This window comes from Dioscorea cayenensis, chromosome 5, assembly GCF_009730915.1.
Source record: "Dioscorea cayenensis subsp. rotundata cultivar TDr96_F1 chromosome 5, TDr96_F1_v2_PseudoChromosome.rev07_lg8_w22 25.fasta, whole genome shotgun sequence".
Taxonomy (NCBI): Eukaryota; Viridiplantae; Streptophyta; class Magnoliopsida; order Dioscoreales; family Dioscoreaceae; genus Dioscorea; species Dioscorea cayenensis.
The window spans coordinates 15,792,888-15,864,976 of NC_052475.1; the positions used below are offsets into that span (position 1 = coordinate 15,792,888).

The following is a 72,089-nucleotide window of genomic DNA, read 5'->3' on the forward strand; positions in this document are numbered from 1 at the left end:
TGTCACATGTTGAGTGTGTGAGAAAAAGGCCTACAATGGGTGGAAATTGAACCGTTGATTTGTTTCAATCCTAAGGCAGTCTAGCTCTTGTCTCATCACAATCTCGGGAAGATGCACTAGCTTCCAGATCTATTCATGGAAGCCTATGCGGTAGCTGGAAAGGCAAGGGAGGGGATCTTCAATACCTCGGGATTAGCAGTTCTCCAATCCTTCTCGTGGGGAACCCGACAAAAGCACATTAATGGAGCTTATCCTCCATACTTCTGATTTGATGGAGGAAGAAAATATCGATGTTAATATTATTTCTAATGTCTGAAAAGCTAATTCAAAGGCCAAATATGTAGCTTTACATGGGGATTCTAGTTTACAGAAAACAACTGAAAAAAAAATCCTCTCTATGGGAACTATTCATCACATGAGAATATGGGAAATGAGGGGTCTTCATCCAAGACATTGGAGGCTTCTCCGAATACTCCTTTTCTTTTTCTTCTTCGCCCTTGTAGTCTCTTAGAAGCTTAAAGGAAGAGGGTAGTAAGCATTCCATGATGGTAGACAGAGTTGAAGGTGTTATGGCTAGTGCTTTCACCTCCCCTGAGGACTTTGACCAATCTTGGTCGGACTCAGACGGGTTGGGGAAAGATGAAGACATGGAAGAGGAGTTTGTTGGGATCTTATCAACAAAGAAGGAATTATCATGAAAAAAATATACATGCCGAAACGCAGCAGATAACAAAATTTTTAATGCAAGTAAACATAATAAAACCTTAATGCATGCCAAAACTAGGATAAAAATCTAAACAAATAGATTTTTAAACATTTTATCTTTGTTTTGATGACGATTCTGAACGTACCCTTATTTCCCCGAAATTGAAAGGGACTTTGAATCGCGACTCCCCTCTACAATCACATACACACGAACGCCTCTAGGAATCAAGCAGGTATGCTAGTACCTCAAGAAACAATGCTTGTTTCTCGGTTTTAATAGCAAGCACCCGAGATTAATCAATGAGGCACAAGAGAAAAATAATTTCCTCTTAGTCTCAAGATCCGGTCTACAGAGAAAAGAAAAAGAGGATGTAGGTGCAGTGACGGTGGTGGGTTCTGGCAGCGGGCACCGCTGCAGGTTCCAGTGGTGGCCAAGGAAGAAGAGGGGTGGGTGACTGCTAGGGTTTCTCAAGAGACTATCTCTCAATCACTCTATTGTCTCTCTCTCTCTCTCTCATATTAGGGTTAAACAATCTATTTATATTGGAAACCCAAAACCCTAATTTATGAAAAAACCCTTCACTCCGAATCAAATTAGGATTCTCTTCTTTACTTGATTAATTAAACCATTTTAATTAACCAAATCGATTAGATTGAATTAACACTTAATAAGACCCAACCCGAATAAGCTATTCGGTCCACCTAATTAGGTTTTTCACCAAAACCCTAATCAGGTGGTCCAATGAGTAACAATTACTGAACCTTGATCCCGGCATTCTAAGTGTACAATCCTATAGGTCCATTTAACATCGGCAATGAACTTAAACAATTTTACCTCTCATAAATCATAATTATTCTCTAAAAGATAATATGATTACCCAATATTAAATGAAGGTCAATTTCAAGAATTAATGGAACCTATCGCAACCTTATACAATCCTTTGCCCCTGAATATCTTAATTACCATAAGGCATGGAGCCAGTCACCCTTATTTTAATGCTAATTAATTCCTTGATCTCTTAGTGAACAGACTAGGTCAAGTAAATGATAACTCTTATCATTTCCCTTGGGTGTGGCCACGCACTACTCAGTCTTACTAATCAAGTGGCCAGTAATATTCACTCTCTCTATAGAGAGGGGCAATCCTTTCACTTCACTCATGTCTCTCAGTATGAACCGTGACATGCCCAAACATACCCGTACTTGCCACACAGTTACGAATGATGTTAGGCATAAGTCAAAGCATGTAAGGATCCATCTGAGATCCAAAGTGATTTCATGTCAAAGGATTCAAGTACAAGAATTGCTTGAGAAAAACACTTATGACTTAACAACCATTTAGTGTTCTCAAGAGCGGACCGATCCAGGTACACTATTCTCTAACATGTATATATGCCCTTTGATTGATATCCCATATCCTATGACCTATAAAACAAGGCCATCTCACAAAAGACATACTAGTCTTAATTTATTATCATTCACATGAAAATAATTGACTAGGGACATTTAGAATATTGTTCCAGTTTATGCTCCAAGATTTTTCTATCCAAATCACGCATTTGATAACTTGAGCAGAACCAATATTCAAGGATATTTTATCTTATTAACTATGCACAAAAATAATAATAGATAAAGTGATGCCTCATAATAATTATTAAAATAATAAAAGTTCATACAATGTGTTGGAGCTAGGGCTTACATTAACAGAGTTTGGGGATGACGTAACAATGAAGCAAGCTTAAGAAGAACTCAGTAAAGAAGTGCTCGCTAGAAAAGGAGGCCACCTACAGGATATCTCCCTAAAGAAAGGGAGAATAGAAGGAAGTGGGAACATGATCTAGATAGTCTTCTTCCATTGGTTTCTGTTTATTTTTATTTCTTCTTTAACTATTATTTTCATCTTGTTCTCTTTCCCTTGTTTGTTTAATTTGTTTATGATGAGGAATCTAAAAGTTATCTACTGGAATTGTAGGGGCACTGGGGCTTGACAAGATCAACCGTGTCCGTTTGATGAATCGGAACCATAAACCTATGATTATGTATTTGATTGAAACCGGGGTTGATTGTGATCATGTTTTTCGCTTTTGTTCAAGGTTTTCTAGAGGTTGGAATTGGGCAGCTATTGTCGCCAATGGTTATTCAGGTGGTATTATCACATTATGGAGGGATGGGCTTGGTCATGTCACTCCAATTGTGAAATCCAATTATATTCTCCATTTGGTAATTTCTAACCCTTCATTGGATTCTCTGATCATTTCTATTATTTATAATAGTTATAAAGTGCATATTTAGAAAAGGGTTTGGGGGGAGCTCACTCATTTGGCCTCTCTTGATGCTCCCTAGAGCATCATTGGCGACTTTAATGCTATTATCGCTCCCTACGGGCATAAGGGAGATAGTTCCTCTTATTAGAATCATAAGGCCCTTTTTTCTGAGTTTATAGTTAACAATTCTCTTATGGACATTGGGTTCATTGGTCCGGCAAGAAGATGGACCAGGTTAGATTGTTGTTAGGTAAATTATGGGTGGATCTCTAATTTTGGTTCTTACAATCTCCTTCATCTGCCTAGAATTCTTTCTGATAATTATCCTTTACTATTAACTGTTTCTTGTATAGCTGTTAACCACTGCAATATTTTCCTTTTTGAGAATCAATGGTTGGAGTATAATGATTGTCTTATTGCTGTTAGAAAATCTTTAAACTTTCGTGTTCATTCTTCTGCTATGCATGCTTTTATTCATATTCTTAGTAGAGTGTGTTCGGGCTTGTTTGCTTGGAAATCTAAAGGTATTTACAATCTTAAAAGGGATATTAGGGCCACTGAGGTTGGTATCCAGACTTTTGAACTGGAAAGCATTGACAGTCCTCTTGATGATTCTAATAGCTCCAATATCAATACTCTTTATAATAAGCATAAAGCTTTACTTAGGTAAAGTGCTAAAACGTGGGCTCAGAGGCTAAGATCAATTGGATTCAAAATGGTGACCTTAATACGTCCTTTTTCCACAAAAGTGCTAGAATCAGAAATTATTCCAATTATATCTCTCACATTGTGGATAACCAGGGAAATATTGTTACTGATATTGAGCAAATCAATTAGATCTTTGTTGATCATTTCACTCATCTTTGGCAAGATAATAATAGCATTTCTTTGGATTATATTTTTAATGCACTCCCAGATGATTTGCCTACCATTTTTGATGAGGACTGTACTTTTCTTATTAGAGAGCTCACCAAAGAAGAGATTTTCATTACATTAAATTCCCTCTCTTCTAATCAAAGCCCAGGCCCTGATGGCTTTAATTCTGTGTTTTATAAGTTCTTTTGGGATGAGATTGGTGATCACCTTTATTTAGCAATTAAAAAAAATTTTAAAACTGCGAGAATGCCTAAAGCTTGGGGTAGAACTTATGTGGCCCTAATCCCTAAAATTGGTCATCCTAAAAAAGTGGTTGATTTTCGTCCGATCTTTGTGTAATATTTACTACAAGATTATCACCAAAATATTGGCTAATCATCTCAAAGTATTATAAGGAAGTTGATTAGTAGAGAGCAATGTAGTTTTGTTCCTGGACGTACTCCTACGGATAACATTATTGTTGTCTAGGAAATGGTTCATTCTATTAATCAAGATTCCTCTAATCCCCCTAGGATGATTATTAAGGTAGATGTTGAGAAAACTTAGGATACTTTAAATAGGCATGTTGCTCTTGCTATTCTTAGTAAAATGGGTTTTCCTAGCAAATGGGTTTCTTGGATTAGCACTTGTCTAAAAGCGTCCTCTTTTCCCCCTTTGATTAATGGTCAGCCTTCAAATTGGTTTTCTTCTACTAGAGGTGTTAGACAAGGGGACCCTATTTCTTCTTATCTTTTCATCATGGTCTCTCAAATTCTTTCTAACATGCTCAATAAGCCCAAAAGTTTGAATCTTATCTCTGGATTTTGTAAAGAGCTCAATTATGACTTCAACCATCTCATGTATGCGGATGACCTCATTTTGGTTACTTCTGCTTCTAGAAAGGCTGCTAGAAATACCAATATATGTTTGAAGATCTATTCTTCCTTATCTGGCCAGAATCTCAATGTGTCTAAATCTGAGATTTTCTTTCCTAATTGGTTTAATCTTCATGTTGCCAAAAGCATTTGCCAAATTCTTAAGTTCAAGAGGGGTAATTTACCTTTTAATTATCTAGGAGTGTTGATTTCTCCTACGAAGTTGGCTTTATCTCACTTAAATAACATGATTAAGAAAGTTAACAAGGTTGCTGCCTGTTGCAACAACGCTAAAATCTCCAAAGCTGGGAAAGCCATTCTGATTAATAGCTCAATGCTGACTCTCCCAACTTATTAATTATCTTTTTATCTAATTTCTAATTCTGTTCTTGACAAAATTTCCCACTCTGCTAGGAGACTTTTATGGGCAAATGGCAGCAATGGAAGTGGCATGCCAATGATAAGTTGGAACAATACTACTCTAGGTAAGCCTGAGGGGGGTTTGGGCCTTCGCAATTTATGTTTAACAAAACACTCTTTGATGGCTAAAAATGTTCTCAATTATCTCAATAACTATGATTATATTTGGGTTGACATTATTAAGAAGAAATATGGCCTACAAAATCTTTGGACTTTTATTCCTCCTCCAAAATACTCTTGGTTCTTTAGGGGCCTTTGCAGAACTGCTGATATTATTAAGCCTAATCTTTGGATTAACGCTATTAATCTTTTTCAGATTTCCATTTGGCAGGAATCTTGTATTTTTGAGATACCATTGAATTCCAAGCCTACTTTTATTAATATGGAGGTAGATTGGGATAATATTTATTTCATTGATTTTTGTAATGCCTTTGGTCGGAATATTCAAATGTTCACTCATGCTTTTGACCTGAATTTTCATTCTCAAGTGATAAGTAGGGGTAAAATTGATCCAAATGGCTCTCACCATTGGGTTTGGTTTCCTTATGCTAATACTAACAAAATCCCTAATACTGTTTACAGTTTTTTAAATAGCAGACATTGTCAGGATGAAAAACTGGATTGGTTGGAAGAACCTGTGGAAGGATTGGTTGGAAGAACCTGTGGAAGCTCAGTGCTTCTCCAGAGTGAAGACTTTTTCTTGGTTGTTTTGTCATGGTAAAATTAAAAATTATGCTTTCCTTCATGCTTTAAATTTGTGTCCTCTTAACAACTGTGTGTTGTGTAATCTTCAAGTTGAAACAACAGAGCATCTGTTTAATCATTGTGCTGAAACTTAGCTGGTTTGGGATAAAATTGTCGAACTTATAGGTTCTATCCTACATGTCCTTACTTCTATTACCACAGGTTCTTGGTTGGACTATTCTCACAATAGTTCTAACAAGTTCATGGCTTCTCTAATTGCTTCTGCTTACTGGTTTATCTGGAAAATGAGATGTGATTGCATTTTCGATAATAAACTTCTAGATTTTACTAATGTTGCTAGGATTGTGGTGGATCATGTCAAAGATTTCTTAGTCTCCTCAGTAGCTGAAAAAGGACTTCAATTTTTTCATGCTAACAAACCTCAAGCTAGTCATCTGCACATCTATACCGCAGCCTGTTAGAGTTGTAATACAAGTAAAGCATGTCTGGGGTTTATTGCTATTGATTATAATACTATTGTTATTTGAGCAGGCATTAATCAAACTTTTGCTTCTTCTCAAGCTAAAGCGACTAGCACAGCTCTGGTGGAGGCTTTAAATTGGACTTCTAGCAACACCAGTTGTAGCAAAAGAATCTTTATAAGTGATCAAAATATATGGAGAGCTATTCAAGGCTTAGATGCAGAAATAAATTGGAGATTGGAACATAACGTCAATGAAATCAAACAGATTATAAATCTTTTGACTAATGCCCAAATTGATCTCATCCCCTGGGACTGGAACAAACTAACGACTATTATAGTTGGGAATGGCTTTAATGTTACTCATATTTCCATGTTTCATCAAGGGCTTGAAAAGGCCCCACTGGCTTATGTATCTAATAACTAGTTTTGGGTTTCTTATGCAATTTGTTCCCCTTCTTGTAGTTTTTCAGTTAGTTGTTATATAGTTATGAACTCTTCTTTGTTTTACTATTTTTCCTTTTAATAAATAGCTACTTTATGGCTCTTTTTTTATTAAAAAAAAAAGAGTATGTTGTACTCATCATTCTTTTACCTCTTTTAGTGGATTGTTTTCTCTAAGCCATACCCCCCAGATGTAGGCAAGGATGTGCTGAACTGGGTAACCATATTGTATGTCTCTTTCTTGCATGTTTGATTGTGTGTGTTTTCCATTAATTGAGAGTTTGAGCAAATAATTATCACACCTACCCCTCCGGAACTAACATAACCCAACATGTATGTATATAGCCTCCAATCAGGCATCACCAATTGATACCATCAAACTAATATAATTTATACATAACATTTAACAAAACCCTCAGGTATTAAAGACTTTTTGCAATAAAATAACTTTTATCCTCTATGACATTATTTGGTCTAAGAGTTCTATAGTGGTATAGTTCAATATTTGTCTACTACAAATACCAACATATTACTAAGAGTCTCAACTCTAGTAGCTGAGATATACCATTCTATCACATAAGATTATGGTCCAGTACAACACGTGACAACCAATAATTAATACAAAATAATATTTTATCTCATAAGTTGTGAACTATTTTGGGTTACAAAGAACATAGATAATCATGTCTCATTTCAATGATTTCTATCCTTAATTTGATTTTCATACGATGCAACCCCAAAATAAATTATGTCATCAAACATGAATAATATAATACTTATAATTATAGTAATAATTTTACTATTTTAATTATTATAAATATTTCTATTATCAAATATTTTAATAATTAAAAAACTTAATAATTGTCAAATATATTTATATTAAAATTCTTTTACAATAACTATAATTACGTATAATAGTAAAACATAATAATATAGTTGAAACAAAACTATATGAAAGAAGCTTCGAATCAAATACACAATAATTCATACTTCCAATGATAGTACATACAAACATGATGGTTCCGGTGGGGGTGTGATGTGCTAAGTTTACTCAAAAACTTACTCAAAAATCAAACACTCACACACAATCAAAACAAGATAAAAGAGACAAGCAAATTGGTAACCCAGTTCGGCACAACCTTGCCTACATCTGGAGGGTCAGGCCCGGAGAAACAATCCACTAAAAGAGGTATAGGAACAAGGAGTACAACACTCACTCACTCTTTCAATACAAAGAATATCCTCTCAAGATTGCCCAATAGCCACACTCTCAACTCTCACCGAAGAGTCTTTCACTATTGGCTCGTCCTAAATCTTCAAGCAGGATCTCTTATATAGACGCACTGACGTCTAATACAGTTACCTCTTTAAGAATTCTCCGCGGCTTCCTAACTTGGATACCTTCTAAAGTTAGATGTTGCAACACCCAATTACAACATGGCCCACCTTACTGAACATGACTTAGTTCTAGCCAGATGCACCCGAATCTGTGACCTTCAACCTCCTGGTTCCTTCAGTCCGCCTCGTAGCAGTTGACTCGACCCGAGCTCCTCCTGCCTACAACTGCTTCCTTCCTCACGTCACTTCAGCAGGTCTCTCTCTCCCGAGGGACGTGCCCACCAAGGCACACGCGACCATCTCATCAAAGATAGCCGCCGAAGATCTCCCGATCTTCTTTCCAAACTTGGCCCAAGTTTGGTCTTCCCAAATGATCTACGTTTGACTCATGGAAATATTGTTACTAAACTTGATCTCATCTTCATCCAAGTTTAGTCTTCAATATCTTCAAGCATGATCTTCAATCATCCATGCTTGGATCTCCAAATCTCTAATCATATATTATGCAATCTTCAATCAATCTCCACACATGATTAGTCTCAATGAATAGTTCCACCCATAGATAGCTCTTGGCTTTTTCTTCAATTAGTGATGCTAAATATGGTCTTGATAATCTCCTTGGCATGTCTTTACCTTATTTAGTTTGTGTCTTCTAATAGTTTCATACCAAGCTTAACTTGTGTCTTTTAATAGCTTCATATAATCTTCATGATCTTGAACTCTTGCCAATAATAGAATATTCCTCTCTCTTCAAATAGATCTTTCTAAAAGGAGCTCTATCAAAGATATGAATAATCATCCCGGATCTTACCAAGGATAGATAATCATACCTAAAATAAAACTTACCCTTTTTGAAGAGATCCTATGGTCTTGATGCACTTACCAAAAATAGTTTATCATCACATAATTGTATTGAGAGGAATATCTATCAAATAAAATCTTCAACCTTGATCTTCATAAAATCTCCACCTAGATCTTCATCGCATGTCATGACCTCATCCTTTGCCACATCATCATCCTAGTCACCATTTCTTTTGATGAGTCATTTCTAGCCACGTCATCATCCTCATGTCATGTCACAATTTGGCTTGTCATATAATGTCAATCCACGTCATCAGACTTAACAATCTCCCCCTTTGGTATTATTTGAGACAACCCTCTTGATTCTGCTCCTGTCAGACTGATGCTTGTTACAACACCATGTTACAACATGTACTGACAACTGGACATAACTTTAGAACTATTACAGGACTGATTGAATGACAAATTACAAATAACTAGTTGATGAATACATGACATAACAGGCAAACAATCAACTAGATGTTACAAACAGAAACAGTAATCAGTCCAGTCCAACATGCTGAAGAAAAGACAAACAAATTGTTTATGTAACAAAAAAATGGTCAGCATCAATCATATCTCCCCCTTTGTGTCAGAATCATGGCAAAGATATCTTCAAAACTCCCCCTAAGTTGCTACATTCTCTGCTGGAGATTCCCCTGTATGGCAAAGGATGTTCAAAAACAGAAAGCACACCATACAGGCTCCCCTTCAAGGACGGACATACTGCAAACGAAAAATAAATTGGAAAAGAAGCACACTCGTTTGCAGAGCCCGTCGACCAGTAATTACATTTGGTAGAGACCTAAGGCACCCCTTAGATATTCATATCGGGAAGCCTCAAAATGGTTTTGTAAAAATGTCGGCCAGTTGCTTGTCAGTTGCAACATGATCTAGCACGATAGTCTTGTTTTCCACTAAGTCACGTATGAAATGATGCCGGATATCAATGTGTTTGGTGTGAGAATGTTGAACAGGATTTTTGGAGATGTCAATTGCACTTTTGTTGTCACAAAAAATAGTTAGTTGTCCCTGCTGGAGACTATAATCCTTAATCATCTGCTTCATCCATATTAGTTGTGTGCAACAACTTCCGGCTGCTATATATTCAGCTTCTGCAGTAGACAATGAGATTGAACTTTGCTTCTTGTTGTACCAGGTAACCAGATTGTTTCCCAAATAAAAGCATCCTCCTGAGGTGCTTTTCTGATCATCCACATTTCCAGCCCAATCAGCATCACTATAACCAGCCAAGTGTGTATTTGAGTCATGAGAATACCAAATGTGAAACTTTATTGTCCCACTGGTATATCTAATAATTCTTTTAACAACTGTTAGATGTGATTCCTTTGGTGAAGCTTGATACCGAGCACAAACACCAACGCTGAAACAAATGTCTAGTCGGTTGGCTGTGAGGTAAAGTAGACTTTCGATCATACTTCTATATAGGTTGGGGTCTATGTCTTTCCCATGTTTATCCTTGGTAAGTTTCTCAGTGATACTCATCGGTGTCCTGACATGTCTTGGTTTTTCCAACTCAAACTTCTTTACCAGATTCTTTGCATATTTACTCTGAGTGATGAAGATACCATTCTTGCTTTGCTTGATCTGGAATCCTAGGAAGTGACTGAGCTCTCCTACCATGCTCATTTCAAATTCTTGCTGCATGTGTAAAACAAATTGATCAACTTGGTCCTGTGATCTGGAACCAAAAACAATATCATCAACATATATTTGGGCAACCATAATGTCGGACCAGATCTTCTTAATAAACAAGGTCTTGTCAACGCCTCCTCTTTGGTAACCTTTTTCAAGCAGATATTTTGTGAGACGTTCATACCAAGCCCTGGGTGCTTGCTTTAATCCATAGAGAGCTTTTTTGTAACTTGAACACATGATCAGGATGCTGATAGTCTTCAAACCCTTTTGGTTGCTCAACATATACTTTTCATTTAGAAAACCATTTAGGAAGGCACTTTTAACATCCATCAGATAGAGTTTGAATCCCATGCTGCATGCAATGGCTAACATTAGTCTGGTGGATTCGAGACGAGCTACTAGGGCGAAGGTTTCATCAAAGTCTAGCCCTTCCACTTGGGAGTAACCTTGAGCAACCAGTCTTGCTTTGTTTCTGGTAACATTCCCTTTGTCATCAGTTTTATTCTTAAAGATCAATTTTGTCCCAATGATATTCACACCTACTAGACATGGAACAAGAGCCCAAACATTATTTTGATCAAATTGATTCAGTTCTTCTTGCATGGCCACAATCCAGTACTCATCTTTCAGGGCTTCAGTCACGTTCCTTGGCTCTATAAGTGAGGTCTAACACATGTATCCTGCCAGCTCTCGATAGTCTATCTTCTTATTGTTCCTAGTGCGTCTTCCTTCATTGATGCTACCAATCACATCCTGGATTGGATGATTCTTCTTTACTGTGGTTGATGGTTCCCAATCATTGTCTTCTTCACTGTCTTCATTGGATTCCGTGGTAGTGTCTTCTTGAGTTGCAACATCTGTTGATTCCATTTGTCTAACGGTTTCAAGAGCAACTTCAGGTGATATAGCTGGTGTTGGAACAGGTGTTGCAACATGCTGCTGAATATCATCCTCATTAGAAGTGATGGTCTGATGGTTATCTGGCTATGCCTGGATGTTTTGAGACTCATAGCTCGTTGCTTCTTCATAAATATCATCAACAACAACATTGTAGGTTTCCATTATTTTCTCAGTTCGTGAATTGAACACACGATAGGCACAACTGTTTGTGGAATAACACAAGAAGATTCCTTCATCACTCTTTTCATCAAACTTTCCCAGTTGTTCTCTGTCATTCAAAATGTAGCATTTGCTTCCAAACACACAGAAGTATCTGAGATTAGGTTTTTTGCTTTTCCACACTTCATACGGAGTCTGCTCAGAACCTGGACGAAGATAAACTCCATTCAGAATGTAACAGGTTGTATTTACTGCTTCTGCCCAGAATTTTGTTGGAAGTTTCTTATCATTCAGCATAGCTCTAGCCATCTCTTGGAGAGTTTGATTCTTTCGTTCAACTACTTCATTTTGTTGAGGTGTTTTTGGTGTTGAAAATTCATGATGTATCCCATGCTTTTCGCAGAATTCTGAAAAATGACTATTTTCAAATTCCTTTCCATGATCACTTCTGATTCTTATGATTCTGCCAAACTAACGATCTTTTTCGTTTTGAACCTGAAGACACAACTTCTTGAATGCTGCAAATGCTTCTGACTTATCTTTTAAAAACTCAACCAAGGTAAATCGGGAGTAGTCATCAACACAAACAAATATGTATCTGCTTCCTGACATATTTTCTTCTTGTGTAGGACCAACCAAGTCCATGTGTAGTAATTCCAGACTTCTTGTGGTAACAACATTCTGTAGTACCTTGTGAGATGCTCGTTTTTGTTTGTTCTTCTGACAAGTACCACAAACCTTGTTCTCTATCTTTTTTAACTTGGGTATCCCTCTTACAACTCCAAGTTCGATAATCTTTATTAGACTTTTGTAGTTGACATGCCCAAGCTTCCGATGCCAGACTTCTGTCATGTTGCAAGAGGTGTTGTAACATTGATATGGCTTTTGAAGAAGATAGCAATTGTCTGAAGACCTTGCACCTGCTAGGGTACACTTGTCGGCAGTATCATATACACTACACTTGTCTTTAGTGAATTTCACAATCATATTCTGATCACACAGCTGGCTTATACTCATAAAGATTTACTTTCAGCCCATCTACATGTAGCACATTTTTTCAGATCTGGTAGACCAGGTAACAATAGTGTTTCTTTACCTACGACTTCACTCTTCTGCCCATCTCCAAACGTAACTTCCCCAACTGAGCACCGTTTGTAATTCTGAAGTAGACTTTTGTTACCTGTCATATGTCTTTAACATCCACTATCAAAATACCAGTCTTCTCTTGAGGGTTTCCTTACAGAGGTGTATGCAACTCCGCACAAGGAATTATGCCTAGACTTATTCTGTCTTCTTTGACCTGGGTGATTTGATTCAGTCTGTGTCTTGAAGCTAACATATTTGATGGTGTTTTTCTTAATGGAACCTTCATTTTTGTTAGGTTCAAATTTATGTTTCTCTCCACAGTTGTTTTGAAGATAACTCATTTTCTTACAATTCCAACACTGCTGATTTCTGCTCTTCTTCTGAACCTTCAGTTGGATGTTGTTATAACAGCTATTATTGACAACTTGCTATAGGAGACTGCAAAGCCTTTTTGAAGAGATCCTATAGTCTTGATGCACTTACCAAAAATAGTTTATCATCACATGATTGTATTGAGAGAAATATCTACCAAATAAAATCTCCAACCTTGATCTTCATAAAATCTCCATCTAGATCTTCATCATATGTCATGACCTCATCCTTTGCCACATCATCATCCTAGTCACCATTTCTTTTGATGAGTCATTTCTAGCCACGTCATCATCCTCATGTCATGTCACCATTTGGCTTGTCATATAATGCCAATCCATGTCATCAGACTTAACAAAACATGATAGCTCCGGAGGGTGGTGTGATAAGGAGACTCACTCAAAAATTCACTTGAAGATTGGACAGACACATACAATCATACAAGAGAAAGAAGACAAGCAAATTGGTAACCCAGTTCGGCACTACTTTGGCTACATTTGGGAGGCTAGACCCGGAGAATCAATCCACTAAAAGAGGCTTAAGAATAAAGAGTACAACACTCTCTCACTCTCTCAAGACAAAGAATATCCCTTAATATTGACTGATGCCCACTCTCCTCAACTCTCACCAAAGGGCCTTTTCACTTGGTGGCTCATCCTAAATCTTCAAGCAGGATAACTTATATAGACGCATCGACGTCCAATTAAACTTCCTCTTTTAGAATTCTCCATAGCTTCCTAACTTTGACACCTTCCAAAGTTAGATGTTACAACATCCAGTTGCAACATGACCCATCTTACTGAACATGACTGAGTTCTAGCCAGTTGTACCCGAATCTGAGACCTTCAACCTCCCGGTTCCTTCAGTCCGCCTCGTTGCAATTGACTCGACCTGAGCTCCTCCTGCCTGTAGCTGCTTCCTTCCTCACGTCACCTCAGTAGGTTACCCTCTCCCGAGGGACGTGCCTACCAAGGCACACGCAACCATCTCACCAAAGATGGTCACCGAAGATCTCCCAATCTTCTTTACAAACTTGGCCCAAGTTTGGTCTTCCCAAATGAACTTCGTTTGACTCATGGAAATATTGTTACTAAACTTGATCTTATCTTCATCCAAGTTTAGTCTTCAATATCTTCAAGCATGATCTCCAATCATCCATGTTTGGATCTTCAAATATCTAATCATATCTCATGTAATCTTCAATCAATCTCCACATATGATTAGTCTCTTTGAATAGCTCCGCCCATAATTAGCTCTAGGATCTTCCATTAAATCGTGTTGCTAAATATGGTCGTGATAATTTTCATTGGCTTGTCCTAGCCTAACTTAGTTTGTGTCTTCAAATAGCTTCACACTAAACTAAGTTCCATGCAATCTTTATGATCTTGAATTCTTGCCAATGATAGAATATTCATCTCTCTCTTTAAAATAGATCTTTCTAAAAAAAAAATCTATCAAAGATATAATTTATCATCCCGGATCTTACTAAGGATAGATAAACATACTTTAAATAAAACTTAACTTTCTTAAAAAAATCCTTAGGCTTGATAGACTTTCCAAAAATAGTTAATCATCACATAACTCCATTGAGAAGGAATATCTTCTAAACATAATCTTCATCTAGATCTTCTAACCTATGTAGCTTCACATGTCATGACATCAACATTTTACCACATCATCATCCTAGTCATTACTTCTTTAGCCGAGTCATCATTGCCACGTCACTTTCCTATTACCATGTCACTACTTGGCTTGTCAAATAATGTCAATCCACATCGCCAGAAACTTAATTATTATCAAATATATTTATATTGAAATTCTTTTACAATAACTATAATTATGTATAATAGTAAAACATAACAATATAGTTGAAACAAAACTATATGAAAGAAGCATCTAGTCAAATACACAGTAGTTCATACTTCCAATGATAGTACATACAAACATTATTGTTTGTAATTAATTAAAATGAAAAAAAGAAATAGAAAAGGATATGTTTAAAAAGCCCCGGAGGCCAATACATTTTGCTTTTTTCCAAGGGATTTACAAGATAAAAGCCCATAAAAATGAATATCAATTTTAGAACATTTAAACCTTAATATATTAAAATTTCATTTTTATTACACCTTATAATTGATGCTTGTCTAATTACAAATGAATAATATTTATAAAACTATTTAATGTTATAGTCCCACCTAAAGATTTGCTTAACGTACCTCTCTTTCATTAATTGGCCACAAAATTTAATAGGCATTTATTGGAAACCTTGAGTCTTGACACGTGAGATGTCACGCCACAGTGCACATCAAAATACTCGTTATCTCAAGAGTGAAATAATGTGATAAAAATATTATTGAAAATCCCATGGTTTCTAAAAATTAAGAATTTTAGGCTAACGGACTTTAGAATTTTACTCTAATTTTATCTAAAACAATAATTTAAATCGTAAAGGCTCATGTTGATTTTGGCTCTAAAACTAAAAAAAAAATATTATTTTAAAAATAAACTTTATGAAAAATATGTTTGTTATTTATGGATGCTAAATAATTGTGAAAACTATGGTTGTTGATTTGTACAATCTGGTAAAACATTTTCTCATATTAGTATTTTATATTGATTTTAAATTTTAAAAAATATGAAAATTTTTTTATAAAAATAATCGATCGTATCTACAATCATATACCATTCATAACATATACTCCCTTTATTTAAAAATACATGTCATTTAAAAAAAATTTAAAAATAGATGTCGTTTTACAATATCAAGACAATATTTATTATTTTTTTCCCAATGTTACTCATTTTCAAATTCCTAAGTTACATAAATAAAGAGAGTAATATTTATAGTCAAAAAAAAAAATATGGTTCCAAGAGAAAGATAGTTTAGTAATTTGGTTGATTTTTATGTTCAATTTTAAAAAATTTAATGCTATCATTAATTCTTGTGCAACATCATGTATTTTAAAATTGGAGGATAACGCGTAGGCTGGGCAAAATAAATATTTATAATATTTTTAAAAAATATTTTTTTAAAAAAATTTAAATAGAAATTTAAATCTTCTCACGTTAGAATAATTTTTTTTTCAAAAATTCGAAAGTGATGACAACAAAAGAAAAAAACCTAATGATCATGTATCTCCACCCTACCTCACCAACGACAACAAAAGGGAATCCCCAATCCTAACTATCTTTTAGGGAAAAAAATAGTTTTTTGGTTCCATCTGCTTGGATGGAAAGTTTTGGGAGGTTTTGTAAAGTAAGATAAAGTAAAGTAATGGTAGGTAAAAGGAAGTTTTTAAACCTTTCCTTGCTTGGGGCAAGGTAAGGTAAATAGAGGTTTTGAAACCTTTATTGTGTTTGGTTCGAAGGTAATCGGAGGTAAGGTTTTATAGTAATATTACCAAATTACCCCTATATTGAAAGACAAAAAGTTGATTTACAATTACGGTAATGTTTGTTTTGAAGTAGTAACTTCAAATACCACATCAAAAAAATATATGTATACACATACACATCAAAAATATATATGTATTACATCACTCACATGGTAATACACCCATAAAATTTAATCTTTTAAAATTATTTAATACTAAGATAAATAGATTTGGTAATACATTCATGAAATTGTATCCATGGGTGGATTCACGTGATGTAATGGTAGAGACAAAGGTAGGGATGTCAATGAGCCCCGACCCCGATGGGGAACCCGATTCCCCGACCCGTCAGGGCCGGGGTCGGGGAATTTTTTCCGGGGTCGGGCCCGGGACCGGGGGCATGAAAAAATTCCCCGTCGGGGTCGGGGAATACCCTCCCCGCCCCGCCCCGACCCCGAAATAATAAATATTTAATTTAAATATATATATATATATATTATTGGTTGATAATTTAGTTGTTTTTATCTGCTCTTTATTTCTTTTTCATAGTATTAATTAATTATAAAAAATAAAAATAATAGTTTTATTTGAGATGCATGTGGTAATTTTCATTGAGTTATGAGAATTTTATAATATAATATAAATTTTATATTAAATAATAATAATAATAATTTAATTTATTAGTCGGGGCCGAGGAATCCCCGAAACCGAAAAATCCCCGAGGGGACGGGGGCGGAAAAAAAAAAATCCCTGTACTCGGGTTCGGGGCCGGGGTCGGGGATAAGGGTGGAAAATCGGAGCTGGGGCCGAAGAATGTATCCCTCGGTAAATTCTCGCCCTGACATCCCTAGACAAAGGGGCAAAAAAAACAGAAAGAGACTTGATTTTCTTGTTTAGGTTTTGAAAGGAAAAAAAAACAATATTATATAGCAGGAGGATTGTAATTATGTAAAAATTTAAAAGGCTAATATGTAATTTTATCCAATTGAAATTCCAACATGTGAGAAAAACATTTGTCTACCCAACCCCATTTCGGCAAAAAAATTACAATTTGACTCATTTCCCCACTTCTACAAACAAAGAATGAGATCTAACAAAAAATGAGAAATCCCTGAACAACATTAGGTTGGTTCAGCGTGGATTCCTTGCCCTTTTCCTACCCCACAGTCACCACCCTTAATTCAATTAATAATTTAAAATAAATAAATTATTTTTACTCATTATAAAAATAAACAAAGTGCTCTTTTGTCAAGAATCACCTCTTAAGTTTTACGTAGATTTTTTTACTTATCTCATTTTAGAGATTTTACAGATTTTTTTATTTGTATATTTAAAAAATTTATAAAAGCATTAAATATTATTTTTTAAAATTTATTATTTTTAGTTAATATATTTTTATAATTTTTAATAAATTATAAATATTTTATTAAATTATATTTTAAATAAAAAAATAATTTTAAAAAATTAATTCACGTGAATTAATTAAAATTAATAAATAAAAAAAGTAATATTTTCCTTTAAAAATAAAATCCAACACCATAAAAAGTCACTGTTCCGTAAAAGAAAGAACGTGGCTTTTTATTACAGCCACCACGTGCTAAGGCAACATGCACTCTAATAATATTATTAAATTATAACACATAACTAATAATAACAATAATAAAGTGGGAATCCCAAGGATCAGTGCCCCCGACTCACTACTCACTTCAACAAACCTCTCTCTCTCTCTCTCTCTCTCTCCAAAGTTCCAAACGCTGCTCTTCTTCTTGTGCTTCTCCTTCCCTGCCAAGAGCTCTCGCCGAAGGAGGAGCAAGGGTTTGCGGGAATGGGAGGGGTGACGTCTTCGGTGGCAGCACGGCTTGCATTCTTCCCTCCGTCGCCGCCATCGTACGAGCTTGTCCGGGATGCGGCGACGGGGCTGACCATGCTCAACCGTTTCCCTCACCGCGAGAACGTTGAGGTTATGACGCTGCAAACGCGCCGTGGGAATGAGATCGTCGCTGTCTATGTGCGCAATCCTATGGCGTCGTCCACTCTTCTTTACTCCCATGGCAACGCCGCTGATCTGGGCCAGATGTATGAGCTCTTTGTTGAGCTTGCCATTCATCTTCGTGTCAATCTTATGGGGTATTTTCCTCTCTATCGCTCTGCGTGTTCTTCTCTTTTTGGATAAATTGAGTGATTTGTTTTGCGTTTGTGTGGTTGTTGTTCTAGTGCTGGTTTGGATGCTTAGGTTTGTTTTTATGTTTTGATTTTTGGTGATAGATGTCGGTTTTTAGGGTTAATTGGTGACCTTAATTTCTAGCTTGGTGATTCAAGGTTAAGTGGAACATTTTTGAGGTTATTTTAATTCTGATTTTAGCTTTTGATTGGAATGTTTGTTGCTTTCTTCGTTGTTTGGTGAGCAATTATGTCATCTAGGTTTGTTGTGAGGTTGTAATTTGTAAAAGTTAAAAGGTTGTTTTCCCTGTGGATTTGCATTTTGGATCTGTTCTTGAAGTTCGATTTTTGAGAGCTTGTAGAAGGATTTCATATGGGCTGTGTTATCCCACTGAACCAGCTGATGGTTTTTTACTAGTTTTACTTTGTTTTTGGCTGGATATGTTCTTGGAAGTATACTTTTAGGCTCTATCCTCATGAAATTCTGGAGGTCAATGTGCATTTTCCGTGTTTCCGGTAGCTGAAAAGTGACAAATCTAGTGGGTTTACTGAACGGGATTGAAAGGGCTTGAAAGGACCAGTAAAGAATTTAATGTTTCTTATTTCTTCTATCCTCATTAGCAACTGACTTTGGCTGATTCTCATTTGGGACAATACTACATCAAAATTTTTACTTGAAACCATTTCCGCTACGATGTTTGTTTTCTTAAAACTCATGAAGAATTTTTTCTGGGTGGAAAATTGATCAAAAGGAGTTTTGATTGGGTAGAACGAAATATATCATATTCTGTGTAGATATTTCAAATGCATAACTAGCAGTTGACATAGCCTCTTGAACTTAACTTCTTGTTTGAGTTTCTAGTCAAATTTGAATGCAATCGCTGTGACCTTAAAGACATGCATGTACAATTCTTCCATTTTAGGAGTTTCGTACTTGGCTTATTTTATGGCAAGAAGCATGGTGTGCTTCCTGAATTTGTCCAACAATAGTATAGTTCTCTTTATGTCGTGGTAGAACCGATGCAGTTTCTTAGTGGCAAGGCAAAGAATCACAGCCAAAGCCAGAGGAAAAATAAAAGTACTTAATTTTGTTTGTATTCAACACGAAAGGAATTTAATTCTACTTTGCACTGACTAAAATTTCAAGTTCCACAATTACTCAATTTTCAAAATTACATTTTTATATGCATATAGACGAGTGCGCTAGAAGCTTTTGTGCAGCTAGCATTCAACACCAGTCCTGTCCCTCAATTTTTTCATTGAAAACATTGGGAGGATGGCCCTTTTCCAAATAGATGCTTTGTACACCCTATGAACGTAGGAGTTGCCTGAAATTGGAGGGAGAAGCTAAAGCTTGCCCTGTTATATGCACACAAACATGACCACATGTTTGAGTTTGTGTTTCCTGAAAATTCTCTTCTTGCCAAAAGATTCCTTTTTTGGGGATTGACATCAATTTTAAATGGCTGACATGAGGTTTATAATTGACTAGAAGAATCTATCTTTTTGGTGAGTCTTCTTGTTCATTGGGTTTGACTGCCTTGTATGGCATAAAGTATCAGGTGATGGTTGGCCTTGGAGAAAAGAGGTTAGCATGACTCAAAATTTTTAACTGAAAACCTCAGGCCCAATCTTAGCTGGGGTGTTTGGACAGGGTTTGAATTGAATCAAATCTGTCATGGCCTGGCCTGTTTAAACTTTTATCAATAGGCTCTTTGAACTTCATTAGGTTATATTGACGTACATACTTGCGACATATACCCTTTTGGTTATATATCTTACTGGTTTACATAGTTTGTTTGGACATGCAAGTCACAACTGAATATTTGACACCTTAAATGAAAGACAAATAAACCTGGTATATCTAATTCCAATCTGCATATTATGACCCTGGTATCAAGACAAATAAACCTGTAGTATACAAGACTAACACACAAAGAAATTCCTTGTGTGAAGACTTGTGTTTTGACAAATATGCTAACATTTACCTCCTGTGTCAAAATAATGTTGTAATCTATCTGAGTGGAAAAGTTTGGAAAAACTTTTATGTGCTGTAGTGTGAGTTAGAAGTTGCACAATATGATGGTTGCATGGGAAGTTTGGAAGAACTATTTTTTGTGCTGTAAATCCATTTGGATGGCATGACACTATGACGGCTGCAGTTTGCCAAATAAGATACTGCATATAGATAGTCGTGACAATGTTAATTAACATGACATACCTATCTATATTGATGTAACCTTGTGATAATCATCCTAAAATGGTAAAGGCTTGAACACTAACTAAATTATAGCGAAGATCCCTCAACTTTTGTTGAAAGAAGTATACTGCATTCGCTTGTATATTTCCATTGGCTAGGCAAAGCATAGTTTACTAATTACAGTGAAGATAGGCAAAAGAGGGCAGGTCCTTGTGTCTTGGCCCAGTTGCAAAAGAGCATATACTTCATTAATAGGAACCTGACCACTGTCTTTGAATGATTCAATTTGATGAATGCCTTATCTTAAAGATTCAAAATAAACAAAAAAAAAATGGTTGTATTATTATAAGCAGCATCATCAGCAGCAGCAGCAGGAGGTTTTTTTGTCTATATACCCTTGGAAATACACCTAGTTTTCTATTTGATCTTCAAAATATTTTATTTTCCTTTATACTACCTAAGAACCTAAAACTTTACTTCCGTACCTTTCCAGTTGATCTACTTAATATGACATTAATATAATAATTATATTTTATTAATAAATATGGTAAAAAAATAAACTCTATTCTTCCCTTAAAAACGAAAAGCATGTTGTTTTGACTTTAAATGTATATTGACTTTTTTTGGGTAATTTTTATAATTGATTAATTTTATATTAAACTAGTTAACTTTTTTTATGGTAGGGGTATAGAAGCAAAATTTTGAAGTTTTCAAGGTATAAAAGTAACTACAATATTTTAGGTCAAATATACAATTTAGGTATTTTCAGGGGTATAGTGACAAAAAACCCTTATTATTATTAAATAAAAAATGACTGTACAAAAACAACGTTTGGACCTTCTAAAGCTACAACCGCCTATTTGATGTCTTTCTAATCCTTTGGTCGCAGTTGGGCCCATTTCATTTTTTCCATTTTAATCAGTGTTTGACAATTAGGGTAATTAGGGTAATGACCTGACATGCTCTCTTGATTCATGTAGGTATGATTATTCTGGATACGGTCAATCATCTGGAAAGGTTTGCTGCAAAGTTTATTTACTTTTTCCCGAATGACTGTTGTTTACTTGGGATATTTTGAATATTCTGCAATTTGTGCATGAATATTATTTCCTTTTTGTTTACTCAGCCCAGTGAACAAAATACTTATGCTGATATTGAGGCTGCTTATAAATGCCTTGAAGAGAACTATGGTGCAAAGGAAGAAGATATTATTCTTTATGGCCAATCTGTTGGAAGTGGACCAACTTTGGAACTGGCGGCACGCCTACCACGGTTAAGAGCTGTCGTCTTGCATAGCCCAATACTTTCAGGCGTTAGGGTTATGTATCCTGTGAAGCGTACATACTGGTTTGATATCTACAAGGTTGATGCATAACTTAAGCTGTGTCCTATTTTATTTTGCTGCAAGTGAATAAAATTTCTACCATATACACCTAACTGAATTTTCATTCTTTTGTTTTTCAGAATATTGACAAGATCCCATTTGTCAATTGCCCTGTTTTGGTAATTCATGTAAGTTTTCTGATGTCAGTCTTAGTCAATCTGAAAGGGTAGAAAGCCAATAATTATATAAAGAATAATAGCTTTAGTTGTTGTTGTTAATATATTTACTAAACAGTAAAGTAGCGGGCAAGACATTTAGTTGAATAAAGCATGAGGGATGTAATAGAAATCATGTTCTGTGAATTCTATTGTCAACCAGATGAATTTTGGACTTAAACAAGAATAAATGTCGTACCTCTCACAAATGAATTTCTTATCCTTGATCACAATTAATGGTTCCCAGAGAATTGCTATGATCAGGTATATAGCAATGTCTATTGTTCCCTGATAAGATATTCCATTGCCGTATTTGCTTTTGTTTATGAAAACTTGAATGTAGTATATCATGAATTTACCCTTTTTATATATTAAAATATTAATAAAAATAAACTATATAAATTAAAGAAGACAACTCTAATATTTTGATTATGCAACCTACATATATGTGTGTGTGTGTGTAAAGATAATTGAAAATAATAATCAACTAATAAATCAAATCAATCTGGGGTAGAATAATATCATATCTAGAGATCAAATATCAACTACAAACTAATAATATCCTAGAACAAGATAAGTATTTTTAATTCAATTCCTCAAGTGGGAGCATGTGATGTCCCACTTGGAAAAGTGATAGGAATGTAGTGAAGCATCAACCTGTAGTCATGGGCATGGTTGCACAATAAGACGGAGGTACAGAGATGTGAGGATGTGAACGAATAAGGTGCAGGAAGAAGTGTGGGAACTAGTCGATTTGTAGACAAGAAGATGGTGACATCTTGATGGTGTGCTGCTACCGATCCAGCTTTGGCAGCGGTTGTGATTCCCAAGATCGAGAACCTTTGATACATTGATAAAATATTTCATAAGAGAACCTCCCTCATAAATAAACAAAAATGAATTTATTCAATTACTCAAGGGCCTTTGAGATGTGTGCTTTGAATACATTGGAAAGGCTGTGAAGCGAGTTGTGTGTTGTCTATACTGTTTGTGAATGGTATGCAGCATTTACAGAGTGGCACAACCAGGTTAATTTTAGTTGTGACTGAAGTAGTCAACAGGTCACTCATTTCATGGTTCTTCCAAGAAGAATAGTTTAGTAAAAGTTGTATTACCAAAGTTTTACAATCAAGTTCATGTAATCTCGCAGCAAGGAGTCATTGAGATGTTTGTGGCTTATTCTCTTGCAGTTCAAAGGCTTTGCAGATAGTATGAGTCAAGCGTGAAAGTTGACCTTTCAAAAGCCCGTTTAATCAAATCAGCATCCAAGGATGGAGGAGTTAAAAACTACCTTCTTGCCTAAATTGCGTTGATAGGAACTAAGGCAAAGAGTATTGTCAACTGGTGTAAAGGTGAATAAACTTGGTGTATTCAGAAATCTTTCATCTTTATTCCTCTTTCCTGGCCTTTCTTGACTTTTCACCTCCTTATCTGTGTATGTATCAGAGCAGCGAGCTCTGAGTAGTGTAAGACTGTGAAGATACATTCAAAGTTGACAGCTTGATGGTTTTTCTTAACACGCTAAGTCTAGTATGCAGACCCAATTTTGCATTTAGGTTAATGGATTTCATGGGTATACTGGTGTTCTTTGGAATGGGAATACAAGCTTTATAAGAAAAGATGTTCTCATTGTTATCGGAAAGTCTTTCATGCTAAGTGTTCTTAGGTATTAGAGTACTTTGCTGAGTGTTCTCAATATGTACAGGAACTATGACAATAGTTTGTTCTCATATGTTTTGTTTCAAATACGTCTACATTGGTGATGGCTGTTGCAAAATATGGAGGGTATTTGAAACAAAATGTAAGACAACAAACAATGTCATAGTTTTTGTGACTGGTTTGAGAAACTTATGTGATTGAACAGAAAGTTTGGGTTCAAGACATGCTTTGAATAATTAATGAACTTGGACATCTGCCCTTATGTGAACATTGAAATTATAGTATCCTGTTCTTTGTGGATTAAGATGATTGGCTCGAAGGCATATCAAAGCAATCATAACCTTGGCATCTATAAAAATTCACAAAGTAGAGATTGGTGGATTTCAAGTATTGGAATTTCATTGTCATGGTGTTATTTTTTTCTATTCTAGTTGCATTGGGCAAAATAGATCATGGGTGAGAAGTGCTCATTAGTTGTGCTAGGTGCTCAAGACATGCTACTATTGCCTAAAGCATTAGGTAGGCGGTCTGTAAATACACTTAGGCAAGGGCAAGGCCGAGATGCAGGAGCACTGGAGGCATCATGAGTGCTGGCCTTGGCGCATGACCAGGCAACTATCATCGTTTAATGCATTGTGGTTTTAGAAGATCTAGAGGGAGACAAAGAATGAGCAATGGCCTCGACCTTGGAGCTCCTCTAGTTGGAGCTATAGAGGCATCTGTGCATTAGAAGATCTAGAGGGAACAGTGCAGTGAAAAATATGTAGGCAACAGCGAGGACTTGTATGGGCATGAGTCACATGATGGTTTGTAGAAAGTTGATACAACAGGTGCGCAGCACTGGGTCCCATGTTTGGTTCATGAACAAGATGACTATTATGTGCCATGTATACTAAATGGACAAAGGAGAAGGTTGACTTCAGGAAGCGTCCTAGGACACCGCATTTGGTGAAGTGGGTGTTAAATGTAACCCCCTGACACTAGGTAAGGTAGATCCAAGTTGTCAGTTTAGCTATTGCATATTGGTGTTTCTAAATAGAATGACATTTTCAAATGATGATCCTGGATAACTTCTAAAGTGGATGGTAGTTAAATGGTGTTATGAATAACTAACGCTGATGGCAACTGTCAGGACAATTCCTAGGTCAGGCTGGGAACAATGGTGTGATTATTGCTGATTCTAAGTACTGCTGTCCTTGTTATTGGAAGTTGAAACTTATGGTCCGGCTGATGACCTTGCTTCTTCCACCAAAGGTTGGCTACGTCAGAAACTTGGTGGATGCATCTGTTCTCGAGTTTTTTTCTGACTTGTGTGGCTAGCTTTACCAGAGTAGAAAGTCATCTTTAGCCAATAAATATTGCTACTCTGTTCGGCAGAGGGAGCAGAATCCATTGCATGTTGATAGTCATGAATCAGAGATGATTTTTGTCATATCTCATACATAGGTTGCATTCTTAAATAAATGCATATAACTAAATGCTGGGTGATAGTCTTTAGCCATGACAGTGCTGAAAATTTGTCTTTTTGATTAGATCCCATTTAGGCTCGTTGAAGACGGATTACACTTGAGACTAATTACTACTGTCTACGTGTATATTTTTCAGGGAACAGCAGATGAGGTTGTAGACTGCTCCCATGGAAAGCAACTTTGGGAACTCTGCAAGGAAAAATACGAACCACTATGGCTCAAAGGAGGAAATCATTGTAACTTGGAGCTCTTTCCTGAGTACATTCGACACCTCAAAAAATTCATCAATACAGTAGAGAAATCATCTTCACAACGGAACATTTGGAGGAAGAGCATGGATCAGTTTGAACCTTCCAGAAGGAGCACCGACTGTTTTGAACCATCCCGAAGGAGCTTTGATTACAGAGAAAAACCAAGGTATATTACAGAGAAGGGGAAAAACAACGACTATAGATCTGGCAATTTGGAGAAGGTGGAAAAGCTAAGGATCTCTTTTGACCGCTTGGATAAGTCAAGGAGAAGTGTAGATTGCCTTGAGAAGTCGAGGAAGAACACTGATACAATGGAGAGAGCCAGGAAGAGTGTTGACAGGTTGGATAGAATATGGGCCGGGTAAGCTATCATACTTTGTGCAATATGTACATCACTTGGTACAATTAGAAAATTCATTTGTGCATCTTATTTATGTTTTCCCATCACTTTGTTTGTTTGTTTGTGGAATTCACATAAATGCTGGTGGAAATGAAGAAGAAAGCCAAGTCACTGACACATTGTATGTTCTCAAGGTACAGTAATTTTTGCGTAGCTCTCTCTGAACATATTTTTGCAATTACAAGCAATGCTTTCTTTTTCTTGGTTATTTACTAGACAATAAAGTAGAACATTTAAGTTGATACTAATACTCAGATCATCAAGAGAAACCGTCCATCTAAGGTGACTGACATTGTAACTTTATGAGTTCATAGTATGTACCGCCACGACCTTTCCTTGTCAGTTCAGAATGTGATCCCTCTTCTATGACTTGCCCATTCTTTATGACTGCTATGGAGTCTGATTTTTGTATGGTCGATAGCCTATGCGCCACAACAATGCATGTTCTACCTACCATCATTTTGTCCAATGTTCGTTGAACTAAGTTTTCAGATATGCTATCTAGTGCACTGGTGGCCTCATCCAAGAGCAGGACGGCAGGATTCTTCAGGATTGCTCTTGCTAATGCTATTCTTTGTTTTTGGCCTCCAGACAGCTGAACCCCTCTTTCTCCACAGTATGCACCATACCCTTCTTCCATGCCACTGCAAATTCTTCAATTGTATAACATAAAAGCTCTATTTGAGGCCTAATAGACATTATTTGATTGCATAATGTGCTACTGTGAAGACTATATTTCCAATGTGTTCTCTTGACATGTTCCTATTTAGTCAAGTTTTTTACTGGTTCTGTTATCATGTTAGATGCCCTTGTTTGTGCTTAATAGACAATGTGAAACTGTTAGGACTGTCATCTCTAATATTCATTATTAAAGAGAAAAAGAAGATAACACACCTTATGAATTCATGGGCATTGGCAAGCTCTGCAGCTCTCACTAACTCAGCTTCACTAGCGTCGTCTCTACCATATGCTATGTTCTCCCGAATGGTACCTGCAAATAATGTTGGCTCCTGACTCACTAGTGAAATTTGTGTTCTTAAAAACCTCAAGTTGTAGTCTTTGATGTTTATCCCATCAATTTCAACTGAGCCTTTTACTGGATCATAGAACCTTTCTATTAAAGAAATCACCGTAGATTTTCCAGAGCCACTCTTCCCTACTAATGCCACTGTTTTCCTGGCCTCTATTTTAAAACTAAAATTACTAAAGATCATCTGTTCTGGCCTTGAAGGGTAGTAGAAATTCACATTCTTAAACTTGACATGACCCTTGAGACCTTTCTTTCTCTTAATCCCTTTGGGATCATCTGGATTAATCTTACTTTGTCTGTCAAGTATCTCCAGAACTGAGTTCACTGCATTGCCACCCTTGGCCAAGTCGGTTGTCATACTGCCTGCATCAGCTATGAGCTTGCCAGTGCTCGTTAGGATGAAGAAAGCTTGAAACATATGCGTAGAATTTATCTGATTGTGAATTATCAAAATCCCTCCATACCAGAATGCCAATGCGGTGGAACAAGTGACAATAAACTGGCAGATAAATAAGCACACTCCTGAGAACCAAGCCTGCTTAATGTTTTCTTTTTTCGGCCCTTCTTGCGTTTTTTCGAAGAGTCTTAACATTGTATTCTGAGAAGAGAATGCAGTTATGGTTCTGTGATTGACCACTGCTTCGCCTGCTAACTGACTCCCTTCAATCTGTGCTTTCTTGGCCTTCTTTGACATGTTGGTTAACAAGACCTTTCTCAGATAGAATGCACTTATGGTGAAAGGTTGAATAGCTATTATCACAATAGATAGCCTCCATGTTATCACCAAACCTAGTGTAAAAGCTAGTGATGCTGTTATAAAAGTTTGTAGTAGCAGTGATAGGCGGTCTCCGACAAGGGATCTAACTAAGTTCGCTTCGGTAGCTAATCTTGCTGATACTGCTGCGCTAGAGTTTTGATCTTCATCAAACCACCCAATTTCAAAGGACAAAACTTTTGCTAGCATTGTCTCTCGTACTCTCTTGGTTAGGCGCTCTCCCATGACTCCGAAGTTGTAATGCTGGAGGATGTTGGCGAGAATGGCAACTAATGCTAATAGCATGAAGATTAAGCTATATAACCTTGTTTTCGATTTGATTTCTTCATTATTTTGGAGGAAATAGACTGTGAGAACTGTGCCCATGCAGTATGCATAGGTAGGATGAACTAGTCCATATGCAACTGCTCCAAGGCAACCGAGCAATCCTCTTTTCCATTCAGGTTTGTTCATCTTCAGTAAGCGCCGATGTGAAGGATTATTTGAAGGTTTCTTTAGTATTTCTTCTTGCCTTGCACTAGCTTCATGACCTCTGAATCCTTGCTCAGGAGTGTAATATATAGTTGAAATAGCCGAATCAACTGGACTGTTAATTCTTTCTGTTATTGGAGATCCTCTTTGAACCTCTGATTTCTGCAACTGCATCATCTTATAGTAGATACCGCCTTCTCCTTCATTCAATTTTGTGAGCTCCCTGTGGCTTCCACATTCTACCACATTCCCTGCCTGAAGAACAGCAATCAAATTGGCAGACCGGAGTGTACTCAGTCGGTGCGCAACAATAACTGTTGTTCTTCCTGTCGAGGCTCTGTCCAGAGCTTCCTGCACCACCCTCTCAGATTGAGCATCCAGTGCACTTGTGGCTTCATCAAGCAGTAATATTTTAGGATATCTGATCAGTGCTCTTGCAATTGCTACTCTTTGCTTCTGTCCTCCTGACATCTGAACCCCGAAATGCCCGACCTGGTGATACCGAACTCTAGATGAGTGGACTTTAGACTAAACTATGATTACAAACTAGTTTGGTTTACTTACATGTGTGTCATATCCATTTGGAAAATTAGTGATGAAATCATGAGCATTCGCTGTCTTTGCTGCTCTCACCACCTCTGACATTGTGGCCTCTTGATTTCCAAATAGTATGTTCTCCTTGATTGATGTTGCAAAAAGGACTGGCTCTTGACTCACTAGACCTATTTGAGATCTGAACCATTTCAGCTGTAAATTTCTGATATCCTTCCCATCCAAGAGAATCACTCCCTCATCAGGTTGATAAAACCTTTGTAGCAGCGAAATCACCGTCGATTTTCCTGATCCACTGCCGCCAACCAGACCAATAGTTTGCCCTGCATTTACCTTAAGGTCAAGGCCAGAAATGACCAGAGTGTCAGGTCTTGATGGATAACTGAATTTGACACTCTTGAACTCAATTTCTCCTCTTATGTTCTCTATGGTTACCCCCATGTCATCGTTGTTCTTGAGCTGAGAGAGCCGGTCAATCAGCTCAAATATTCTCGAGGATGCTGTTATTGCCTCTGAAAAATATCTGACATTTGGAAGTGAGGACATAATTGACCTGAAAAGTTCAAATCACAATGTTTATCTGCCTAGATCATCATACAAATAGAAATGCTAGAATAGTACTACTCACAATCCTGCTAAAATGACGCATATTTGACTGATGAAAACACTCCCTCCTGATTCCCCCATGTTTATAATCAAAATGCTTCCCACCCATGACTGGAAACTCCACACTGCATAGATCATTCCCATGCTCCCAGTCACCAACCCTTTTATGAATCCTTGTTTTATACCAAGCTCTGTGCTTTTCTCCAGAGCTTTCTTGTATTTCTCTAGACTTCTTTGTTCTCCAACATATGATACCACAGTCCTGATTGATGATATTGCCTGCTCTGCAATTCCTCCTGCGATTCCATACTCTTTCCTAATCTCCACTCCCAACTTCATCAGCACCTTTCCATAAACAACACCAGGGACAATGAAAAACAGGGAGAATGGTAGAACAGCAGATGCCATCCTCCATGAGAGTTTGAAGGCAACCACTATGAGGAATACAAACGCGGTCAAGCTTGACAAAATATTCGATACCTGCACAATAACAAGCAGAAAAAGAGCAGTGTTTTTTTTTTTCTTTTTTTGTACCCAACTAGATGAATAAGGGAGCATGAAGAGTAGAGATTGATCACCACCTTATCGCTTAGGAAATCTTGAACAGTATCTGCATCAGTTGAGATGCTTGATACCACCTGAAAGGTGGCTGATGTTGAAGAACTTGTTTCAAAGTATTCCACTTCTTGTCTTAAGACGGCTTCTATGTACTTTCTTCTCATGCATGATACCTGCCTCTCTGCAGTCCTTGTCCAGCACCATCCCCCTGCATCCATAAGAATGCGAACAATAAAATGTTTTTCTCGCTTGATCAACACATTTGAATCAAAAGTGTCTGTTTACCAAGAAATGCAGCTGTCCCTACTGCTAGAGCCAGTGAAATTAGCTCGATTGCATACTGCAAAACTTGAATATCTCACAGTAAATATTTAATTGCCAGGAATTCAATACATGCATTGAAAGATTGAATTCTGAATGTTTCTCTGGTTACCTTGTTTACAGTTTCAGTTGTGAAAATAGTATTTTTTGATCCAAATGTGTTGATCAATCTACTTAGCAGAATCATTGTTATTGGCTGCATCAATCCATCTCCAATGCTGCCCATAACTCCGAAAGTTAAAAGCAGTTTATCAATCCCTTCAGCAAATCGGAAAAGCTGGGAAATTGATGCATTCTTCTCCTCTGTTCTGCTAGCCATGCATGAATCCTTCTTCAATTTGCATTTATATATCAATACTCACTTATCTTTACCCTTCCAACCTTTTATTTATGGTAGTAGCACATGCATACAACATACCGCCCATCTTTGGCTCTATTCGCTCATGTTCCTTTCAATGTAACTATCTGCCGGCAGCTGGAATTTTAAAAGCTTTTCTATCTTCTGAACAATTCTTTTTTGTTTTTATTGCTAGGATTTTGTAGGATATGCTAACCTAAACATTTGTCCATTTTGAAGCTTGTTCACAGAGAATCTTCCTTCATCTTGTTCAGTTTGATGCTTTCTCTTGAATGTAAATTGAAATGTGAGGATCGTTTTGGGTTCAGAATATGCACTGCCTGCCTCCATCATTGAAGTGAGTGGAAATCAAACATAACATAATGCAAACTTAGCCTAGTGTTTCATGGAGGGGAGGGTATTCCTCGTCCCCTGCACTGACAAGGAATGAAGCCCGTGCTCTAGCCCCCACCCATGAAAACTGTTTTTGTCATCTGCCCTCGTCGGTGTCAAAAATTGGGCACATCAAACTCTGAAAATTATCTTTGTCATTGACTCCGTCTGGGGAGAGAATTGGGTTTCTCGTTGGGACTGGGGCTAATTGACAAGCCTATTCATTACATGTAGTAGCTCATCATAGGACAAGAAGCAAAGGCCATGAGAAGTGTCCTCACGCCTGTGTATGATTTAAGAATAGGAGCTTTGATTGAGCAGTGATAACGAAAGATATTTTGTTTTTGGAGCTTATGTAACTTCTCTAATCTCATTTTCTTTGTTAAGTTGGATTCTGGATTATATTATCTAATTTAGTTTAAACATCAGCATTCCAACTAGAACTTGATTGGGATATCTCAAGTATTCCAGATATATTTTCAGTAGAACTTAATAAATTAAATTAAATTGATTTAAATTAATGCTTGGAGTTAATCATGATTGCGAAACATAAATTTAAATTTGAACTACAAATATTTATTTCACCATTAATAAAGTTAGCAACTTAATAAAATGCATTTATTTGGAATCAAATTTTGCACCTTCAAAACCATCATCATATTTTTTTTGTTGGTTTTAGGGGGTTGAAATTGTTTTCGTAAAAACTTTGAATATATATTTTATTTAATTTATATTAATTAGAGTAAATATTTCAAAATAATTTTTTTTTAATGATATTTATGTGTTTATTTTAAGTATTTTTAAAATTAATTGTTGATTACATTGAGTTAAAAAAAAATTATAATTTATTAAAAAATCAGTGAGGCTTATTTAGGGTTTAATTGAATCTGTACTGATGAGGAAATTGGTAGTGTCAATATATTATTCTATAAATATAAATTGATAATTACCAAATAATTAAACAACTTAATGCATTATATTTACGAAAAATCCTGATCCACTAGAATTCAATTAATTCTGATTCATGAAGGTTAATTATGCTTCCTTCTTCCCAATGATAAGTCTTTCTTGAAAGACTTGAATCAGTGGTGGACATGGACCGGTTAACCGGCCAGGTGGGCATGACCCACCGGGTTATGGTTCACCGGAACTCGGACCCGACCCAGAGACGGTATAGAACCTCCCGGGCCGGGTTAAATCATCTAACCCGGTGGGTCCGGGTCACAAGGAGCCGGACCCGGAACCAGCTAGGCTCTTTGTTGACCAGACATGCCAAGTTGATTCGCCGGGTAGACCCGCCGGACAGAACCGTCGGGTGGACCCCGCGTGGATTGAACTGCCGGCTGACCCATCGAGTTGAGCTTGTGAAACTTCTTGTGGGGATGGGAAGGTGATGGTGAGATCGACGGCGGTGGGGGTGGGAATGAGGATGGTCACCGCGGTGGAGGTGTGGGCGGTGATGGCGGCAGCAAGTGGAGGAGTGGAGTGGGAGATGGTGGAGAAGATCAGAAGTCCATTTGGACTTCGGAGTGAGGATGAATAGCATTGTCTTTAAAATAGAGGCAAGGATGATATTGGGGAGACTTATCTATAGCCGTTTGATTAAGATCGTGTGGTAAATGTTGTTAGAATTTTTAACTTATATGAATTATAAATTAAAAAAAGTTATATATTCAATGAATTCAAACAAAGAAATATATTTGTAAATGTATAATTTACATTGAGGATATATAATTTACATCGAGGAAATGGAGTTTGAGAAAGCCTTGTGGTCATAATTAAGTACATGTAATTTAATAAACAAAGAAAAAGAAATATACTTTGCCAAAGCACAAAAGCACAAAAACAGATGCAAGTTTCATCAACCAGGCATAAGAAAGATATATATGTGGTCCCTAAGATTGATCAAAAGCTTCAACTTAATTATTTTTGACATATAATTGATCAATTAAATATATACACACAGTGACACAAATAGAAGAAGATTGTCTCCATTTCTTTGAATACTCAAAACACTCATACCAATGCATCACTAAAACCCATGCAACGTGTCATCTTCTTCATCATTTCTATTAATTTTATATGTATTTAGCCATACTCAAAACATGAGAACACTCATACCAATGTATTGGTAAAAAAACGGAACAAGTTTTTTTGGGATCACATTTCATAATAAGTGACAAGCACAAGCACCAAATAATAAGTGACAAGCTATGAGCAGAAGCACAAGCACCAAATAAAGTATTAAAATTAAAATAAAATATAACTACTTTCATTTATTTTATTTTTATTAAAAAAAGCTTAAACTAAAATGCATCTTATAGATTTGATAAATGATAGGTCAAAGTCACTTTTTGAATCACATTGGACTTGTCTGATCATCACATTTTAATTAATTACTAAAAATTCAAAAAATTTAGAAAATTTTAAATTACACTAAATTTGAAAATGAATGGCTTGCACTTGATTCGTTTACATGTTGAATTAAGTTACCTACGTATCCTCCTGAGTGTGAGAGGAATCAAAGCCCACGTAGTTCTCTTACCTTGTGTAACCGGTCACCCACTTACCTAATCGGTATCATCTAGGTCTTGGTCGGACTCATTGGTTGTTGTCGCGCCAGGTGTGCTCATCATGTTATTTGTGTAGAAGAAATCACTAGTATCTAGACTTTCTTGTTCTACTTCTTGTTGCCGAACTTGAGTACGTTTCCAATCATCCGTGCAAACTTGAATTTCAATATTTTGTGAGGTCAACTGCGAACGTGTCATGTCCAACATGTTCCCACCTGCGCTAAAAGTCTGCTCGCAAGATACTATAGACATAGGACACGCAAAAATATCCTTTACCATTAATGAAAGAATGGGGTATGGATTTCCATTACCTTGCCACCAGTGGAGGACTTTGGAAGTCATGTCTGTGTTGATTTCTTCCGAGAACCGGAAGGTAGTGTTTAAATACAAGTCCAACTCTGTATATTGTGATACCCTTGGCTTCTTCTTTGCTTGCCTCTGCCGGAATGATTCTCCTCCACTACTGCTAGATTGTCCTACTGCCTCCCGTGCAACCTGTGCAACTATATGGCTATATCTAATACAATAACTATCATATAATTCAGCAAGTTGACTCTTAGCATTAGAAACAATTTCATTGACATCCACAATGCTGTTAGAGTCCAGTTCAGAATCTTAAGTATCCACGTCACTCATGGGCAAGCTCATGGTAACCGGTTGGCAATCTTGTCCTCCATTGAATCTTAAGAATTTGTAATATGCTTCCAAATATTCTTGCAACCTTCTAGCTTCTGCCTTAGATCAAGAACAAATGCAACTAAAGCAATAGGAGGTATATTCTTATAATAAAACAACCATTTAATTTTCATAGAAATTAATGCACTAAACAATTGTGAATCTAATCTAAACTTCCAAAACTGTTCAGCCACATCAACAGCACCATATAAAAATAAATGAGAAATACAAAAATAAACTTGCGAAAACAAATTAGTACATGTGTTAAAAACCGAAAGCAAATCAAGAATACGAGCAATAACTACCCAGTTATACTCATATAAACAAAAACCAACCAATGAATTATTAACAAAATTAGTCAACAATGTCCTATAGGGAAATGTTGCACTAAGAAGCCGATAAGTAGAGTTTCATCTTGTTTTGTCATCTTTAGGGAATTGTTTGACCCTCATGTTATATGCTTTACAATAGCGAGCCCATTGTTTCATGAGTGTCATGCTTTTTCCCAGATAAGCTACGACCTCCCTAATAGGGAGTACAAATTCTTTAAGCTCTTCCAAACCACTTTGCACACATAAGTTCAAAACATGACAAACACATCTTATATAAAAATATTTTCCACCACATGAAGGCTTAAAAAATCTTCTAGAGGTCTAATTGAGGCTGTATTAGCAGAGGTATTATCAAAAGAAATAGAAAAAATTAAACATTAAACAAAATTCTTTGATAACTCCACGAATAAGTCTATAAATATTATCGGCGGTATGAGACTCGTTAAACACCCTAAAAGCATGAACGCGCTTTTAGATATTCCACTTGTCATCAACCCAATGTGCCGTAATACCCATAAAAGAATTTTCATGAAAGACATCGGTCCAAACATCGGAACATAAAGAAACAAAAAGAGGTAAAAGTACAAAAATACTCACAAAGTTATCCCTACCATTCTTGTATTGTTTGAATATTGTTCTTTAAATTGTCCTCCGTGAAACCTTCTTGCACGTCGGTTGCAGTGTGTCATCAATGCATTCTTGCACTTGACACCGTTCAGCGAAGCTGAACGGAAAGCGCTCGACGGAAATTGTCTCCGCAATTTTATCCCTATATTTTGCTGGCGAAAATGTAAATAGAGATAATCGAGAACATGTACCTTCGTCCATAGTGAATCTAATTTGGGATTGTGATCGAGTACGTCTAAGCTTGTTCGGGTGCTTCTTCTCCAAGTGTCTGTTTAATGTGCCATATTCCTCGCCCTTACAATGCTTAAATTTTGAACCACAGTAATTACATTTACCATGTGTTACAATGCCATCATTATTATACAATTTTGAAAAATGAGTTTTAAAAATGTTAGATTTGAGGGTAGTTCCCGTGGAGTTGTTTGCTTGTCCGGTTTGTAACGGTACATTGACCGGTACCGATTGTTCCATTGGGTTCTCAACATCCTGAAATGGATTGCTTTCTTGAGTAGGTGGTGTGGGAGTGGAAGCCGATCCAACAATGCTTTTTCCTCTAGAGCATCCACCACGTGAAGCCATATTGTAATATCTAAGAAAAACAATATAAAAATAACAAACTATATAAAAAAACAACTCTACAAAAATAATTTTATGCAAAAATATACAAAAAAAATAAGTCTACAAAAACTACAAATAATAATTTCATGCAAATATTTTAAAAAACCACAAGTCTAAAATAATAATAAAAATAAATATCAAGAATACAACTAATAATTTTGTTCAAGTCTACAAAAATAATTTCATGCAAATATTTTTAAAAAAAAACAACTCTATGAAAACAACAAATAATAATTTTATGCATTTTTTAAAAACCCACAAGTCTAAACTAATAATTAAATTAAATATCAAGAATACAACTAATAATTTCATTCAAATCTACAAAAATAATTTCATACAAATATTTTAAAAAAACAATCCTACAAAAACTACAAATAATAATTTCATGCAAACGTTTAAAAAAAACACAAGTCTAAACTAATAATTAAAATAAATATCAAGAATATAACAAATAATTTCATGCAAATATTTATAAAAATAAATATCACAAATACAAAAAATAATTTCATTCAAGTCTACAAAAATAATTTTATGCAAATATTAAAAAAACCAAGTCTACAAAAACTTCAAATAATAATTTCATGCATGTTTTTAAAAACCACATGTCTAAACTAATAATAAAAATAAATATCAAGAATACAACTAATAATTTTGTTCAAGTCTACAAAAATAATTTCATACAATTATTTAAAAAAAAACAACTCTATGAAAACTACAAATAATAATTTCATGTATTTTTTAAAAAAACCACAAGTCTTAACTAATAATTAAAATTAATATCAAGAATTTCAACTAATACTTTTATTCATGTCTACAATAATAATTTCATCCAAATATTTATAAAAAAAAGGTCTACAAAAACTACAAATAATAATTTCATGCATTTTTTTTAAAACCTCAAGTCTAAACTAATAATTAAAATAAATATATCAAGAATACAACTAATACTTGCATGATTAAAATAAGACAAGCCTACAAAACTATAACTAATAATTAAAATAAATAAATCATGACCAACCTTGTTAATTGGCGACTTTCAAAATGAAAAAAAAATTAAGAGATAATCCAAATTTGCACCACTTCACGTCTCCAAAGACTCCAACTTGTAATATTAAGCCTTGATAATGTTGAATTGAAATAATTATACTCCAAGAATCCAAATTCAAAATCTCCCAATATTTTGTCTTGAGAGAGTGAGATTAAAAGAGAATGAGAGTAGGAGAGTTGAGAAATAATGCGACTAAGAGAGCATGAGAGTAAGAGAGTTGGGAAAGATTGATAATTGGTAAAAACTAAATAATGTGGGGATGAGGGGTATATATAGAAGTTTATAAAAAACTTAAAAAAAAATTGACTTTTTTTCAAAAATTTAAATTTTGAAATTATCTACGGCTATTAGCCGTTGGGGAACCCTGCGGGTTGAGAGCCATTGTCTCTCAACCCGCCGAGTTACTCGGCTGGTTGGGACCGGGATGCAACCCGGTTTCAAGCCGGGTCACGAGGTTGGGGCAAGCCCAACTCGTAATTGGCCCGTCTCCATGATGAACCGGTTACCGTTTGTTGGCCCGGCGAGCAAGGTCAGTGCCGGATGCAGGTCGGGCCGGGTTTCCGAATAGCTCGTGCCCACCGCTAAACTTGATTGATGGTGAACAAAAAGGGACGAGAGCTTTTGTTATATAGGGTTTGGCATGACTATTAAGCTTCTGCAGGCATAGAGTAGAGTATTTCTAAGGTCTTGTGACCTCATTAATGAATTCAAGATGATAAGTCCAAAAGTTCTCTTCTACCACATCAATTTATAAAAAAAATATAATATAATAATAACAATTAACAAATAGCAATTGGACTAAAAGGTATATATCACATCACTCCAGAAGTCAGAGTCCATCCAAAAGCAGTAGTGTAAAGTGGGAAGGAAATGAAAGAAACACTATAGACACTAATCATAGAAGACTAGAAATCGATTGCTAGTCTACAACGAGTCTTTACCGTGTTGTTCTTCAACCTCCATCTCCAAGTTCTAACTTAGGTTTGACTATTTGATTTTTTTTTCTTGTAATAATTCTTTGCTCATGCTTTGTTTTAAAATATCATCTAACTCCATTGAAATTATTTGGGCTAATGTATTACTAAAAATCCAGAGTCTAATAATTTATTCTACTTTAGAGTTTAGTCTTTCATCTTTGGAGATCTTTTAGTGTTTATTATGTTATATAACGTACTTTTAGAACTTTTTTCATTATTGATTTATATAGTTTGTTAATATGAACTTCATACATTGCTTCTACAATTGAAAGATGTTTAAAGAAAAAATTATTGACTCATTTTTCAAAAGGAAAGAAAGAAACAATGAAGAAATACAACCTACATCCAGTACACAAAATGTAACTTTCAATTTAGAAACTAATGTTGAAAATGTTGATCAATAATCTACAATGCCAATCATGGAGCAATTTGTCTAACCACCTCCTTCCAAATCTATGAAGATTGGATAAGAAAAAGTTAATATTGATACTTTTATTCATGTTCCTAGGAAACACCCACAAATTTGGGATTGTCTCGTTAATTAACAAGATGAAATACGCAAGCATATATGAAGTTTAGATGATCATACCAATTTATAATGGATGTATATCCACTTTTTGGTCAAGATGATCATCCTCGTGAATTCAAGCTCATTTGTTTAAAGCTTTTCCTTGGTTAGAGTATTTGCCAGAAGTAGACGCAGCCTTTTAATTCCCCTGTTATTTATTCTCTAAACGATCAGGTTCTTTCATTTTAAAATGATTTATAAATTGGGAAAAGCAGATAATGGAAAAGATTGTGCATTTGTATCTCATGTGGGAAGGAGTCCTAATTCCCCTCATAATATTGTTGTTAAATTTATTGAAGATTTGAAGAATCAATCATGTCATATTAAATTTTGAGTAGTCGCCTACGCTTTAGAGCCTTTGTAAATGCTATTAGATGGTTGACATATCATGCTTGTGTTTTTGAAGGGCATGATGAAAGTTTGGGATCGAAGAATCGAAGGTAATTTTCTTGAAATGATACTACTTTTGGCTTCTTATAATAAGGAAGTAGATGAAGTTGTCTTAGAGAATGCCCTCAAAATGCAAAATACATATCACCTACTATTCAAAAGAAAATTTTACATGCCTTTGCTAGAAAAATACAAAAGGAAATTTGAGAAGAGGTTAGTGATACAACATTTTGTTTGATTGTTGACGAAGCTTGGGATAAATCTTGAAGAGAACAAATGGCTCTTGTTATTCGATTTGTTGATAAGCATGGATTTGTCAATGAGTGTTTTCTTGATAAAGTATATGTTAAAGATTCTACTGCACTCACTTTTAATCAAAAGCTTTGTTTAGTGTTATCTCATCATAATCTTAATATTCAAAATATTCGAGGTCAAGGATATAATGGAGCTAGTAATATGCGTAGAGAGTGGAATGGTTTGCAAACTTTAATTCATCAAGAATGTCCTTATGCATATTATGCACATTGTTTAGCTCATCAATTACAACTAGCTCTTGTTGTTGTAGTTAAAGAAGTAGTTGATGTCCATTCTTTCTTTCGAATTTGAATGTGATTATTAATGTTGTGTGTTCTTCCTTTAAAAGCAATGATGAGTTACAAGCTATTTATGCATCTGAAATTGCTAATTTGATTGCAAATGATGAGATTAAGACTCGGAGGGTATCTTACCAAATTGGCACATTACAAAGTCTTGGTGATACTAGATGGAGTTCTCATTCCAATTTTATATACAACCTTTTACACATGTATAGTGCATCTGCTTTAGTTCTTGAAGATTTAGCTGTTAAAGGATCTACTTATTCTCAATAACGTGATGCTACTGTTAAAGGATCTACTTATTCTCAATGAGGTGATGCTACATATGCTCTCAAAGAGGATCTACTTACTCCCAATGAGGTGTTTTCATTTTACATGTGTTGGAAGCAATTATGGGAATTACTGGCAAACTTTGTCAAGCTTTAAACAAAAATCTCAAGATATTTGAATGCTATGTGCTTAGTCTCTACAACAAAATCATGATTTAAACATTAAGAGATTGTGGTTATAATCCTCTTCTAGAAAAAGATACTTATTTTTGTAGTAGATAATCTATTCAGATTCTTGATATGAATGGTGTTTACTCATACATAATTCGATCTCATCGATACAAAAATTTTTGTAAAAGTAGAGCATCTTTATCGTCTTGATATATTACTGTTGTTATAGATTATTAGTTAAAAGAATTAAATAGTAGATTTAGTGAGCAAGCAACAGAGCTTCTTATATTTAGCATAGCTTTAGATCCTAAGGATGCATTCAAGTCATTTATTGCTAGGGACATTTGCAATCTTGTTGAGAAATTTTACTCTTCAAATTTTTCTAAACAAGAAAAGATTCAATTGGAAAATAAGTTACAACATTATGAGCTTGATGTGTGTAAAGATCATAATTTTTAGAACTTGTCTACTAATGGTAAATTATATCCAAAGTTTGTGGGGGTTGGAAAGCTTGATTTTTATCCTTTGGTTGACATATTATTATGGTTTGTTGTGACTCTTCTAGTATCAACAACAACCATAGAGTGAGATTTTTCAGCTATGAAAATTATTAAAACAAGGCTTTGCAACAAGATGCAAGATGGTTTTGTCACTGATTATATGATTGTTTATATTGAGAGGGAGATTGCTGAAAATTTTACCTTAGATATGATAATTGATAATTTTATGCAATGAAACATCGACAAGCACAACTTAAGAAATGAGGTATATATATTTTTTTTAACTCTTCTTTTATTACCAATTTCTATACTACCTTTTTATTCAATATTTGGCCAATGCTATTTCAAATTGATTCAATATTAATGTCACTTGCAAACTTTTTAGGCACCCATTGTCCTTAACTTTAGGCATCATTCCAGGAAGCAAGAAAGGTATTCACATAGTCTTAAGGACTTTGGTAAGTGTTGCATCTTCTATGGTTCAATTTTTCAATGGCATTGGCATATACATAACTTGCAAATCAGAAATTTTTATTGTTTGTGGTTATAAATATCATATATGATAGTTCAAGTTTGATATTTTTTTATTTAATTATAGCTATAGTCAAGTGAGGGAGACCTAATTAGACTCCTAAAATATATGCCTTTAGTTCTCAAATTATGTCATTAGATCCTTTTAATCTCTCTCTCTCTCTCTCTCTCTCTCTCTCTCTCTCTCTCTCTTTCCCCCCTCCTCTCCCTCCTCTCCCCTGCCTTTGTCTTTAGTTCCACATGCTTGAGTCACTTAGTGTGTTTCTTCCTCATCTAGGCAATTATATCCATTTTCATAACTTTCTTTAAATATCAGGTATTATATGTAGGCCATCTTGTAGTTCGGCTTGGCAGTGAGATAAGGGCCATGATGATGCTTCTTTCCCTCTATTTGAGAGTGTGGACATTGGCAATGCTAAAGCCATAGAGGGATTCAAGGGGTGAGCAGTGTAGGTAATACTCTATTATATGGCACTAGTAATTACACCATATATTAGTTTACTATTGATTGTTATGGACTATTAATTATGATATGGATAATAAGTGCTGAATTATATATGTTTACCCTTTGATTTGGATAGCTTAGCTTGGTCTCAAGACTTGTATCGTGTTGTTTGATGCATGTTTGTTTTATTTTCATGTGTAGGCTATTTGGGTAGTAAATGAAACAAGAGGGATGAACTCGGTGTAAATTTGGGTCAAAATGGGGCTTAAATGAATAATTCCCAAGAGCAACACGACCCTAGCATGAAGGGTGTAACCCAGAGGTTGAAAATCAATACTTTAACCAGATGGAATCACCACCACCCATCCACGGGGGATGTTTGACCCATGGTGAGATTAGAACCCCCGCAACACCCAAATTCACCGTCTTTGTACACTACTGCAACATTCCCTGTGGTTAACTAGTGCCTGGGCTAGATTTGAGCCATTATTCAAAGCCCAAAGTAGGGTTATTTCAGGAGAGACAAGTTCTAGGAAGGGTTTTAGCTGTAATTGCTACCATTAGAGCTAAAGGAAAAGGATTCTTTGAGATTTTGGTGAAGATTAGTGGGAGAAGCTTGGAGATAGAAGAGGAGTCCCCAGAGAAGAGGTTTAAGATGACATCCTTGAGTTCTCATCAACTTGGAGGGTTCTTTCATCTTTCATTGCAGAGATTGTGGGAGTGTTCTTTATAGTTTATTTCATTGTTTTAGCACTTATGGATTGTTCTTGGATTATCTCTGTAATGAGTGACTAAACTTCCTAGGGTGTCCAGATTAAGGAACCCTTAGATGAATCTTATATTTGGATCTTAATCTTTCCGAAGCTAATAGAGGTTTTGATTTTGAGTTTTGTCTATGTGCTTTGATCATTATAAAATTCCTAATAGCAAGAGCTAAGATATATATTTGATGTTCATTTTGTGATTGAGAAATCCATGTGCTGAGAGCTTCATGGACAAGAGTGGATTGAGGGTGTGTCTAGAGATAGAATATCGTCCTTCTCCTATCGTAGGGTTATCTCCTTTAGACTAGAAAGCCGAGTGCTCACCCTTAGTGAGAGATTTATTGAGATTAATGCTTTCATGCTTGATCTTGGATGGAGATAGATCTCTCCAGAGTCTTGCATTGATTTAAAAGCTAGTAGCTTCGAGAGGAGTATTAACATGCTTGAAGAATCTCCATAGCTTAATCATACCTGAATTTAATCCGAATTTAAGTTTTAGGTACTTAAGAATTCCTAGGGGAACTGATTCTAGGACCCTCTCTATATATTGATTACCCTCACAAACCTTTTGTAATTGTATTTTCTTCTTTAGTTTTCAATTAATTCACTTAGTTTTCTTAGTTTAAAACACAAATTGAACTTAGACTAGATGATAGGAGAGTAGGTATTACTAGTATTCACACTCCTTGTTGGATCAACATCTTGCATTTTATGCACACTTTTACTACTTGAATGACCTGTGCACTGCAGTAGATTGGACACATTATTTGCAATTTTTACACAAACACACCATCCCGATCTTAGGTCTTCTCATCCCTTTCTCTCCTTTTGAAATTTCCCTGAGAAGTTGGAAAAACAATCCACTTCAATATCATTTTCGAGTGAAATTTGTGAAGGCCGATTTGTTGGTCCCATAGTTTCCTATGTTAAAATAAATACTTGTAATAGAATTGGATCCTTGTTAGAGTCTTAAATTGTCATTTGCTAACCAAAAAATTTGGTTGACCTTGAGAATCTGTTTCCATAGCAGTGTAATTAAAAGTGCTAGGTGCCCTTGAGGTGATGAGAATGTAAATCACCTAAGGTACTAAGCACCACCCTAGACATTAGTCTAAGTGACATGAAGTGCTACTTAAGAAAAAAAGGTAAAAAAAATATATAAAACAACATTGAAATTGCATAAGATTAAACTTAAATTAATACAATAATCATATGCTAAAATATTGAAGATCTAAAATAAATCCATTAACATAAAACCACAAAAGAAAATCTAAAATTTTTAGTTTAGTATGCAAAACCTAATTTAGAATCTTAATTCTAGTTTAATCATCATCTAACTCTATTAGGACATCTTCCTCATCATCTATTCTATTGCTTTCATCATCATTAGATTTATAATCCTCAATTTCTTCATCCGATTCATATGAATCAAATTGTACCATAATTCTTGCTTTAGAACTAGAGTTTGAACCATTGTCGATTGATTCCACTCTTGATCTAGTGAATATATGTGGATGCCCAACCCCAAATGCTCTAGCAACTTCATCCCATGTTAAGCTATTGCCTTCAAAAGCCAATTCATCTCCGGCACTTCTTTCATTGTCAACTTTATCTCCCATTTCACCAACCAACCACTCACTGCAATCATCAATGTCATTTAAAGATATAGGATCAATGACATCTCACATGTCATAGCGAACCTTTAAGCCTTTGGTTGTACTTCACAAAAACTAGATTATGCAACCTTTGATGCTCAAGTTTGTTTCTTTTTTTAGTGTGAATTTGTTACACAAGTTAAGAAAAATACATTAGGGACAATCATGTAGGTAATATATATATATATAATTAATAAATTTTGGGATTCTTTATGTAAAGTACACTTACATGCTCAAACACACTCCAATTGCGTTCACAACCAACAATACTACATGTTAAACTCAAAATTTTAATAGCTAATTGTTGTAAATTGGGTGTTGAATTCCCAAAAAAACATACTATTCAATTACAAAATTATTTAAAATTGTTAACAAAATCATATAAACATATTACAGTAATGCAAACAAAATTAGAAAACAATAAATACTTGCATGGTGACTTTATGTTCCTTGTTCTAATTGCCATTGGATTTCCAAATTGTCCCTAGGCCCTTTTGTACAAAGACAATTCATTCATGATTTCGTCTTAAATGTGGGTATTTGGAATCAATCTTTCTATACACTTGTACAATCCATTTGTAACTTCCTCATCGAACTCAGTTTTTGGATTTCCATAAAAGAACTCTAGATTCAAATAATGACCAACTGTATGTAATGGATGATGAAGTTGACATTCCCATCTATCATCAATGATTTTGAACACTTCCTTGTATATCTTATCATCTTCATTAAAATATTTCATTATTGTTTCTTTTACTCTATCCATTGCTTCATATAGGTAGCCCATGGCTGGTTTCCTCTCATTATCAACCAATCTGAGAACTTTAATTAAAGGACCCATAACTTTCAAAATGTAAACCACTGAATTCCAAAAGGTAGGCATTAGAACAGTTTCAGCTACATGTTTCCCCTTGGCATCTTTAACCACTTGCTTTTCACCCAACTTTCATAGGTAAATATGATTCTAAGGTATCTATTTTGATTGTACACTTGTTGCAATGTTAGAAAAAAAGTAGCAAACCATGTTATCCCATATTTCACCTATTATGTCCTCTTTGTAAAATTCCTCAACATGTTTAAAATGCCAGCATGATTGTAGATAAAACTAACAAGTTGGATCTCCCTCTCTATCGTTCTTTTGATTTTTAGGATTCTTCTGATATCTTCCAACTTGAGATCAATGCAATGGGCAGCACATGGAGTCCAATACAAATGTTTTCTCTTAGCTTCTAGTAACTTGCCTAATGGAAAGAAAAAAGACTAGAAAAATCTTTATAAAAATTAAAGTTATATGACTTTTGACAATTAAAAAAATTCATATCAATAAAAAATCTAATAAAATTTATATGATAAGAAAAAACTTTACTGGCTAAAACATAGTTGGATCTATTGTCGGTGATAACTTGAACAACATTTTGCTCTCCAATGTGCTCCACGAAGTGATCAAGTAGTTCAAATGTCTTCTCTCCTAACTTCATAAAAGAAGATGCATCAATGGACTCCATAAACATTGTTCCAAGTGGGCAATTTATTAAGAAATTTATTAATGTTCTATTTCACTTTTCTGTCTATCCATCTGACATAATTGAACAACCATACTTTGCCCACTCCTCCTTGTGACCCTTTAGTAAATCATTTGTATATGCAAGCTCCTTTTTTAAGAAGTGGAACTCTTCATTCATGGAAACTTGGAGGCTTCAAATTTGGGCCATATCTCCCAATTGCTTCAACCATCATTTTAAAGCTATTTGAATTTGCAACATCAAATGTAATTCCCACTTGATAAAAGAATCTAGCTATATATTGAATTGTCTAAGCTCTTGCTTCCTTGTCACATGCATCATTCATGCTTGTTTCTCCAAGCTTTCCACACTTCTTTTCTTCTTTTACACTCTCTCCATCTTTACTTCTCCCAATCACTCCTTTGCAAACATATACTTGTGCTACATCCTCCTCCTCACCTACATCATCTTGAATACTACCATCATCAAAATCCAGCAAATAACCATATGATTTGGCTTTGCTTAATTTTTTTTTCATTCATGTAATTCTCTAACTCTTCTTTAACATCTTGTGGGCAGTTTTTACACGCAACCACATTTTTAGAATTCCCCACTTGATGTAGTTTAGCATGGAATATTCCACCTTTGGTAATCTTATCACAAAATATGCATGTTACTGAAATAGGATCCTTAGCATCCTTCAAGTAATTATACTTCCAAGCAGGATCTTTCTTATTACTTAATTGTTTTGAAACACATCCTTCTACCATATCTAAAAGTCCTAATAAGAACAAAACAATGAACAAAATTAAATATTAGATTACAAATGAAACAAATAAATAACAATTAATTTTTAACTAGAAAATTTAATCAAAATTATGTAGAAGAGAAAAAAATACTGGATATATTTGAACAATGGAATAAGAAAAGAAGTTATTTACCTTGTAACTTTGTTGCTTTAATGTTCTTCTCAAAGTAGAACTCTTTCTTAACTAATTTCCTTATCTTTCTTTCTAACATGCTTTGGTTCATTTTTTTTCTCTAGTTCTTTGAAAGAAATATGCTATTTCAATATTCTTCTCAAAGTTGAACTCCTTCCCAATTAAAGTTCCTTATCTTTCACATAAATCTCTCAAGTTTTTTATGAAGTTTCTTGTTTTGTTTTAATATCTTTCTTTGTTTTATTTCTTTCTTTATTTTATTCTCTCCAAAAAAGTCTCTCAATATTCCAAAAGATTGCCTTAATTTGTTTTGAAAAAATATAAAACTACACTTTCCAAGTATAATTATTTATATTTTCTAAAAGCATTTATTAATCCATAATATAGTTTCCTAAAAAGCATTTAAAATGTAACAAGCAGAGAAAACTAACAAAGGCAACCCATTTTTTGTTTTTTTGCCTTGCGCTTAGGTTGAAGCACTTGCTTAGGCAGTGCTTCTTTGATGGCGCCTCACTTAGAGGGTTATGAGGCACTATAGCCTCACCTCGCCTTTCTTAGGAGCTTGAGCGACTGCTTTTTGTGCTTTCAATAACACTGTTCCAGAGTAGTATTATAGACTGTGTTAGAACTACATGGTTTACGTAGTCATCAATGTGAGTAAACTTTGACATGATAAAGGATTTAGCCAGACCCATATTTCATTCTATTTATGTTAGAGGTTGTTTCTCGATCATTTTACCAACCTTTATAATATACCCATGGCAGTAGAAAGTGGTTAAAACAATTATATATGATATCATCTTAGTAAAAATCTTATCTCAAAATCACGATCTAAATTACTCTCCAAGTTTTTCCAGTTATCAACAACCTTCTTTATGTTCATTTATGTCATATTTTTAAAGGTAAGATTCCCCTTCATGTGTTAATGCTTATGATCACGTCAATTACAAATGTGCAACCAATTTGAGCATAATTTAATACCACCCCATGTGTTTTAAAACTCGACATGAACTTCAAACAAAGTTCTCTTTAGTCATGTTTATGCAGATAAAGATATCACTAAGCTTACCTTATTTATTCTTGCTTTATCTATTTATAGTTTTAAACTCTAATGAGCATAACTTGTTTCACATAGCCAATCACCCAAATGACCCCTTTAATCCTGTAGATTCCTTTGCTATGCACAACCATATGAAAAAAAAAAAATTATATCAGTCTTTCATCAAAGTTTAAAATCAAATAAAATTTGATGTTATATTCATAAAATAGCAAAGAAATTCCTAAACTAAGAGTCATACCAGCAAAATAAGTGACTACAAGTGACAAAAAAGAACTAAGAAGATGAAGAAAATAAACCCATTTTAGAATATTTCTTCTTTTCGAACTTGGCATCATTATTTATTGCTCTTATTTTGGTTTGACAATCCTTTTAGTAGAAAAGTAGTAAATGAGAAGTTCGATTTCGTTTCCTACATGAGTTCCTAAGTGGTAGCAGGGTATGAATTTGATTTTGTCGAAGTAATAACAGAGATTTGAGTTGATATTTTCTTAACATTGAACATAAAGGATGTTCAAATTGACAAAACAACAATAAGAAGTTGAATAGGAAGATTATCAAGATATAATTGCATATAGAACTAGATAAAGGATTTGATTATTTGATTATTATCCTGGAGATATGTTACTAAGCCATTTTCTATTAACTCCAAGATTGGTTTGCTTACAGAACATGATTTCATTTGTGATAACAACAAATATATTTATAAAGCATACAAAAAGTAAATTCAAAATAATCAATGCAATAATGCATTCGAGTGAAAACAACATTGCATAGCAACATACACCTAAAAGTATATTCCCACAAACCATGGCATAACCACATTAGAGGTGCACCTAATAAAGACTTTATAAAAGTGAAAATAAGGCATAGCCACACATCAAGCTTTGTATAGTCAAAATGGAAAACTCCAAGTTTAGTGATGTGTAAATGCTATCGAAATCAATTTTCCACACAAATATTGTCATGGCCCGACCCGTGGGCCCGCGAGATGCGACAACCGCCGTGATGATCACGAGGAGGGACACTCCGCCACTCAACCCTCAAGGTGCTGCAAGGCAAACATACATGAATTGAAAGGAAATACAACCGAGAGAATAGTAGCAAATGCTCAGCACACTGCCACACTGCCGCACGTACTACCTGCAAAAGGTTGGGAAGAGGAAAGGGGGGGGTGAGCAACTAACGTTACTCAGTGAGGGGCAGTTAGCATAACTCTATTAGTAATATACCACAATAATAACATAAAACTCCAAAATGATACTTTACTATTAAAATAGCTAGTTTAAAGCATCAATACATATAATATAAAACATTAATACAAAATAACAAGAAAGATAGAATAAGAAAGCATTCTTCATCAGTTAGGGTCTTAGAATAACAAAGTGTAAAAATACTGATTATAGAGATCCAAATTATAGGAATAAGCTAATCATGAAGCAAAGCTTCCAAAATAAACATGTAAATCAAAAAAATTTCCCAATTATAAGTATAGCAAAGTAAATGACATGAGTTTCACTTTAAGTAATAATAATACTAGTGTCAAATTAAATTTATGGGAGATTGCCCTCCTAAGAGAGACAACTGGGTCTCACCCGCTCACCACAAATTCAAGATGACACTACAAAAGAAACATTGGGAATAAATCTCAAACCCAAAATAAAACAACACCCAACACTCACCCAGCATAAAGTGGTCTAGAAACCTCCCTAAACCTTCACCGCAGCCGCAGTTAGGTTTAGAGCCATAAAGGTACTCATGCCCTTGACGTTGACCCATCGGTTCACCGCATGGTGACAACGGCTACCCGATGAATATCCGGTCAGGATTCTACACTCCCACCTGAACTGACCCTCATAGTAATCAGTCGGTCTACCACGCCACCTCAAAAGATTGTCCGTGGAGACCGCCTACTGCAGTAGGGTATCACCATACAAACTCAACAATAAGCACAACTCCACACGGAGTACAATAGCCAACACAATAATCAACAACAACAATACCTCATCCATTTTCATAAGGAAATGATAAAAACACAAGCAAAACTCAAGCTTTTAACACAAATTAATTTACAAAATCCAACACAAGAAACAACGTGGACATTCTTTTATTTGAACAAAAATTGCATAAAAGAAGCACCAAGCAGTAAACTCATTCCAGGGTTAGAACTTCTCAAAAGCAACCATAATAACCCACAAAAACACATTAAGCAAGATAAATTATATAAACATATAAATATGGGTAATCTTCTAATAGAGTCATGCTTAATAGTCCCTCTCACAAGTTTTATGATTTCTCTTCCTCGCAAGCTAATCCTCATCTAACTCTTTGCTTCGAGCTAACACCTCACCTCCTTGCCAATCACAACAAACAACATCAAAGATTAGTACAAAAATCCAAGCAAAGAAACCGTAGGTTCCTTCTACAAAACAACCCTAAATCAATAGCAAAACTAGGTCTAAAGGTTACCAATGAATTCCTAAGGGTTAGAGCTTTACTATAATCCAAAGAAATCGAAGAAACAATGAAAGCTTACTGGTGTTACAGTAACTCGGGATTGCTACAGTAACCAAGAAATTGCTACAGTAACCGGCCCTTAAACAATGGTTTTCTCCTGATTTACAACACCTAAACAAGAAATTTCTTTGCAAAATTCCACCACAAAGAATCACAAGATCAAGGGCTTCAATTTGAGCCTAAAATCAACCCAAAATCAAGGGGTATTCTAGGTTTTCCAAAGATTTTGAAAAATGAGGAATACGATAGAAATACGAAGGAAAACCTTGGATTGAAGCTCTTACCGCACTCAAGAGGATGAGAGGAAGAAGTTTGAAATTTTGATTTGCCGGAAAAGGCTCGGCAAAAAAAATTTTCTAGGGTTTTGGTGCTCGGCCAAAATGAAGAAAAAAAAGGAGGAAAGAAAAAGGGAAGAAGAATGGATTTAAAGGAAAGTTTCGGGTTGCTACAGTGCTATGCTGATACATTGACAGGCTACTACAGCTACATACCGCTATAGTAACAAGATTCTAAAGGGCTACAAGTCGCTACAATGAACTGATTCTAACAAATATCCATTAAAAAGTGAGAATAAAAAAAACATTGCAATGAAAAACCTTCACAAGTCTCTCTCTTCTACCAAATGTATAAATAAACAATAGAATAAAAATTTCCATAAAAAGGAGTGTAAATAAACTAAAAATTCCATAAGAAAAAAAAAATCATATCAAAATTTTAGCTCTAAAAACAATTGAATCTTCAAAATTAGACAAGCAAAATTTGATGATAAAAGAGAGGGGAAAGGAAGATTATGGTGGGGATGAAGGAAAAGCTGAGAAGGAACCAAACAAGAGCCTTTATCGCCATTTGCAAGCTAGAGACATCTTCTATGATGGAATATGACGGATAGATGATCACATTCTCTAATTCTCAGCATTAGACTGATGGAAGGTGTTAGCACTATTGGCTTCAATGTAGAGAAGGAAACACCTAAAAATAGAAAGAAGGAAAAGGGAAAGTGGGCTTCAATATAGAGAAGGAAAATGGAAAATTGGTTATACAAAAAATAGCTTTCGTGGCTATCTATCAACAAAATAGTGCCACCTGGACAAATTTCTTAGCAGTTTATATGTAACCGCCGCAGTAAATGGAAAAAACATTTAGTGACCATTATATGAAATTGTCTCCAATATCATGATATTTGAGGTAGTTGTGCATAAAGACTGCCACAAAATGAAAGCTACCACCGGCCATTAGTCAAATCGTTGTGTAAACCATCGCAAAGTGCAACGCTAGTGGCGGTTCACATAAAATCGACACGAAATGAGTGATGGGCAATCACTATTTTTCTCGTAGTTAATATTAAAGAATTAGATGTTGGAAAAGCCAAGCCTGAAGCTAACAAATCAAAGTAAACAATTGAACTAAATTGAATAATAAAATTTTCTTGAATTCAACTTGAATTTTTTTTTTGGTTCTACTCGAGTTGGTTAAACACCTTTTCATTTACTTGCCACTTGCAGTGTTAAGTCAAATTAGTGGTTGTGGCTAGTGATATAGTGCCCATGAAAAATTTCAAACATTGTGGTTGTGGTTAGTGAAATGTGTGACAAGTGAAGCCCATCTCATGCCTATAAATAAAGAAGGGACATAGAACCATTAAGCACACAAGTAAAAGGCGAATTAAGTAAGAATAAGAGAAATAGTAGGGGAGAGGAAAAAATATAGGGAGTTGAAGAGAGAGTTGTTGTTTTCTCTTTATAATTAGAGAGGTTGTAATTCCTAAATTTTTATCACTTAATGAAATTCTTCTATCTTTGCCTATATGGTCTTTCACCCCTAATTTATTTAAGGGGTTTTCGCTTAAAATTAGTGTCTTTCATCTTTGTTATTTTTTTTTAATTTTAAGCCAAACTTAGGTGTTGTATATCTATTTATAGTATGCTCTATAGTTGCCATTATAAAGGGATTCTTCACATGAGAAAATAAGTTAGATTATTATTCACCTTTTTGAAGGAAGCCATTATTACTCTTGAAGCAATCTTTAATAGAAGTGATGGTAAAGTACAAAATTGAATAATTTAACAAGAGCAATTTCTCATTGTGGAAGCTAGAAATGACGACAATCTTGAGGAAGGATAATTACTAATTAGCGGCCATTAGTGAAAGGCCAACTAAGATAAAAAAAAAAAATGATAAGCGGAATGACATAGATGTTATTGTTGTTACAAAAATAAGATTTTCCTTAAGAGGAAAGTCTATACTCTGTGTATGACGGAATCCACTTTGGTGATAGAGTAACTGAACATACTAAATACTTTATTTTCCCAACTTACATCATTGGAATAAAGAATAGAGTCAACTGAACATGCAAAACTTCTACTCCAAGTCTACCTGATTCATATGCTTAATTCATCATCAACTTAACAAATAATGTCCCCTCAAACATTCCAATTTTTTATGATATTGTAGTTGTTATTCTAGAGGAATAGAGTCGATGTAAAAACAAGGAAGATAGGCCAGCAAGTTCGCAACAAGCGGAGACCTTGACAGTGATAAGAGGAAAATCAACAAAACATAGGCTGAGTGGAAGCCAAAACCATGGCAGATCAAAATCAAGGAGTAAGAAGAATGCCAAATGCTACAATTGTGGCAAGAAAGGTTATATGAAGAAGGATTGTTGAAATCTAAATAAGAAAGATTTCAATCATCGAGGAAATAATTCAAATACCTTAGATGATGGAGACGCCATATTTTGTGAAGTAGGCATGACTATTAGGAAAAGGTTTGTTGATGTGTGGTTTCTTGATTCAATAGCTACTTTTCACATGAGCTTCTAAAGAGAATGGTTCCACCATTATGAACCTATCTTTGGGGGACCTGTATACAACTATAATGATCAAGATTATAAGATCATTTGTATTAGTGCTATCAACTTGAAGATGTATGATAGCACAATTCAGACTTTTAAAAAGTCCAGCATATGGCTAGCGGGATGAAGAACTTGTTTATAGGGCAACTTGCTGATCTTGGCTTCAAAATTGCAGTCTAGAACAAGACCATGAAGGTAAATCAAGGAGTACTGGTATGTATGAAAGGATATAAGCTTGCTATAAATTTGTACATGTTAAAAGTATAGAACTTGCCAGAAGGAGAAAGCATTACTTGCCATGAGTATTCCAAGTGAAAGATGTGCAATAACATGGCACAAAAAACTTGAACATATGTCCAAGTTAGAAATGAAGAATCTTGCAAAGAAAAATCTACTTCGTGGTCTCACAAAGGCATTATTACCCTTTTGTGAACATTGAATTATGAGCAAGCAACATTAACTGAAGTTCAACACATCTAATTCTATGAAGAAAACAATTCTAGAATTGATTTACTTTGATATGTGGCAATTACCATTTACATCATTGAAAGGAGGAAATTACTCTGTGTCATTTTTTGATGTATTGTAGGACGTGTTGGGTATATCTTATCAAAAGAAAAGCAAATGTGTTTCTAGTCGTCAAATTTTGCAAAGCGCGGATAAAACTGAATATGGTAAGAAGATTAAGTGCTAAAACATAGATAATGAAGGAGAATACGCTAGCAAAGATTTTGATAAATTTTATAAGCCAGAAGATATCTAAACAAAAAAAATAATTTACTACAACATATACTCCTTAACAAAATAGTGCATTAGAGTGGTTGAACAAGACTATTAAAAAGAACAAGAGGAATGATGAGAATTGTAGGCCTAGACAAGAAGTTTTGGGTAAAAGCAGTTAACACCACGTATTCTGTAGTGAATCAGGCTTTATCAAATGCAACTAAGTTGAAGACACTTTTAGAGATATGGACTATTAAGCCATTGGACTATTCAAAGTTCCACATATTTGGAAGTTTTGTGTACCCAAAAACTATAAAACTAGATCTAAAATATAGGACATTTATATTTGATAAGTGCTTATTTATACATATTATAGCATATCTTTTAGGAACATTGAGCTTGGTTTCATTCAGATATTCCCACTAATATCATTTATTTTGTGTTATTTTATGAAATGAGGACATGTAAAGGAGTTTTGAGAAAAAGGAAGTAAAGACAAAATAGTACACGGGCATCCACGGCCGGGTGGGAGGCCGTGTGGAGCCCCAAGTTTTTTTGATATAAAAGGTCGTTCAAGTGATTTTTAGGTATTCTTTTGCCCAAGTTTCAAAGGTAGAGGCGGCTAGTGTTTGGAGAGGAGGTCTTTGCAGTTAAGGAAGTGTTTCTCCATCAACCTTCATCGATTCCTTCCAAGGATAGCTATTGGGGAAGCTACCGATGACTTGATTCAGAGGTGTGTTGTGATGCTAGAACCCTTTTTCTTTGGTTGTGTCATCTTTTTCGAGTGTGCTCTGTAGTGTTTGTTTAGTTATGGGAGTTTTCAGTTGTAGAATAGCCTTTTCAGTCTAAAAATGTGAGCACACCTGTGTTCAGGCCATGCTTATACCTGTACACTTTACAGAAAAGTTTGGGGACTTTCATCAGTGTGAAAATCATCCAAATTGTAAAGTGCACGGCCTAAAGCACACCCTAAGCAAGGTCTTGTTTCATTCTGCATAACCGTGTTTTGAGACCATTGTCCATACTTCTCATTTTGTGCAGATTTTTAAATTCCTATAATTTGCACACCAGTGCTTTTTTTGGTGAAATCCAGGTGTGCTCTTTTACTATAGTAGTGATACTATAGTAATAGCACGGGGTGGAACACGGCCGTGTTATTATGAAGCACACCCGTGCTTTGGTTTTTCCAGCCTTGATCTGAGGGTATTTTGAAAATCGTAAACCCATTTCACTCCATTCTTCCCTCTTTTCCCCTCAATCTCTTGGTTTTCTCTTGTAGGAGAATAAGTCTTTGGATGATCATCTCCTTCTTAGTAGATTGAAGCCTTCATTCTTTGTTCTTTCAATCAAGAGGTAAGCATTCTCTTTCTTCATGTTTCTTTTCTTGATCTCCTTAGTGTATGGATGTGGATGATAATTCTAGGGTTTGGTTGTGTTTCTTACTCTCCTTTCTTGCTTGTTTAGTGGTAGAAGCTTGAGATGAGTGTTTGCACTCCATTTTTCTTTCAAGATTTGTTGGATCCATGAGCCTCTCTGGAGTTTAAAACATGTGTGTACTGTAGTGTTATTGTAGCATCGACAAATCTTGTTTGAATTTCTAATTTCTTTGGTTTGGATTGAAAGCCAAGACCCTTAGGAACTCTTTGCAAACCTTGGAACCCAGCTTTGAGGCAACCCTAGGTCTTGTTTAGGGTTGCATTGCATGGTTAAGCCTAGGGTTCCATTTATGATTTTCTTTGTGTAATTCTTGTTTGTTTCTTGTGTGTGTGTGTGTTTGGTTGGTTAGGTGATGAGGACTCATTACGAGGCAAGGAACCGATAGAGGAGTAGCTTGCTTGTGGTTTTCCTCGCCTGAGTTATGAGTGGGTTACGTGTTTGCGTAATTCTATTAGAGTATTGCCGAAAAAAATCATTATTGCTTTATTTACGAGTTTTCCATGGTTTTATCACAATGATTCGATGCTTTAATTGGTTTGGAAATGAATTTCTATGCTATTGAATTATGAGCAAAAGTCTTGATGTTTGATGAAGATGTTTATGGTAATATTGGTATATCGGCTTTGAAATGAAGTATGCCACTTTATACACATGTTATACTTGTGACATTGATTTATATAGAAATGATGCTAATTTCGGGCATGTGAATATCGTCCTAAATAAGGACCATGTGAAATGACTTATATGGATTGAATTATTGATACACCTACGGGTTGTTTTGTTGGTGATGAGGTTGTAACCGGCTAGTACAATAGGGGGTTCCCACAGGCCAGCTTTAGAGGTGGCGTAGAGGACCTAGTTTTATTTATCCACCTTAAATGCCATGTAGAGCTTTGACTAGATGTGCATTGGGAGTCCAGAGTCACCACACGGACATGATGGGTCAACGTTAAGGACGTGAGGGCCTTGATGGCTCTGAACTTAGTCGCGGCCACGGCTATAGTTTAGAGGGTTTTCTAAATCATTGATCGAATTATCGAGATGCAAACATGGTATTTGAGAATTCAGATTTCTTGTGTCGAACTCTTCTTGTATTGATCCCTCATATACTCTTGAAAAGAAAATTGAGTTTTTATGACGAGTTTTATGGTGTAATGTTTTAAAACTCGTATTATGCTTGAGGTTGATTTTCAAATGTAAAAACCCTTATTTGAATCAAATCAATCCCTTATGATAGTTATAGATTTTCACATACATATATATGTTATGCTATATGTTGTATCATTCAAAGTTATGTGTAATATTGTAAAAGCTTGATTGCTGATGTTTCTTCAACTTGTTTTTATATTTTTTTTAGAATTGTGCTAACACATTCATTGAGTGACTTTGGTTACTCACCCTCTCCCTTCCTTCTAGGCTCTAGTGCTAGTAGCATTGTGGCGAAGTGGAGTAATAAGCATTCTTTTATCCATTTTTCTTACTTTCAGTTTTATGTACGTTATTCTTTGACCATGTTACATTGTATAAGGACATGGATCCACTTGATACTCTTTATGCATGGCTTAGATGTTGTCCACTTTTATTGAAAACCTTGAGGTATTTGTACATTTTCTTGACCTCTATTATTAGGTTTTGGTATTGTTGCTTCTTCTATGCTATTGTTGCATTCCATGTCTTGTCTATTTCGCATATATGATTTTTGTTCAGGATTGTGGAAATCCAAGGTTTTGTTAACCTTACGGCAACTCAAAGATTGAGTGGTATGTGTATCCCTCCTTGGGTTATAGCGGCGGCGGTTGTTGCGTGTTAGGCCTGCGGGTTGAGGTGTGACAGGTGTGCTCTAGGTTTGACAAAGTGATCTTTGGAAAAGTTGAAGCAGCTCTTTGGGGACCATCAGCACAGATCAAAAGGGAGTTATTCTTGTGGATGTCATGTGTTTTTATTCTTTGGTTGATTGCATATTATATAGCTCCATGGAGAGTTAAACCCCTAGTGGGTACTTGGACATGTAAACCTTAGAGTTTTCTTGGATGAGGTGAATGAGGGTTTTGCAAAGTAGGGTAGACTAGTCTAAGGTAAGGTAAAAGAAGATTGTAAGTTATAATTTGTTTGGGGAAGGTAAAGCAGATGGAGGATGTGAAACCTTTATATGTGTGGATTAAAGATAATAGAAGGTAAGGTTTTATATTAATATTACTAAAATACCTTTGAAGCTATAAATTGTATTTTATGTTAATTTTACATATATAATGTTATTTTTGTAAATTAAATGTTCTTATCGGACAATTTACAATATTTAATTGTTTTATAAAAAAAGAACTATACATATTATGACTTTACAAAACATACTCATAAAAACCCTTCAAAATTTAACATCATAAAAAAATGAAAAAAACATGCACCAACATAACAAAACAATGAAAAAATTGGTTGCAACTGACACACCCCTTGAGTGTGTGTACCGCAAGTGCACGGGTTGTTAAAGTAATAAAGTACCCTGATGAGTGGGTAGTCGTATCCATAGAGAATAGTGATCAGAAACACAAGAATTGCTATTTAACTATGATGAAGATGATTCAAAAGTGGTGTGAACAATATCAGTGTAAACAGAAATAAAAAAAAAATAAGAAAGAGATGAAAGAGAATAATAGGAGAGGTAATCGATAGAAAATGAGGCACCCGGACATTGCTCTCCCTAGGACTATTGTTTCAAGTGCAAGACCAATCATTATGTCTCCTAACTGATGTTTAATGACTCGTGGAAATCCTATAACATACGGTCCAAACCTAAGGTCAATCGTGACTAACCCTACACTATGCCCCGGCGGAAAGGAGTACTCTTGACGCCTCACAATGTGTGGGGTTGCAAGAAGCTTTAGGGACTCCGAGTGATAAACCCTATTCCCTAAAATAGATCTAACCCTTTGGTCCAGGCGAAAGACCCCTAGTCACAGTTAAGCCCCAACACTAAGGATTACTACAGTGCTTCACTCTGTAGCTTGTGCAACTAAGCCCCAGAGGAGTTCCTCTCTTAGCACTTCACTCTATTGTAACCGCAAAAAACTCTTGGAACACGGAGATAGGAAAAATCACACCAGAAGGGAAAGGGGACGTTCTGCTACCTCTCGACTCATCCTCTCAACCCTCTCCAATCTAGCTTTGTCTAACCCTTATGGTGTGTCACTCATCTACGAAGATTACCAAGATGAATTCTCAACCCTAGTGTCACTCTAAGGTAAAATCAACTCAACAAGCATTCAAGATTGGAACTCAATTAAAAATATCAATTAAAGAAACATTATAAAAGGTTAATGAAACAAAATCATCCTAGGGTTTACAAGTCCAAGCAACCACTAGGGGTTTAGCTCTCCATGGAGAAAGATACAATCAATAATGAAATCGAATGTAGAAGCATGCAATCCATAAGTAAAACCCCCTTGTAGTCCATATCGATGGTCTTGTGGAGTAGCCTCGTCTTCTCCAAAGGTTTCCTCGTTAACCCTAGGGCACACCTTGCCGAATCGATGCTGACGAAAGCTCCCCCAATAACTATCTTCCAAAGGAACGCGGTGTTGAAGGCCGTAGAACCACTCCAAGAACCTTGCCAAAGCCTCTGCAAACCCTTGCCGTGAGTGCCTCCAAAATTGGGGAAAATATGGGAAAAGAATTTCTCAAAACGTCTCAAGTCGCGGCTTAAATAGGGCTAGAATCGGCCATCCACACGGGCGTGTGGAATTTCCACACGCCCATGTGAATCTCCAGAAATTGAATTTCTGCGAGCTGTGAATAATAACTGCTACAGTGATTTGCTACAGTGAACTGTTATAGTATTTTACAGAAATACTCCCGAATCTACACTTATCATCGAGGCCATATGAATGGCACACATCCATGTGGTAGATCATGTTACGTCTTCAATAAAATCACATTGACGAAGATCTTGCTAGCATCGCACAAGTCAGAACACATGAGTGTGACTGTCTTTGTACCCCTCCAATTTATATATTCACTTGAGCCCAATGGAAATTGGCACACACTCACATGTCTTTGAAGACAACTTGTGTCATCACGGTTGTTCACTCCAAGATTTCATCAACAAAATGCATCCACAATCTACTTTTAGTTCTTTTCTTCCATGCTTGTCTCCACAACCCTAAATGTACAAAAGAACACAAATACACATGCATGAGTGATAAAATCTGAGAAAAGTAATGCTCAATGTAAGAAAAGTATACTTCGTATTGCTAATACACAAGCACTTATCAGCAACCATCAACAACACAACCCTCTCCATAACAAAACAAAGGGAAAAGCACAAACCACTAAGAAACAACAACACTAATAACATAATTTCACTATTTTTCTTAAGTGGATGTAAAAACCCAAAACAATTATGAAGCATGATTTATCAAAATAATAATATTAATAATAATATAAAAGAAAAAAAATTGAAGCATAGTCATTTTTAACAAAGAAACATGATCCCATAGACATTACTAATTTCGTCTTAATGTTCGAATAAAAAACATCTATGGATTCTTACAACATATTAGCATTCCAAAGTTGAAGGTTAAACAACTTCAACATAAACAACTTCTCCAAAAACTTGAAAACATATTTCAATACCATCTCCAAAAATGTAACATTGTTTATAAGTAACATATTTCAAAAAGTTCCATCTGCTTGTTGTTTTTGGGTAGCCTTGTCCAACTTGCCCAGCATGTTTAGTCTCATGTGAGCAAGAAAAACATGTTTATATGATTTATTTAATCATGAACCAAAAAAAAAAACCATATCAAACACCAAACCTTGTAGGATGCAAATGCAAGTCAATACACATGCCCCAATATTTTGTTCAACCTGCAAAAATAACTAAAGCATTCATAAGCTTACATAAATATACTCCAAATTATTTAATGTTTTAAGGAAGAGGATGTTAACCTTGCACTTCATTCATGAGGGTTATTGCCATAACCCAACCAATTCAACAATAAAGGATTATGTTCCTCGGCTGGACATCTAATTAAACCTTCCAACAACTTGGGATCTTTAATGAGAAACATGGAAGCTTTGCTTAGAATAGGATGTGAGAGCCCCTAAATCTTTAAGCATACCCGCACATGTCATAATCCTTCATAGGGACCAGTGGTAGATGCTTCAACTAACATATTGGTTAATTAAAGAATAGCATCAGCTACCGTCTCAAGCATTGTAGACAACTTCTCAAAGTTGTCATCATGATTATCAGATCTTTTGCTCTTCTTGGACCTAGTTGAACTTGGAGCTTGAAATTGTGATTATTGATCTGTATCCATTGGTGATGCTTTACTTCCTCTTCGATGTCATGTACAACTGTGTTTTCATTTTCACTCAAATTCTATAAATTCACGGTGTTTTGGGAAACCTACATATCAATTTCATCTATTATGTTTCCCGATGTATTTCTTTCATTTTGCATCCTTCGTCGTCTCATTTCTAACGCGGTTTCAATTTGTTGCCCAGTTGCCCAGTCCTGTCCATACAGTTGAAACATCATCTCATAATTTTTAACTCTTTTGTTCATCCATTCAACAGCTTTTGGTTTGGCCTATATATGAAACAATATTGTTAACAAAGTACATTAAAATAAATTCCACCATTATTTCAAAGAAACCTACCTCAAGTAAATGTTGCCATACTTCTAGCTCAGAGTTTCACATTTCTATAGTTGAATTCCAAGCAAATCCACTCATTCCATTCTTGAAAATGTCAGTAGCACTTTATAAATGCTTGCTTTATATTTTCATGTGGTTTTGTGCTATTTCTTTGGTCTATTGGCTTGTCCAAAAATTTACCTTTTCAGTTCATTTACTATGTTCTCTAATGCGTGTCTGATAAAGGTTCTACCAACTTTGTTTCCCATTACATATTGATGCAAGTATGCATCAATCAAAGCGTTATCCATATTAAAAGTCTATGTACATGTGCTACTTCCACTGCCAACATTTGAACCTTTTTTCCTCTTTGACATATTTTAAACTACATCAAGAAGAACACAAAATTGTTAATAATGTTCAACAACCTTTTTTATTGGTCATCTAATAAACTTGTTTTCCGTTGCAATTTTATGAAAGGATTATCCAACAACCTTTTGTTATCAGTCATCTAATAAAAATTAATTATCAATATTTGTCAAAAAAAATAAAAGGAAAAAAATGGTAGCAAATTAATTATCAATGTTCACATGCATATATGTAACAACATCATTTAAATATGTAATAACATATAGTAACAATTGTACTATTAATCAAGACAAAGAACAGGAATGGCAAAATCAACCAAGAAATTAAAGACATATAAGAAGGATAAAGTCATACTGAAAAACTATATTAAGGATGAAGGCATCACACACATCGCTATAACAAGAAATACTCAATATATCATATGAATTTATTTTACTTTTCTCCATTGCATCCATAATTCCAAACACAAGAAAACAATTCTCTTTCATGCCATCCATCTTTCTTTATGTATATATAGTAATAATATCATGATCAAAGATCAAAACTTTTATATTGTGTGTGTATATATATATATGGAAATACAAAATAATGTGTTAGAAATAGAAGAACTAGTTTTGTTATTTCTTAATGAATAAAAACTTTTTGTCAATAAAATAAAAGAAACAGAAAGGCCAAATGTTAGTGTTTGATTTCAATAATTCAAAAACAATTAAGCAGAAGTCCATGACCAAACAAAATAGCTTGCACACATTTCTAATATATATATAAACTCACAAGGTTTGTATTACTAAAAAAGAAAAACCAAGACATCAAACTGCATAATTAATTAAAAGAAGAGCACATTTAGGCCAATGAAATGGAATATTTAAAAGCATATCTCTGATTGTCCAGGTAGCATTAATGTAGATATGCACTGTTAAGGTAAAAATTGGTGTTTATGCACCCCTGCTTAGATCTGAAGCACATTAAAAACAAATAGTTATTGAAATGCAAATTAACAAAAATAATAATAATAAATTGTTACTAGGAATTCATTGATATAATTGTCAAAACATGCAATTCTGTTCAAGATTTCTGCGCACAAACCATTGCTGAAATGCAACAAGAAAGATTCAAAGCTACAAGAACAATATAGAATTAATATAAATAAACAAATCAGTCAAATTCTAGATATATATTTCTACAGAATCACACTTTGAAAATCATCCTTGCTTGTGAGAAAAGAAGTAAATAAAGTTCATATGATGATCAAATTCTCATTATCCAAGAACGATTTAAATCATGAATTAAGAGCCCTCAGCATTAAAAATGAAAGAAAGCGAGATCAAATCAAAGATCAAAGATCAATAAAATCAAATATTTAAAAGCATATCACTTTTGCTTAAAAATGGCAAAATATTCAAAGAAGAAGAAGAACCAACGGCAATGAGGAAGACAATACCTTTGAACTGAGGACTAGCAAATCCACGGTAACCACCTGTGAGCAAATCCACAACAACTCCAGGTGAGCAAATCGAGGACAACCCCGGCAGCAATCTCGTAGATCCAACATTCTCTCCGAACAACTGAAACCTAAACTTTTCTATATGGCATGGATGTAATTATTCAAATTCATTAAGTGCATTTTGGTCTTGTAAAATATGAAAAACTCCAAAACCCCCATTTTGGAGAGAGTTGGGGTTAAATGGAGGTTTTCCAACCCTCCATTTAACTCTCACATACCCTAACCCCCATTTAACTTTGGATCCAAACATGGGTTGATTTTAAACCCTACCTTACAAAATCCCCCAAAAACCTCCAAACAAGCAAGCCCTTAGGATTCAATCTTGTCTCAACTTTTATTGTGTTTCCTTTATTTGAGATTTATTGGTGAGCTTCAATCTAGTGCTTTATTGCCTTGCTTTCCCTATGCGTGACACTTAGGTTAAGAACATATTCTAATCACCCTAGTGATGAGAGAAATCACCGCTAGGGTTAGATTCACCAAGATTGAAAAGGGTTATCACTTTTATAATTCTACTCATAGTCAGTATTATAAGTATACTCATTATATATTGCTTTTAATATGTTATGGTAATGCATTAGTATATGGTAGTATATCAACTTATACCCTAAGTATTCTTCATTAATAAATGTATACATGTATTCTAGAGAGATGTGCAAGTGGTCCCCTTTAGGTAGCAAAGAAATGACCAGACCAGGCTGGGTCTCCTTACTTTCCTTGTTGACCATGGCTCTCTTAAAGTATACGATATACTCCATTAGGTATATAATATAAAATTTTGCAGAAATAAAATTATAAGAATTTTATGAACCTTATAAATTACTGTGCTTTTAAATAAATATACCAGATCATCTTCTAGTAAATATACTAAGATATATTGCGAGAAATAAAGTACACTATTTTGAAGATAATAAATCAAACTTCCTTTAAAAAAGAAAATTATACTATCATGCAAATAATAAACTATGCTACTTTGCAAATAGTAAATAGAGTTCATAGATATAAAAATTCCCTAATCAGTACTTAGGAGACAAACATGGTTTTATTCCCACTCTTTTGTTATATGTTTCCTGTAAACTTAACAAAGATTCCGCCGGGAAAAAAGGCCTGCACTCTTACCTGAAGATAAAGGTATTATACATCGCTTTTATGTAGCTCATACATCATACCTACGCTACTCTTTCTCCTACGACCCTCATGCCTTTGTGAGTACTTCTTCGCCAGTCTTTTAGTATGAGATTCCATATGAGCAATCATAATACCTTTTATGCTACAGGTTTCATACTTAGGCTGGTCTTACTAACCTGAGGATGCTCCAATGTTATCTACCAGTTTACTTCTTTGGATAGTGAGAATATAAACCCATTTACCTCCTTTTCCCTTTTGAGAAGAAGTATTTCCTTCAATGTGATTTATCTTACCTTCGTATTCCAAGAACCCTTTAAAATCGTATGTGGTGTAAGGCATTGAGAGAACTCTCCATTGGGACCTCGTATGGGATTAGGGATCTCTCGCCTGGACCATAGGGTTTGATCACTTTTAGGAATTGGGTCTATCACTTGGGATTCTTAGAACTCCAAGCAGTCATATGTGGTGTGAGGCGTTGAAAGAATTCTCCGTTGGGACCTCGTAGAGAACTAGTCATTGGTTAGCCTAGGTTTAGGGATCTGTCTGGTTTTGGATTCCCATGATTCAACCATTATCATTTAGGAAGCACAATATTAGTCTAGTACTTATCATAGAATACTAGGGGAACATCGTCTGGGTCATTTTTCTTCACTGATTTCTTCATTTTTTCTATGCTTGCTTATTTCCTCTTGCTTACTTGCAAATTTGATCATCTCACTTTCATTTTATTGATTAGGCTAGAATAAGGTTACAGTCATTGTGGGCTCCTTTCTTTCCACCCGGCCTTTGATTTGGGTTAGACCGGTAAAAAAACATGGATCACAAATCAAATTTTAATATTTTGGTGACTTCAAGGGATTGTGGGTTCATGACTTCCATTAAGGGCAAGCCCCTAATGTTAATTACCCTAGACATTGTCGCAGGAACCTCTGATTAAAAAAATAAGTGTGAACAAAGAGACAAATTGTGATAATCAATTTTCATTCATTTCAATAAATATGAATTCATGGATGCCATTGAAAATACAAAAAATTTAAAATCATCTTGACAATCATCTTAACTTATGGACTTGTGTCTTGGACATTTTGCATTTCTGGACTTAATTTGCATCTTGAATTTGAATTTCAAGTTATAACTTCTCCATGTTGATGAACCATAGACTTGATATTGATTTTTCATAAGCTTCGGCTCTTATGCTTGTGTTGTGAAACTCTTTGAGTCTTTGACCTCTGACGTCTTGGGACTACTGAATTCAATTGTCGATTTATATAGATTTTTAAATATTGACTTGTGAAACTCTTTGGGTCTTCGACTTTTTTGCTGTCTTGAGACTGCTGAGCTCAATTGTCGATTTGTATAGATTTTCAAATATTGACTTGTGAAACTCTTTGGGTCTTCGACTTTTGATGTCTTGAGACCGCTGAGCTTAATTGTCAATTTATATAGATTTTTAAATATTGACTTGGGTCTTTGATTTTTGATGTCCTGAGACCACTGAGTCCAATTGTCGATTTATATGGATTTTCAAATATTGACTTGTGAAACTCTTTAGGTCTTCGACTTCTGATGTCTTGAGACCGTTGAGTTCAATTGTCGATTTATATGATTTTTTATATTGACTTGTGAAACTCTTTAGGTCTTCGACTTCTGATGTCTTAAGACCGCTGAGTTCAGTTGTTGATATAGATTTTTAAATATTGACTTATAAAACTCTTTGGGTCTTCGACTTTTGATGTCTTGAGACCGCTAAGTTCAGTTGTCGATTTATATGAATTTTCAAATATTGATTCTTTTCATATTTTGAGTCTTGACTTGGCTTTCATATTTTGAGTCTTGACTTGGCTGTTTTGGCTTGGAATTTTAGACATCCATATATATGTTTTTATCACATCATATATATATTTGAACATTACCGCTGTATATGCCTCGTCACCACATTACATGCTTTGTTGCCGTCTTGAGATAGATACCTCATTATTAAATGTTTTCAATGTGGTCCATTCATATAATGTAAGATGGCATAGCTTGTACTTAGAGAAGGAGAATTAATGAACGGTGGATATAAAGAGCATTGATTTAAATTTGAGGCATTATGGTGAATAATTTAGATTTGATCATCAAGAGATAGGATTGGAGGGCTGAGATTTCATCATCAAGCAACACCGCCTTAAGTTCGAGGCAATATGGGATGAATGGGATCTTATCTTAAATGTTTTTGATCAAGGGTCAAGATTTCATCATCAAATTTATAAAGTAAGTTCGAGGCAACCATGCAATGAATGAGATATCATTTTTAATGGTTGACCAAGGGTCCAAATTTCATCATCAAGCAACATAGTTCAAGTTTGAGGCACTGAAGCAAGGTGATCTGAAGAATAAATGGACGGCTGGGATTTGATTATCATCAGGTTTTGGTGTTAGTTTGAGGCAGAATGGCTTAAGCGTTTGAATGAATTTGGTGCAGACGCGTGCTATAGTGACAAAGCTTATGTTTCATTTTGGATACCCAGGTTTGTGTAAGATATAAAAAGGACAGCTAGCTTTATTCGGTTGTGTTGAAAATTTCCTTTGTTCCTTTGAGCTTGTGAGAATTTTCCTGATCAAATGAATGAGTTTTAAAGGTTGTTTTGTATAAGAAACTTGTTCTTTATGATTATCAAATCCTTCCTTGGTTGCTGAAACAAGCTTATTTCTCTCGAGCTAATTATTGTAGTTCCTTCATACCTTTGATAGAAAGGTGGTATGTACATGCTTGCATGCATATATTATTATTTTTTAATATTCCCATGTATATCTCTTCATGGTGGGCCCTGAGTATATGGCATGCTTTCTCATTACTTTTCTTTTCCTTTTTTTTATCTATTTATTTTTATTATTTTTATTATGCCATGCACGTATGCATGCTTCTCATTTTATTTATTTATTTTTATTATTTTTATAAATATTTGTTTTTGCCATGCACGTATGCAAGCTTCTTATTGTTATTTTTTTTATGTCATGCACGTGAGCATGCATATAATGATTTTTTTTTTGTGCCCATATGCATGGTGATCCTGGCTTTTAGATGTGTGAGCATACATGTGTACATTCTTCTCATTTTGAGAACTCCATATGTATCTTTTGTGCAGTGGGGCTCATTTTTTTTTTCTAATAAACCATATAGTATGTATATACCATATATATACCATTGCTTAATTTTCATTTTTTTATTCTCCTCTATATGCATGCATGAGGACATGAATACAAATATATATGTATATATATACCTGGAATCCCACATTCATCATTTACTAATGGTGGGCCCGGACCTTTTCTTTTTTTGTTTAAATAAGGGAATCACGTGAGTATGCATGCTTGTTCATGACTGTTCTTGGGTGTTGACCATCATGTTGAGTATATATACACATGCATGCCATAGGTTCATAGAATGGTTCTCATTTTTTCCTCATTTTCATTTCATTTTTTTTATTTCTTTTTTATTTCTTTTCAAACATCACCATGTGTGTTTTCCATGCTTGTCCTTTCAATTTTCTCTTCCTTGTGGATCTTAGAATCAGAGGATGATGATCATGTTGGGCCTTTTTGAACTAAGCACCAAGTATTGCTGATAACCGACGCTTGTTCCTTGCTCGTCCGAGAAGCTTAGCTTGAAATCAGAACATGAATTTGCCAACTTGAAACCCTCCAAACACCGGCACAAGCCTCCACTCACCTTTGATAGCATATAAAGGCCTTCTTGACACCTTAGACCTCCATTTATTCATGGCATACAAATCCACTTCTAACCCATTCTGATTATCCAAGTTTGCAGCGATGAGCTCATGTTTCATCAACTCCGGGAGGATGAAAATGACTACATGATAACCGTGAAAGATAAACTTGATTTGGTTAATGTCACTGTCGGTGATGATTTTATCTCCAAAGAAGCAGGGATTGAAGCTACTGTTCTTCCTCATCACCTCTGGCGGCCATGCAGGTGGTTCTTGTCTCAACAACATGGTCAACTTCACTGCCCATGCAAATTCCTCTCGTCTCCTCACTTTCATTATATATATATATATATATAAAGGCACGTGAGTATATAGCATGCATTTGATCATTTTAATACATCATTTCTCGTATTCATGCTTATCCCATGTGCTTCTTCTTTTTTTTTCCTTGAATGATGGAGCCCACCTCTGGACTTTTCTCTTTAGTTCACGTAAGTGTGCAGGCACACAATAAATAGCATGCTTTCATGATTCTATATATGAATGAATAATTGTGGGTCCTCCCATATGCCATGCATATCCTTGTTAGACCATATATATTCAATGTTTCAACTCAAAAGTCTTCCAAGTGTTTACATGTACATGCATGCATGCTTCTTCTCTTATTTTTGTATAAACAGCTCAACAAATATGGTTGTTTCACATTTTTAAAGTAACATATTTTGAGCACTTAAATAATTGACATTTCATTAACTTGCTGGTGTGATTTAGCTCTTGAGCTTTGGTAGTGAGGCCATGGATTTGAGAAGAGCTTGACTGGTTTTTCATGGGCATGAAATTAAATAGTATTTGCATATCCAAATTGCTTTTATTTTATTTTATTTATTTATTTATTTTTTATCCCATCAGCATCAAACTAAGAGCAGGTACTTCCATGATGATGATTTTTTTTATGCTCATCCGATTGGCATATGTTGGTTAATTTGGAGTATTTTTTTATTTAAATCATATATAATCATCATTTTGTCTTGTAATGGTTTAACCAAGTATATTAGGATGCTTACAAAACACAAATATATATCTGATGCAAAGAACTAAGTACACATGGGCATGCATACAACATTAATGATACATGTGACTTGCTTTCTTAATTTCTCTGTTTAAGTGAGCAACATCCCGAGGAAAAATGGTCTCGCACAATGACATAGAGTCCATTAAATCATCCGAAAATGGGTATGATCCCTGGATATGGTGTTTATTGTTGGAGTCCCCAATTTGTGATGGTCCCGTTCATGTTAGCCATTTGTCTTGTTGTTATCTTGAGCCTCTAGATTTCTCTCAATGTCCCATTTTAAAGCCTCACGGAGATGGGTCTGCTATTCCATAACCTGCAGGTACAATTTAAGAGTGGTTGCTTCAATCTTAAGAGTATGCACTTTTCTTTCTATTTTACTAGTATCTTTAATCATTCCTCTCCTTTGAATGAGCAGCAGATTGCTATGAACATTTCGGCATCAACAGTCCTGCCACTATTTCTAGTACTGGAACAGCAGATATTAGTTCAAATAATATCACAGTGATATTATCACCTGATCAAGACCCCACCTTGCCCATCGTATTGCACCACAGTAGTTGGCCAACTTCTTAGCTCAAGTCTCTTTCATTGCTTCACTCATGCGTTGCCTTCCCTGAATCTGTCTCACCGATCACAACTAAAACTTGATTATCGTGCACAGCTTAATTGGACTAGCTCTTTCTTCAACTAACTTGATTATCTTGCACAGCTTGGACTAGCTCTTTCTTCAACTTGAAAATTGGAAGGCTCTTCCTTTGCTCCAACTTAGATCTCTAACTAAAGGTCAAAGCTTTCCCTTTCTCTATCCCGATCTCGATCTCTTCGGTGATATTCTCATTCCCGATCTCGATCACGATCATGGCCGCGCTCCCCCTCCTTCATCTCAAACTCGCGTTCGATCTCAAGCGGAATCCTTCTTGTGTGCTTATTGTCATCAGGACGGGATAGAGTAGGGAAAGTGGAGGAGGATTTCTTCAAGACATGAATTCAGGGGATCTTGGACTTGGATTTCGGAGGAGGTGTAGCATGGATGATGGTGAGCAGCGTGTGGACCATTTTGTCTGGCATCTTGGCACCGTTCTCCTTAAGCTTTACATCAAACTCCTCCACCGTCTCCGATTTCCAGCCAAGCTAAGTGACAAACTCTGCGAGGACATTATCATTAAACTTCTTCAGACCATCTCCGGCGTTGATCTTTGCCATTGGTGGCTTGAGTTTGGCTCGCTTGCGGTTGTAGATCACCGGCGGCGAACCGGAGACGATGGCTTCATCGGGAGGGAGAGACGTGTGGCTCCGATAGCAACAATGAGTCTTCCTTTCTTCTTCTTTTTTTCTTTCTCATTTTTTTCCCTGTTCTTTTTTAGTCTTCTTTTTTTATTTGGCCAGGTTTTTTTGGTTCCCTCCTCTCTTTTTTTTTAAAAAAATTTTTCCTCTTGATTTTTTTTCTTTTTCCTTCTTCATTTTTATTTCCTTCTTTTGCTAGTTTTTGAGAATTTCATTATCTAAAGCCGGAGGGTGTGGAAGGGAAGTGGCAACGGAGGTAGCAGCAACGGCGACAACAACATTCGGCATGCTTGGCGACATTATCTCAGCCACTCAAGAAGCACTGGCGGCTTCAACGACGAACACGGTAAGCATTAAGCATGCTTGGCAGCATTATACTCAGCCACTCAAGCAGCCACAGTGTCAAACGGCGAACGGTGACAAGCAGCGGGCGGCCAAGGCAACGGGCAGCAGCAAGCCGTAGTAATGATTTCTTCCTTTTTATATATATATATATATATGAACATAAATTTTGAGAGGAAGGAAAAACCTTCTTTTTCTTTTTCATCTTTTTCTCTCTAAATTTCCTTCTTTTTTTTTTTTCAAATTCCTCCTCTCTTTTTTTTTCTCTTCTTCTTCAATTTTTTTTCTTCTTCCAATCTGGCCGGTCCTCCCTTTTTAAAAATAAATTTTTGTCCTTATCCCCAAAAATTTGATCCCCTCACGAGAGATCACAACCTTCCGTAGACTTAGTCAGAAGAGGATAAGATATGATTTAAAATTTAAATTTAATTTTTTTAAACAATTTTTTTTATTAAAATTTAAAATTTTAATTTTTTTTTAAATTTAATTAATAAAATTCAAATTGTCTTGGGTGATCGGGATTTGCATTTCTCAAATTTCCTCGAGATATGTTCTCAGACAATATGAAATTTAAGGATCGCCTCGGGATGTGTATTTGGGCTATCCTAAAATTTGAGATTGCCTCGAGATATGTGTTCTCGAGGGCAATCTTGTAATTTGCATTTTGCCTCGAGATATGTTCTCAGGGGCAATTTTGTAATTTTGCATTTTTGCATCGAGATATGATCTCAAGGGCAACTTTGTAATTTATATTTTACCTCGAGATATGTGCTCTCGGCTGATCTTGCGATTTAAATATTTTAGATTGCCTCGAGATTTGTGCTTTAGGCTGATCTTGCGATTTAAATATTTTAGATTGCTTTGAGATCTGTGTTTTAGGCTAATCTTATGATTTAGATATTTTAGATCACCTCGAGATCTGTGCTCTCGGCTGATCTTGTGATTTAAATATTTTAGATCAGCTCGAGATCTGTGCTCTCGGTTGATCTTGTGATTTGGATATTTTAGATCGCCTCGAGATATGTGCTCTCGGCTAATCTTGTGATTTGAATGTTTTAGATCGCCTCGAGATCTGTGTTCTCAGCTGATCTTCAGATTTTAACTTTTTAGATTAACTTTTTAGAATATATCCAAATATAATGAAATTTATTTATTTGAACCACATGTTGTCCTAATTCGATTATGATTTGACTGTATGTGATTTTTAAAATTTTTATTCGATTTGAATCAGGACATGCAATTTTTTTACGTAAACAATCATTACTAGTACTTATGTTTCCTGTAGATTCGACTACCTGACCCGTTGGGTACTTTATTACTAGATGAGTTATGCACTAGCGGACACGGAAGGAGTGTACCAATATTTTTGGGATATATTGAAGAATTCAAAGAGTACTACTTGTGGGATCCGATTGCCTATAGGGTTATCATCAACAGAGATGTTATCTTTATGGAAGATAAACAACAAGAGCAAGAAGAAGGTGATAACACTTTAAAAGAATTCACAAAGATTATAATGGTACAGGTGGAAAGAGACATTGAAGAAACACCACTACATGATATACACGAGCTAATTAAACCTGAAGTCTTAGATGTTCGACAGTCAACTCATACAAGGAAAATGCCAAGTTGGCATTCAAACTATATTATGGAGGGCACCATTGTATATTGCTTTCTAACTAAGGATGGAGAGCCATCAACTATACAAGAAAATACTAAGTAGTTCTGATGCATCTTAGTAAATGGCATCTGATTCATCTTAGTAAATGGCAATAATGCAAGAAAAAATTAAATCCCTTCATAAAAATAATATATGGGAATTAGTATCACTACCGAAAGGGAGAAAGTCCATTAGCAACAAATGGGTTTACAAAATCAAGTGCAATGGTGATGGTCAAGTGAACCTTTATTGTGCTAGATTGGTGCCAAAAGGATATGCTCAGAAAGAAGGGTTCAACTTCAATGAAATACTTTCCCTTGTGGTCTGACTCTACAGTTTGAGTAGTTTTAGTGATGAGTGCTACATTCAACTTGCATCTTAACATGTTAGATGTAAAAACTGCATTTCTTCATGGAGATCTTGAAGAAGAGATCTATATACTC

At 35.3% G+C, this 72,089-nt stretch overlaps 2 protein-coding genes across 8 annotated transcripts; one reads left to right on the forward strand and one right to left on the reverse strand.

Annotated features, from left to right (window-relative positions):
• Nucleotides 1-18,145: 18,145 nt before the first annotated feature.
• Nucleotides 18,146-31,447, forward strand: LOC120261150 (alpha/beta hydrolase domain-containing protein 17B-like). 5 transcript variants are annotated; one of them, XM_039268893.1, is made up of 7 exons: nt 18,146-18,580; nt 21,794-21,830; nt 21,940-22,176; nt 22,278-22,325; nt 25,617-26,092; nt 26,228-26,265; nt 31,033-31,447. In XM_039268893.1, the coding sequence occupies exons 1-6, from the start codon at nt 18,279-18,281 to the stop codon at nt 26,244-26,246; spliced, it is 1,119 nt and encodes a 372-aa protein (XP_039124827.1). In that variant the 5' UTR covers nt 18,146-18,278; the 3' UTR covers nt 26,247-26,265; nt 31,033-31,447. The 5 variants fall into 5 exon arrangements, with proteins under 5 accessions (XP_039124827.1, XP_039124824.1, XP_039124829.1 ...); XM_039268890.1 differs by lacking the exon at nt 31,033-31,447 and adding an exon at nt 26,387-26,474; XM_039268895.1 differs by lacking the exon at nt 31,033-31,447 and adding an exon at nt 26,387-26,474 and having other exon boundaries at nt 26,231-26,265.
• Nucleotides 26,387-31,014, reverse strand: LOC120261149 (putative multidrug resistance protein). Of its 3 annotated transcripts, none has more exons than XM_039268887.1 (7): nt 30,557-31,014; nt 30,409-30,463; nt 30,147-30,331; nt 29,588-30,045; nt 28,972-29,512; nt 27,026-28,899; nt 26,387-26,775 (listed from the first exon to the last, which is right to left on the reverse strand). In XM_039268887.1, the coding sequence occupies exons 1-7, from the start codon at nt 30,761-30,763 to the stop codon at nt 26,409-26,411; spliced, it is 3,687 nt and encodes a 1,228-aa protein (XP_039124821.1). In that variant the 5' UTR covers nt 30,764-31,014; the 3' UTR covers nt 26,387-26,408. The 3 variants fall into 3 exon arrangements, with proteins under 3 accessions (XP_039124821.1, XP_039124820.1, XP_039124822.1); XM_039268886.1 differs by having other exon boundaries at nt 26,387-26,784; XM_039268888.1 differs by lacking the exon at nt 30,409-30,463 and having other exon boundaries at nt 26,387-26,784; nt 30,557-30,609.
• Nucleotides 31,448-72,089: the final 40,642 nt, after the last annotated feature.

What these genes read in the sequence shown, in the direction of transcription:
- LOC120261149 (XM_039268886.1), bottom strand. Translation starts at nt 30,763, where the DNA reads ATGGCTAGCAGAACAGAGGAGAAGAATGCATCAATTTCCCAGCTTTTC. An exon ending in AGGGACAGCTGCATTTCTTG is followed by an intron (nt 30,332 to 30,408) that starts GTAAACAGACAC and finishes TTATGGATGCAG; the next exon opens with GGGGATGGTGCTGGACAAGG. An exon ending in AATGCCCATGAATTCATAAG is followed by an intron (nt 26,785 to 27,025) that starts GTGTGTTATCTT and finishes ATACAATTGAAG; the next exon opens with AATTTGCAGTGGCATGGAAG.
- LOC120261150 (XM_039268893.1), top strand. Translation starts at nt 18,279, where the DNA reads ATGGGAGGGGTGACGTCTTCGGTGGCAGCACGGCTTGCATTCTTCCCT. An exon ending in CTTCGTGTCAATCTTATGGG is followed by an intron (nt 18,581 to 21,793) that starts GTATTTTCCTCT and finishes TGATTCATGTAG; the next exon opens with GTATGATTATTCTGGATACG. An exon ending in ACGGTCAATCATCTGGAAAG is followed by an intron (nt 21,831 to 21,939) that starts GTTTGCTGCAAA and finishes TTGTTTACTCAG; the next exon opens with CCCAGTGAACAAAATACTTA.